Source organism: Nyctereutes procyonoides, unplaced genomic scaffold (assembly GCF_905146905.1).
Source record: "Nyctereutes procyonoides isolate TBG_1078 unplaced genomic scaffold, NYPRO_anot_genome, whole genome shotgun sequence".
Classification (NCBI taxonomy): Eukaryota; Metazoa; Chordata; class Mammalia; order Carnivora; family Canidae; genus Nyctereutes; species Nyctereutes procyonoides.
This window is the reverse complement of record NW_026575036.1, coordinates 24,091,345-24,163,433: the sequence shown is the minus strand read 5'-3', so window position 1 is coordinate 24,163,433 and position 72,089 is coordinate 24,091,345. Positions and strand designations below refer to the sequence as shown.

Sequence of the window (72,089 nt, the reverse complement as noted above, 5' to 3'; positions counted from 1 at the left end):
CTTAAACTTCTATGTAAAATGTCAGGACTCTACATTTTAAACCCTTTACTATAATAAGCATCATGGTTATTTTGTTATGACTATTTATTTTCAAACCCGTCTGCCTCACTAGAATGTATGCCATTCTAGGACATGTTCTTATCATGTTTTATCTTCTTCCTTCAATCCCTTTGTGTGTAGTGCTGCATTTAGTATGCATAAGGTACTAAAAAAGGTCAATGAACTGACTAGTACAATATTTAGGTATTAGGTTAATACAGCATTTCCAAATACTAGTCATTAGAGTAACACTCTCACAATTTTTGCCAGATCTGCTACAATTTGTCCTTTTGTTTACTTTAAGCTTACCACTTGTGGTAGGTTATTTGCAAAATTATTGCCAAAGATTCTTTCCACCTTGGAACATGTGTGCCACTAACCTCCCAAAAATATATAAAGTCTGTTTTTCTTCCCTTTGGTTCAAGATTTGTCCTGTGACTTGCTTTAACCAATGAAATGTAGCAGGAGTAATGCTTTTTGACTCCCAAGTCTAGGCCTTAAGAGACTTTGCAGCTTTCTTTTTTTAATGTCTGGAGATCCATCTATGATGTAAAAAAGCCCAGATTGGACTACTAAGTGATGAGAGGCCATGTGGAGAGAGAGAGGCTCAGCCAGCTTCAGCCATTCCAGGCACTCCAGCTGGGCTGGCAGACATGACGGAAGCTGTCTTGGACCTTCCAACTCTATCCAAGTTGTCAAGATGAAGGAATGACCCCAACAGCAGACATCACATGGAGGAGAAGAATTGCCCACGTGTGCCTAGCTAACCCATAGAATCCTAATAAACTGTTGTTTCTTAAGCCACTATGTGCAGGGTAGCTTGTTAAACATCAATAGATAACTGATTTACTACTCTTCCTTAAATAAATTTTTTTCAACTTAAGTACATGTTAAAAGAAAGTTTTTGTCTCTTACATAGATGGAAAATTAGTATCACTTTTTTCATAAAACTAAACACAATAAAAAAAAAGTAATATTATTCACTTCTAGCCAAATGCTGCTGCATACAGAAGTCTCTATATTAGTTCCAAAGGAAGATACCCAAATGTCAGACAGGTATTAAAGGTACACCAGAAGTAAACTGGAAGTCTCTCTTTGCTGTAAACTGAACTGAAAACAAACAGAATGAAAATAACATGCATACTTATCCTGAAATGTGCTATTATTTATCACCAGAATTCATCATTTTGCAGCTATAGGTACTAAATAATAACAAAGGTGGTAAACAGCCACGGCAAAAATTCAGAAAGTTACTCAAATGACTGACATTTGGAAGATGCTGTATTAACCTAGCACCTAAACATTGAGACAGGCAGGCAGTCAACACCTTTGGTACCTTCTACACAACAACACAATGCTAAACAGAGAGGTTTAATGAAGAGGCGTTAATGCTAAACAGAGGGGTTAAATGAAAGATAAAACATAATGCAATCCTGTCCAAGAAATACTTATATTCTACTGGAGGAGACAAGAATGTGAATAAATAGTGACAACTCATTAACCATGGTAAATGTAACAGATTGAAAATGTAAAGCCCATGGACTCAGACTCCAAATCTCTTAACATTTTGCATAAAAGTTTGAGGGTAGATGGCTATTTCTGGCCTCATGACTTTCATCAGATCCTCAAAGATGTCCACTGGAGTCCCACTCCATAATTTGGGAAATACTGAATTAGATAATGCATACTATTGTTCTTGGTTCAATTGCTTCTCCCTCAAGACTTTTCCAGATCACCTAGACATTCTTTTTTTAGTTTGTAATTCTGAAATCAAAACTCTTTCTCTTTTCCCTTTATGGTTTTATACTTGTCTCACATAATTATACAAAAGTTCTTAAATTCCCTGATGACCAAACTCCCCTAAATACCTCAACCATATTTTAAGCTCTTTGAAGCTAGACATGTCATATAACTTCCTGCCTTCTATTTTATCAATAAACATCTGTTGAATGAAGACTAAACCTCCTAGAACTCCTGCAGGAAGTTTTTCCTGCTGTCTAGGACTGATTAAAATGTGTTTTCTATTGCTCAGACTATGAACACTGAATGTGTATTAAATCTGAAATGTTTGTATAATAAAATAGTTGGGGGGGAAGAAAGCACCAAGTTCTTCCTGAAATGTTCTATGTGCACATTCATCCACATCTGCCTGGACTGGAATTCTGTGTCTATGTCTGTTTAGGTCAATGTTGAAAATTGTAAATGGTGTGGGGACTGTGCTTGTTTACATACTGTGTGACGCAGCTTTTGCCATGTTATTCACACACAGGGCCGTGGGACCTCTCCCAGGCATGAAAGTGCTGCTGTTGACATTTATGCTTTTCTCACTCTTTCTTCTTTTATTCTCTTGCTTCAACATAGCAATTTTGCTTCTCTCTGGAACTGAAATCAATGAAAAATATAGATCTCTAAAATTTTAGTACTCTCATCAGAATTTCTTTAAAAAGTTAGCCATGTTGAGGACTGAGTGAGCTGAAGTCCCCTCTGTTCAGAGTTCTTGAAGGTTTGACATTTAAATTTATTCTAAAATAGTTTTTGCATGAAAAACCAAGAAAGGGAGGATTGTGGTTTGTACCTTGGCATGGAATTTTATGTGAGTGGGACAGAAACAGAGTGGCGGTGTTGGAGCTGTCTGCAGGATTTACTGGCACTGATTAGGGCAGGACTGGTCCAGTGTCCAAACAAGCACATAATTCATATGACTAATTCTAGCTTTGCCTAATCCTCTACCTCCACACACCCCCACAACACACACGATCAACATATATGGAGATGTTAACAAAGCTATCATCTCATTCTCTTAGACTGTTTCTCCTCCATGATTCTCCAGGCCTGAACTTTCCCACAAAAGAAAGGGTCTTTAGGGCAAGAGATTGCAAAAGGCAGCAAATCAATGGGAGAATTCCTGCAAAACTTTCTGTGAGGGGACAGAATGAAACATCTTTTATTCCAAGATATTTTCAAGTGAGTAGACTTCTCAACCATAGGAGCATCTGAAAATATTACATATATATATAAGTAATTTATATTATGTTATTTATAATAATATATTTACATATATAAAAAAGTTTATATATATACATTCTATTATTTTTTTCTAAATACTTTTTAACCTTAACTTTCATTTTTTTTAAGATTTTATTTATGAGAGACACACAGAGAGAGAGAAAGAGAGAGGGGCAGAGACACAGGCAGAGGGAGAAGCAGGCTCCCTGCAGGGAGACTGACACGGAACTGGATCCCAGGTCTCCAAGATCACACCCTAGGCTGAAGGCGGCACTAAACCGCTGAGCCACCCAGGCTGCCCTTAACTTTCCTTTTTAAGGCATGTTTAAGTACCATGTAAATCTACTCCTTGGGACACCTGGGTGGCTCAGTGGTTGAGCGCCTGCCTTTGGCTCAGGGAGTAATCCCAAGGTCCTGGGATCGAGTCCCACATCGGGCTCCCTGCATGGAGCCTGCTTCTCCTTCTGCCTGTGTCTCTGCCTCTCTCTCTCTCTCTCTCTGTGTCTCCCATGAATAAATAAATAAAATCTTAAGATAAATAAATAAATAATAAACAAACTCCTTGGTTACATGTGTTAAATTTTAGTTCTTGAAACATCCTTTTCATTCATCTGTATCCCTGAACTTTTTAAATACCACTTCCTTACGAATTTGAACTGATTAGCCATGACATGACACAATAGTGTACAAAGACTTAATACACGTTATGCATGTGTAATAGAAAACACCTGCCACTTGGAACGTACAGCTCACCTAGCACAAAGTAGCAGATTTTGAGGAAAACACCTGGCACATGGGATAACTGCCAGATGCATGTTAAAGCCCTGCCTCCAGTGGCCTCACATAATGATTGCAGTGACAGCCCTTGAAATAGCAGGCATCAAGCTGAACTCTCACATCATTTTTCTCAGAGCTTCTTCCAAAAGAAAACAAAGCAGATGTGTGTGTGTGTGTGTGTGTGTGTGTTTTCCTGTGTTGAGGGTACAAAGTTCTAGAAGTAGATGTTCAACGGTGCCTGAGATATCAACATAGCAAATAAAGAAAATGGGGTGCATATGGAGAGGGTTAAACCAGAGATCCTGGAATGATTCCAAGTTCAAAAATCTATTGTGCTCTGGTTCATGGCAATTGAGTGAACACAAAACTCTGTTTCTCCCTAGACCTAACGAACAAAAAGAAACAGTAGAATGTCAACCAAAAGGTGGCTGGAGGATGAACAGGTGGGAAGGTGCAGTCCAAACGCAGCCCATCAAAGGCTGTGGGGAGTAGAGCAGGCTCTTGGGTGCTTTAAGCATCTGCTCTAGTGAATGGGATAAAAGGGCCATCTGTACGTTGCATGCATCTGGATATGTCCTCCACCTGGTGAAGACATCCCTGTGCACCTGAATGGATTGTGCATTCACACAATCATCCCTGTGGTGGGATCCTCTGTAGATACGAGCCAGAAAAAGACATGGAATCTTAATCTTGGGAAGTAAAACATCCCTTCCTGTTTCCACAGGTCCATCCCGATAGCAGTGTGGAACAACTCAGAAACAGTCAAAATGTCTGGATTCAATTCCTTGCTCTATTGTTTATCAATGTGCGGCCTTATGTTATTGGCCAAACTGATTCGAGCCCAAGTTTGTTTTGTTTTGTTTTGTGTTTTAGAGAGAGAGAGAGCGCGCGGACACAAACAAGTGGCAGGGGGTGGCAGAGGGACAGAGAGAATCTTTGGCAGGCTCCATACCCAGCATGGAGCCCCATGCAGGGCTCAATCTCATGACCCTCAGATCATGACCTGAGCAGAAATCAAGAGTTGGAGGCTGGGATCCCTGGGTGGCGCAGCGGTTTGGCGCCTGCCTTTGGCCCAGGGCGCGATCCTGGAGACCCGGGATCGAATCCCACGTCGGGCTCCCGGTGCATGGAGCCTGCTTCTCCCTCTGCCTGTGTCTCTGCCTCTCTCTCTTTCTCACTGTGTGCCTATCATAAATAAATAAAAATTAAAAAAAAAAAAAGAGTTGGAGGCTTAACCGGCTGAGCCACCCAGGCGCCCCCAAGCCCAAGTTTTTTTAAACTGCACAATGAACTTAAATGTAGTGCCTGCTTTACCAACATGAAGTGGTGAGGAGAAAGACAGCGTTGTGAACAACACCTGCGTGTGTGTGCCCACAAGGGGAGAGGAAGAGGTTAGTCTTCCATGGAGTGCCCTGGTGCACATGATACACCGATGTATGGCAGATGGCACCGTAGTCTAATATGCTAACTGCCAACGAAGTTCACCTGAGCCACACTGAGTGGATGTCTGTTCTCCCACCCATGTAGGTCCCTCTGTACTCACACCCCAGCCTCACTCCTGTAGCCATGTGCGAGTTCATGCTCCTGACACTTGTGCTCTGGAGCCCATCCCTTCTCACCCAACACATTCCTCTGGCAACTGTCCACCCATTCCTGCATCATTGAGTAGTTGTTCCCTAGTGGATCATGCCTAGCACACAAATGTGCTGTAATAACTTCTTCCATTATAAATTTTTTTTAAATTCTCCTGGTGCCACATCCTCCTCTAGCTACCATTCCATTTCTCTTCCTTTTAAGAGTAAAACTCCTCAGAGTAGTCTGCCTCCTGTCCAGCTTCTTCCACTCCCTCTGGAATCCATTTCAAATAGTTCTCACCCTCATTACTTTATTGGAATTGTTAGTGTGAAGTCACCAGTGATCCCCATGGTGCTACACACAAAGGTCAGTTCTCAGCCTCCCCTCACTCACCCTGTCCAACACTGGACACACTCGCTTATTCTCACTTCTTAAAACACTTGGTTCACTTGACTTATGGGACTTTGTTCTTCTCAGAATCCTAGAATGGGAATACCTCTCACATGGAATAAAAAACAAAGCTTTAGAACGGCTCAAAAGGCCCTCTTTGACTACTCTTCTGTGAAGGTTCTTCCAGATAACCAAATAATTCATTTCCTGAATTCCATCAGCTCAAATACCAGTTTCAGTCTGCAAGTCTTTCCCTGACCCCCTAGGTAAAATAACTGCCTCCCTAACTTATCTCCCTTATTTGAAGCTTAATATTACAATCTACATTACACAAGTATAGGTTTACTTATTTTATATAAGCTTGTTTTGTTCATGGCCCTATCCCCAGCACCTACAGCAGTGTCTGCACATAGTAGAAATTCAGATACTTAAGAAGTGCTCCAGTGAAGAAATCCTAAGCCCTGGAAACTGAGCAGAGGCTGTACACATAGCCAGCCTTCAATGTTTAGTTCAGAAAGGAGAAGTCAGAATAGAAGTGGACAGTGCTAGGGATGTTCTGTGCTCTCTGTTTACGTTGGATCAGGTAAATTTCTCCCTGTGAGAGTATGAAGTGGGATAAAAGCGACATGATGCCTTTGAAAAGATTCTACAGTACCAAAGAAAATGCTGATGTCCTGTTTGGTATCCTAAACAGAAGCGTATGAAGATATGATCTCTATAAAATAAGAGGAAGGAAATTCAAGAACGAATTGACAAAGATGAAAGGACAAGAGAGTATGAAGCCACTGGTATAAGAAAAAAAATGCAAGGAAACTCAAAATCAGAATTAAAATGTTCCTTTGACGCAGAATCATAATAAGTATTCAGAAAATTAATTGTTGCATCGATGGATCACTTGAGGTTCCCTTCCAAAATGCAGAACAAAAGTGGAAAAAATGCATTAAAAAGATAAAAATTAACAAGGTTATCTTCAGTGATTTTTGTTGTTGTTCCTATATACTTTTTTCCATTTCTAAATTTTTCACAATGTATGTGTAGAATCATAATAATCAGGAGGAAAGGAAAAGGAAAAAATTAAATATGTACCTTAACACTATTTGTTTATAGACTTTTTTTTTTTTTTGAAAGGACAGGAAAGGGGATCCCTGGGTGGCGCAGCGGTTTGGCGCCTGCCTTTGGCCCAGGGCGCGATCCTGGAGACCCGGGATTGAATCCCATGTCGGGCTCCCGGTGCATGGAGCCTGCTTCTCCCTCTGTCTGTGTCTCTGCCTCTCGCTCTCTCTCTGTGACTATCATAAATAAATAAATTAAAAAAAAAAAAAAAAAAGGACAGGAAATTCTTTTCTAGCTCACTGGGCCCCTGCAGCCTACTAATGCTATTCTTTCCATCTAGCATCCAATGACATAATCTAGAAATTCCCCTATCACTTATTTTGTTGGATATCACTGTAGGATTTGGCTTTTTAAATATGACTAGATCTCAGATGGATTCCGATACTTTGGATGAAATTGGGAGTATTGAGAAACAAATACGAAACAAAGGGTATTGTTTTCTTCATTTTCCTCAACTTTTTAAAAAAGATTTATTTAATTACTTTAGAGACAGAGAGAGATTGGGAGAGAACAAGAGAGAGACAGCATAAGTGGGAGTGGCAGGGAGAGGGAGAGAGAATCTCAAGTAGACTCCAGGCTGAGCAAGGAGTCTGAAGCAGGGCTGGATCCCACCACCCTAGGATTGGGACCTAAGCCAAAATCAGGAGTCCGATGCGCAACCAACTGTGCCACCCGGGCACCTCTATCTCTACTGTGCCCAATCATTTTGTTTAAATGCCTATTAGGGCAAAGAATGTCAATCCACTTAAAAGTATAGATTTTGGGGCTCTCTGGGTGGCACAGTTGGTCGAGCACCCACCTCTTATTTTAAGCTCAGGGTCTGATTTCAGGATCATGAGATTGAGCCCCAATCAGGTTCTGAGCTCAGCGAAGAGTCTGCTAGAATTTCTCTCCCACTCCCTCGGCCCCTCCCTGCACTCAAACACACACTCTCTCTCTCTCTTTAAAATAGGTGAATAAATCTTAAAAAAAAAAAAAAAAGTACATATTTTGGGCAAGGGATAAGAAAACGTGCTTGGGCTACTGGGCCTATGTGATTGTTAGTGTTCTGATGGAGAATCTGCCTCAGGATTCTACAGCCCTTATGTGGTGGCCTTGGCTGTTTTGGGTAAGCTTCCAATACTGCAGTCAGGGTTTTTAAACTGCAATTGGCCCTGCTAATATATAGTGTTATTTCTTTCCCTCCTTCCCCAAATTTGCAAGCTTGTTTCTTCTTAAATGCGCCATGAGATGATGCATGAATGCATTTTATTTCCTCAATGGAAATGTAGATGCTGCACAGCTGTTAGACTTGAAATCACCAGGTGGTACTTGGAAGCAGGAACTAAGATGCTGTTGCCAGGGTAACCACACATTCTTCCAGCTATGGGAAGAGCTGCCATGTTTTCTATGCTCTTAGGAATATAGTTATAAAAGGATTGGCTTAGTGCATATGAATATTTACTATTTAAAGAGAGCACTCATTTCTTCATAAACCAGTAGAATATTTTTTGATTATTCATATGCCTCAAAAAGACATTTTATCTTTTCAGGGCATCAGGTGTCATCTTTCTTTGCCATTATAATTGTAAGGATCCAGTACTAATATTTTATGGTACCAGTAACATACCGGTACACCTCGTTTTATACATTAGATTCATTTTAAGTAAGCAATTAGAGCTTAGTATTTATACCATTGTGAATTCTGTAAGAAGAATGTATTTAATTCATCAGTCATCTCCCTAGAATCTGGGAGATCTAGAGGCTAATCTGAGATTCTCAAAATTGCAGGCATTTGACAAACCTATTAGGTGGGTTGGGACCACTCTGGCAAGGAAGGAGCAGTTCCACACCACTCAGAACAAAGCAGAAATGAAGCCAATGACACAAATATTCTTCCTTCCTCCCACCCTCCCTTCTTTCCTTTTTTAAAGATTTGCTGAGCCCCTAATTTGCATTAGGGCTGTGGCCAGGGCTGTGAAAGTTTCTCTAGAGATTAAACCCAGCAGTGGAGGTGAAGGTAGTATGGCCAGCTTCATTCACAGTCCTAGGTTTTGTCAAATTGTTTTCCAAAGTGGTAGTGTCAGTGAAATCCTCCCATGAGCAATGCATAAGATTTCTGTTTCCTCACCAACACTTGATCTCTGGTGGATACAAAATCCTATCTTCTGACCTTTTAAACTTTGCATTGCCCTGATCACTGTGCTCTCATGACAACTCGATATTTGAGCTTTCTTTTCTGTATATTGCTTGTTCATATCCTTTACCCATTTTTCCATTGGGTTGCCTTTCTTTATTGATTTATAGGAATTCTTTATGTATTCTCTTCATGAATTTTTTTATTATATGTTTAAATCTCTTTCTTCCTTGCTCACTGGTCTTTCATTGCTTAAGCATCTTTTAATTTCTGAAGTTTCTCATTTTAACCTTATCAAGTTTATTTTTTGTCCATGTTCTTCTTTATGTTTTTTACACATTTAAGAAATCCTACCTATTCCAAGTTCACAAAAATGGTTTTTTAGATGTTTAAAAATTGTGCTTTTCACATTTATGCCTTTAAGCTATCTATAGTTAATTTTTGCTTATGGTGTGATATGGGAAGCTAATTTTTCTTTTTTTCCCCTACTGTACCAAAATCCATTACTGAAGCATCAAAATTTTCCCCAATCTTGCCTCTTACATATACCATGTTTTCAGATACATGTGGATCTGTTTCTAAACTTTATTACTATTCTGCCTTAATGACTATAGCTTCATAGTAAGTCTTGATATCTATTAAAGTAAAATTCTGCACCTTGTTCTTCTTCAAAATTATCTTAACTATTATGGGCTCTTTGCTCTTCCATGTAAAATTTAGAATATCTTGCCCAACTGCTATTGTCATCATAAATATTTTACGCTATGGATTATGTGACTGATTTTTACACACAAAGATTAATCAAGTGCTATACAATCTGATCAGCGGGAGCTTGGCTGCTAATTAAATTGCATATATGAATTCTAAAAATGCCATACCCCAAAATCATATCAAAAAATGATTGCTGAATGACTTTGGTTGATTATGGATATTGACAGACTTTGGATCTTTCCTCAGAAACAGACTCGGCCATCTCACTCTACTTTGTATGATGCTACCATCAGTAGCCAGTGGCTCACTGTCCCCTCTGGATCAGTGTTAGTAGGTAGGCAGGAGCTTCCATGATTCCTGAAGGAGAAGGAAACCCTAGCACCAGCATCAGTATGGGAGGTGAGACTGAAAAATGTCTCACTTAGGGATGCCTGGGTAGCTCAGCAGTTGAGTGTCTGCCTTCGGCTCAGGGCAAATCCTGGAGTCCCAGGACCAAGTCCCGCATCGGGCTCCCTGCATGGAGCCTGCTTCTCCCTCTGCCTATGTCTCTGCCTCTCGCTCTCTCTCATGAATAAATAAATAAAATCTTAAAAAAAAAAGAAAAAAAGAAAATGTCCCACTTCGTCTATACTACTCCCCTAGCACCTCCATGCTGCTTGCCCCTCAGAGTTCTCAACATTAATCACACCTCTAGGATAGGATTTAAATTAATCTTTGTACATTCAGAAACTTCAGGCTTGTCACTGCTTCAGCAGCAAATGTATCAATCTTGGGGAGCTAAGAAAATCTTACATGTATCTTTACATTCCTCTCATATATTTATTACATAACAGTACTCAAAAATACCTTATTAAAAATTATAATAATGTATAATAACTTGGAGCTACTATAGCTATCTCTGTCTTCATCAAATGCTGGGTATGAGTTTTGAGCACATTTTATGCACCAAGCATAATTCTCAATACTTTGCATATGACTTTCCATATCATCCTTACAACACTCTTGCAAGGTAGATAATATAATCCCAAATTTACAGGTGAGGAGATTGAAGACCAGAGAAGTTATTGCCTAAGGAAGGTACGTTATACTATAACGTATACGTAGTACATTACAGAGTGAAGATTCAAGCCCAGAAATGTTCAGACTTCAAAGTCTTTGATCCTCCCTAAAACACTTTAGACTATGTTAAAATCTTCTAGTTTAAAACAATAAACAGGGGCAGCCTGGTGGCTCAGCGGTTTAGCGCCGCCTTCAGTCCAGGGCCTGATCCTGGAGACCAGGGATCGAGTCCCACGTTAGCCTCCCTGCATGTCTGTGTCTCTGCCTCTGTGTGTGTGTGCGTGTGTGTGCGTGCGTGTGTGTGTGTGTGTGTGTGATAAATAAATAAATAAATAATTTTTAAAAATAAAACAATAAACATAGCATGGGGCACCTGGCTGTCTCAGTTGGAAGAGCATGTGACTCTTCATCTTGGGATTGTGAGTTTGAACCCCACATTGGGTGTAGAGATTACTAAAAAATAAATAAACTTCAAAAAAAATTAGAAACAGGATCCCTGGGTGACTCACTGGTTTAGCACCTACCTGCCTTTAGCCCAGGGCTTGATCCTGGATTCCAGGGATCGAGTCCCACATCGGGCTCCTTGCATGGAGCCTGCTTCTCCCTCTGTCTGTGTCTCTGCCTCTCTCTCTGTCTTTCATGAATAAATAAAATCTTTTTTAAAAATTAGAAACAATAAACATAATGTAACTATTTGCATTTTAGGGATACTAACTTTCAAATTGCCCTATGCTCATATGGTGAACAATTCATTTATGAAATGCAGTTAGTGCTACCTATTATATGCTAGGCTCTGGATAGTCTTTTTTTTTTTTTTTTTTTTTAAAGATTTTATTTATTTGGGCAGCCTGGGTAGCTCAGCAGTTTAGCGCCTGCCTTCAGCCCAGGGCATGATCCTGGAGACCCGGGATCGAGTCCCACATCAAGCTCCCTGCATGGAGCCTGCTTCTCCCTCTGCCTGTTTCTGCCTCTCTCTCTCTCTCTCTATGTGTGTCTCTCATCAATAAATAAAAATCTTTAAAAAAAATTTTTTTTAAAGATTTTTATTTATTTGAGAGAGAGAAAAAAACACAAGCAGAGGGAGGGGCAGGGGAAAAGGGAAAAGCAGATTTCCTTGCTAAGCAGTGAGCTGGGGCTTGATCTCAGGTCCCTGGGATCATGATCTGAGCCAAAGGTAGACACTTAACTGACAGAGCCACCTAGACACCCTGAGGCCCTGAATATTCTTAAAAGCAGCTCAAAATTAACCTGAGTGTCGACACACCCTGAGAAAAAGTTAGAAAAAGTGAAAATGTTGAATTAGCTGGAACACATGATAAGCACAACAAAAAAGAAAAAAGAAATTCAAGGTTCTCTCCAACTGATTACTTTGAAAAGCTGTAGATATGCTAACTACTGTAAATTTTGCTGAAGAATTGTGCATTACCCTTTTGTCTAGTTTTGAGTTGAAAACCCTACGAATTTTAAACCATTCCAAAAGATTCTATAAGTAAGTTGGAACAAAATCACAGGCTAGCTACCAATATAGATATTTCCCACTACATGAACTGTGCTACACATAATCAAATGAGCAAAATATGTCTTAAAATTTTACTGTTGGCTAATTCTATCTATGGAAACTATGGGGAGGGGGAATCTTTCACTTCAGTCAATAAAAAGTGAAAAGCCTAAATGTCTTCATAGCCTTTGGGTAGCACAGTATGTAGACCTCTGAGCTTTAGTTTTCCAGTTTGCAAAAAAGGAGAAAATCATAAAAGCAATTGCAAAATCTCAGGTCGATTACATGTGATAATGCATTTGAAGAGTACTTTAGGAAGTATGATGTGTTGCATGCATACAACTTATTAGATAGAAGTTTGATGATCAGGGATCCCTGGGTGGCGCAGCGGTTTGGCGCCTGCCTTTGGCCCAGGGCGCGATCCTGGAGACCCGGGATCGAATCCCACATTGGGCTCCCGGTGCATGGAGCCTGCTTCTCCCTCTGTCTGTGTCTCTGCCTCTCTCTCTCTCTCTCTCTGTGACTATCATAAATAAATTTAAAAAATTAAAAAAAAAAGAAGTTTGATGATCAAAACACCTGTTTCCAAAGCTATGCTTGGACCATGAGTGAACTAAAAAAGCAGAGTTCCTACTCATTTTAGAATGGAACAAATCCAGAGCAGGAGATGGGAATGAAAAATGAGGAGTTTCTAAATGAAAAGGGATAAGATTAGAACAATAGAATATACTCCAAGTTTCCTTAAGAATGTGAGTAAATACAATTGAAACAATAAAACTTTGTATAGGTGGCACTCTCTTTGTGAGGGGATAGTAAAGATCCTGATCCACACCTTCCAAATTTCAGGACCACTGAAACTGTAATAAAAGAATCTGGAGAGAGAACATTAAAGAATTAAGACTTTCTGCTATGTTTGGTTGAAGTCCAAACTTTAATGGGGATTTTAACCTATTGCGTATCCAATGAGGAATCTGACTGTAGATAATATTGAAGAGAAATATTTGATGAGAAACAGAAGAGGCCGAAACTCACAATCTTGTGAGGCCATTCCTGACGTGATTCTATGTCAACAGACTGACTGGTTTACCCACGGTCCTTCCCAAGCTTTCAATCTTTCAGTTACAGCTTGTAAACCATTGGAAATAAAAATAAATAAATAAAATAGTAATAAATAATAATAAATAAAATTAAAAATAATAAAATGCATCATCTTAAATCATAAATGGATGTAGGAAAAAAAGAACCAATAGCATTGCAGAAATATGATTGATGGCTAAAAGGGTCTAATACTCTGGTGTGTCTTTCTCTTTGTTGTCAGACTCCTAAAAGGTCCAGTGGTACCTTAACCCTAAATTAAGTGTCTTAATAAAACCTCTGATAGAAAACAGCCGTGGACTGTCAGCAAGATGCTTGTGGATTATCCTAAGTAGTGATTAGCAATTGTCCACTGGATTCAATGACAAAAACCACTAAACCATCTCTTCCCCAACCCCAGCTATTTAAGTAGACTAAGAACAGAATGAACAACACATACTCTGAGCAGAAGCATAGGAAGTGATATGCAAAAACCTGTCTCCGGAGCTATGGCATTCAATGTGTAGTTTGTGGATGGCACCAGATCCTGGATAGAGGGGAGGTGGGGGCTGCAAGCCAACCTGTACTCCACTTGTCAGGTTCTACGTTCTGGAACAAGCTCTGTCAGCCAGCCTGAAGGAGTTGTCTCCAAGCGAAAGGCCCCATGCCTCTGAAGGGCTGCAATAGCATAAAACTGTCACAAAACTGTCACATAGACTAGTGGGCCCTGCTGACTCAGCAGTGACTTCCTATATGACTTCGGGAAAACCACAACTTTTCCATTTCATCCAGAGTAAGCCCTTCACATTATTAAACTACAAATGCTTGACAATCCACACACTGACCATGTCCATCCATCACCCACTGATAGGTAACACCAAGGGTCTTTAGCTTTAATCGGAAATAACATAAATTATCTAGCAAGGTCTCACTCTGAGGCTTTAAGCAAGGGCATGACACTCTGGTATACTTTCCTCACCTTCTTGTCTTCCAGCTTTAGCCCATTGAATGGAAGCACCTAGAAGACAAGTCTTCACAACAATGGATTAATCCCAAGGATTGTTTTTCTTTTAACTACTGATATGTTGCTTCTGCTGGTACTCGATATTAGCATCTACGACTGGGCAAAGACAAAGTTTGAGATTTTTTTATTTGTTTAAATAAACACTTGCGTAAGTGTTTAATAAGTATTTGGCACAGTTCTAAGTGCTTTCTTTACGTGGACTCATTAAATCCTCACCAGTCATTATTCATTCTTTACATTTGTGAAAACGGAAGCACATAGCTAGCAAAAAGCAGAACCAGGAATCAAGCTAGGCAGTCTAGATCCAGAATCCATTCTCCAATCTAAATTGCCCACTGTGGTTGCCACTCTAGCTGCAACAAAACAGGTATGTCTGAAAAATATGTTTTCCAATATCTCCACCCAGTGAATAATGTCCTAGGTTAAAGTCTTTGACAAATAAATGTTGTCGTCCTGAAAGCCAGATACAATGCCTAAATTTTTAAAAATGTTTTTTAAAAGATTTTATTTATTTATTCCTAAGAGGCACGAATACAGGCAGAGAGAGAAGCAGGCTCCCCGGAGGGAGCCTGACGTGGGACTCGATCCCAGGACCCCAGGATCACAACCTGAGCCAAAGGCAAATGCTCAACCATGGAGCCACCCAGGTGTCCCTAAAAATATGTTTAGTATCACATCAAAGAGCCTATGAGAATGCAATGTTCTCAACTACAGTAAGTAAAGACCAGGTTTGCTTTGTATTCAAAAACAACAACAACAACAAAAAAACTCACTTTCTGCAGACAAATCTGAAACTTTTTTCAAAGACTTATTTATTTTAGAGAGAGTGGGGTTGGTAGGAGGGGGAGAGAGAGCTTCAAGCAGATTCCACACTGAGTGTGGAGCTGGGCGTGGGGCTTGATCTCACGACCCTGAGATCACAAAATGAGCTGAAACCAATAGTCAGCTGCTCAACCAACTATGCCACCTAGGTGCCCCAAATCTGAAATATTTTAAAGCAAAGTGAAATACTCGCCCTCAGCTCCTCACTTTCCAGAACCAAGTGACACAAAAATCCCATATTAACAATAATCTGACTTGTCAGAGAAGACCTTCGGCACTTTTTCTCTTTAATTCTTGTTTATAAGTTCAGGTTACAAAGTTTATGAAGTGAAAAATGTCAACTGTGTTTACAAAGGCAAAGAAGAGTGGAGATCCCTGGGTGGCTCAGCAGTTTGGTACCTGCCTTTGTCCTGGAGTCCCGGGATCAAGTCCCACATAGGGCTCCCTGCATGGAGCCTGCTCCTCCCTCTACCTGTGTCTCTGCCTCTCTTTCTTTCTGTGTCTCTCATGAATAAATAAAATCTAAAAAAAAAAAAAAACAAAAAAGGCAAAGGAGAGGGGGAGTCTTTAACCAGGACTTCCCATGAAGTTGGTCTTCAGAATGACAAGCAGTTTCATTAGTCAGAAGAAGGAAACTAAATTACTACTCCTTAGACGGACAGAGGAACTTCATGTTCATCAAACTGGTACTCAAAATGAACTTCTAATCCTAATCAGATACATATGTGTGTGAATACACGTATGTATGTGTAAATATCTATGTTTTATAAGGTTGGAATCAGCTAGCTTAAAGTATCCTGCAAATTATGGCCAATTTATAATCAACTTTATAAAGTAACTAGGAATTACTAGTTAATTAACTAACTTCAGGTTCCTCCCATATTCAGAAAGGTGGATTTTAGCCTAATGGATTAAAAACATAAGTACTAGGTACTTGCTGAGAGCACATCTGGAATCACTTTATTCTGAAACTGTTGTATAATGAGGTGCTAACATAGCCAACTACGGCTCACCCCCCACTGAAATGAGTGTGTGTGTCCTGGACTTAACCCCTTTTCAGTAGCAAGTTCAAATTCCAGAACAGCTTGTCCAGGGATCATGTTGGCAGGAATGTGCTTTTCTTGGAAACCTATGGACCAAAATATGCTCATCCTTAAGAAAAGTAGATCCTGCAGATAACGGACTGGCCAATCAGTGGTTCTCAGATGTCTCAGAACCGTTGGGTCTCCTATCCTTACTCTCTTTCCAAAGTCAAGCCCATATTCTCTTCAGCACAACCTGTGAAACAAAAGACAATAAGCAAGAAGTTGTAACTAGTCCTAACAAAACATCAGACCAAGACATTTTGGGAGAGGCAATTTTCAGAGATGAGCAATTTTTCACGATGTCATTGATAAAGCATATGAATGGACTATAGATTGTGCGGTTGTCAACTCACAAGTTTTCTGGTGGAAACAGATTTATCTAATGGCTGAATAAGATTTATTAATTCCCTAGAAGGGAAGGGAGAAGAAATGGGTAGGAAATATCAGAAAGGGAGACAGAACATAAAGACTCCTAACTCTGGGAAACGAACTAGGGGTGGTGGAAGGGGAGGAGGGCGGGGGGTGGGGGTGAATGGGTGATGGGCACTGAGGGGGGCACTTGATGGGATGAGCACTGGGTGTTATTCTGTATGTTGGCAAATTGAACACCAATAAAAATAAATTTATTATTAAAAAAAAGATTTATTAATTCCCGTGACATGACATTCTGAAGTGGAATGAGAAGACAGGAGACCTGGGTTCTAGCCCCCGTTTTCCCATTAACCAGTAAGTAGCTCAGCCAGTGATGTTGATTTTGTGCCCAGCCTCAACTGCTTCCCTTCATAAAATTAGTCAGATAAATCTTGAAAATATCTTCCAATTCAGAATCTTAGACTCAAAGTTTTTTACTGAACCTCAGACATGCAAATATAGATATATGTGTATGTAGATGGGAGGAGGGATTCCAAACAACCTGTTGAAGAGTAAAACAGGCATGAAAATCCAGATGCTGCTCTATCCTATTCAGACAAGTCTTTAGTTATCATTTCTTCCTCATACAGGTCACATGGGGTGCTCACTGAAATAGGCTTTGAGTTCCCATGGTTTATACCTTTCAGTCTCTCTCATTTCCTTCCCACTTCTTACCCACCATCACACCAAAAGGGATATGGTATGGTGCAGAAGTTTTCAAAACTGTACAATGCCATCCTTCTCCCTAAATGTTTTTATTTTGAAAAATAGAGCTATTTTCACTTTAGAATATTATTTATGTTAGCACATTATTGGTTTGTTATTTTTCAATGACTTAAGTATGTTTAAGATTCTAATATGGCAAATATCAACAGATAAAACCCACCTGAACAAACCCTTTGCAGTCCTCAATAGTTTTAAAAGTACAGGGTTTGGGGGGGAGAGTCCTAAGTCCAGAAAGTTTGAGAACTACAAGTACAGCAGAGCCAGCCTGGCTGACTTCAAATCCCACTTGTACCACTTACGAGCTGTGTGACATTGCGGACAGTTGCTCAACATTTCTGGGCCTCAATTTCTTCATCTATCAAATGGGCATAATAATAATCCAGCTCAAAAAAAAAAATAATCCAGCTCGCCTCACAGTATTGTCATGTGGCTTATGAATCGGTACATGAACTGTACTTAGAACCATTGATGTTGGGATCCCTGGGTGGCGCAGCGGTTTGGCGCCTGCCTTTGGCCCAGGGCGCGATCCTGGAGACCCAGGATCGAATCCCACGTCGGGCTCCAGGATCGAATCCCACGTCGGGCTCCCGGTGCATGGAGCCTGCTTCTCCCTCTGCCTGTGTCTCTGCCTCTCTCTCTCTCTCTCTCTTTCTCTCTCTCTGAATATCATAAATAAATAAAAATTAAAAAAAAAAAAAAAAAAAGAACCATTGATGTTATCCATTCCTGTCTTTGGTAGCCTTCCCTTCCTCTTCACCACTTCCATTCCCCTGTTCTCTTTCTTTCTCTCTCTCTCTCTCTCTCTCTCTCTCTCTCTCTCTCTCTCTCTCCCTTTTGTTTGTTGTTTGTTTTTGCTTGGTTGGGTCTGGTCTGGTCTAACTACTGCTGCCTCTGCCTTAGCCCAGCAAGTAGCTGTGACCCACATTGCTTCTCGGGCTAAAGGTGTAGCTGCCCAGGTCCCCCCCATCGCAAGCACCACTTTCCTCCCCCTGTGCTGTGCAGCCGGCTGTATTTTGAGTTTGCCCTTCACAGAAGCTCCATCAGCAAAAGACAGCTGGAAAACCAAAGCAAGCAACGCTAAATTTTTAAAAACATGCTATGTCAGATGAATTAAAACGTAAAGGAGAAACTTAAGCCTTAGGAATGATCAATGAAACAGAAGAAGGAAGTAGAGGGAAAATGCAAGCAATTATATTCATTCTTTAAAAGAAAACTTGGGGGATCCCTGGGTGGCGCAGCGGTTTGGCGCCTGCCTTTGGCCCAGGGCGCGATCCTGGAGACCCGGGATCGAATCCCACGTCGGGCTCCCGGTGCATGGAGCCTGCTTCTCCCTCTGCCTATGTCTCTGCCTCTCTCTCTTTCTGTGTGTGACTATCATAAATAAAAATTTAAAAAACAAAAAACAAAAAAAAAAAAAAAAGAAAACTTGGTTGGGGGGGGCATCTGGGTGGCTTAGTTGGTTAAGTACCCGCATTTGGCTCAGTTCATGATCTCGGGGTCCTGGGATCGAGCCCCACTATCAGGCTCCCTGCTCAGGGGGCAGTCTGCTTCTCCCTCTACCTCTTCTTGTGCTCTCTTCCTAAAGTAAATAAATAAAATCTTCAAAAATATATGGTATTTTTCTGCGTGAGTCTGGCGGGGGGGGGGTTAGTTGGACAGACACTAGTGCCTACAGGCCTCCTTCCAAATTTTGTAAGTTTTCACTGCCTTCCAGCTCCTTTTTTAAATATTTCACCTCCCAGAATACCCTTCCCTCCCAAGAAACTTCAAGGCATCAACTGGTGTAAATATTCTGATGAACCAAATTCCCATCATATGCAGTGACTGATAACTATTTAACCTTCAGGGGAGGGATGGCTTTGACCTTTATTAATATATGTAATCATAATGCCTTCTTTTTATATATTTTCTAATCTCTAAAGTATTTTCACTGGCAGCCTGGGTGGCTCAGCGGTTTAGCGCCGCCTTCAGCGTGATCCCAAAGACCCAAGATCAAGTCCCACGTCAGGCTCCCCGCATGGGGCCTGCTTCTCCCTCTGCCTGTGTCTCTGCCTCTCTGCATTTCTCATGAATAAATTAATAAAATCTTTAAAAATATATATTATCACATGAATTTTCCTTTAGTTCTTAACAATCAACATGTTATTATTCATATCTTAGAGTTTAGGAAACTGAGGCTCACAGAAGCTGGCAAACTTGCCCTGAACCACAAAACTTTGGACAGAAATTAAACTGGAGTACAAATCAAAGTGGAGGATTTTTTAAACCCCGGAAGGGAGTGGGATTGGCTGGGCAAGGAGGGGCGGGGCCTAGTGGGGAAAGGTGGAACTGGACTATTTTTGTCAGGGGGTTACCACTTAAGCAAATCTGCTCCACTGTGGAAATTACCTGTACTAATTCCCCAGGGTTTTTCATAGCTTTTGCATTACCTACACAACTCAAGCTATAAATTTTCTCAGAATTTCAAGATTTATCTTTATTTTTTTAATTTACTAATTTGTTTGCGCAATAGCTACTTTGGCTACCTGTTCTAAGAAAGTTTTAAAAAGGTATGCCAGGATGGTTTCATATTGGGGCTGCTTCCGAATAGTGTCTGTAAACTGACAACTGTCTGTATTGCATGTGTGACATCATTAAATATATATTTGGTCATTCCAAAACTATCTGGCATTTGTCCTTTACCAACATTACTATTTTAGTTTCTCAATCATGTGAGCTTAGAATGTACAGCTGAATCTAATGAATGTCAAACTTGTGCTCAAGTTTGATCAGAGTGCTTTTACACAGAAAAACATTTAAGATTCACAAAGGATCCGTTGGGGGTGAATATTTACTTTTTTTTTTTAAGATTTATTTATTTGGGATCCCTGGGTGGCTCAGCAGTTTAGTGCCTGCCTTTGGCGCAGGGCGCGATCCTGGAGTCCCAGGATCGAGTCCTATGTCAGGCTCCCGGCATGGAGCCTGCTTCTCCTTCTGCCTGTGTCTCTGCCTATCTCTTTCTCTCTAGGTCTATCATGAATAAGTAAATAAAATCGTTTAAAAAAAATTTATTTATTTGAAAGAGCGTGCAAATGAGCGGGGGGGGGGGTGGGGGGTAGGGGCTCAGAGAGAGGGAGAATGCCACGCAGACTCCCTACTGAGTGTGGTGCCCCATGGGGAGCTCAATTCCAGTACCCTGAGATCACGACCTTAGTCGAAATCAAGAGCTGGCCACTTAATTGACTGAGCAACCTTGCCCGTCCCCTCCATTTTTAAAGATTTATTTATTTCAGAGAAAGAGAACACACAAAGGGTGAATAGTCACTTTACGGAAAACAAAGACAAATCGTTTTGAACCATCACTCCTTCTGAATAGGTTTAAATTTGCATTAATTTAAACACAACTGTTAAAGAAGAAAGCCTTACCTACAAGGAGTAAGACATCTGAAATAAGTGATGTTCTTTGCATGTAAAAGAACTAAGCAATCTGAAATATTTTTAGCAATAGTGGTATGTTTAAGCCAATGAACTCTTCTTTCACCTATTTTTTGTAATTTATCAGTTCTGTCTAGCAGAACTTACTGCAATAATGAAAATGTCTATTTCAGTGCTTGCAATAGGGTAACCACCAGTCACATGTAGCTATTGAGTACTTGAAATTTAGCTAATGCTAGGAAGAACTTGGTTTATTATATTTAATTTTAATTAAACAACTTTGTGTGGCTAGTAGATATGCATCAGAGCACTAATAAGGTCCCCCTACAGCAATAAAAAATCCTATGATTCTATTATTCTAAGGATCCCAAATTGTGAGGCCAGGATTAAACCTGTGGTTAATAAACTGAACATTAATTAGGTACTGAAGTAAAATTGGCTAACCATACAGAATTTTTCAGTTGTTTTTGTTCTTATTTAGTACACTCCAAGAAAACTATTAGGTGCAAAATAACAAGTGGGGCAGTAGTATATATACATAGTGAAACAAAATATATATCCCTGGCATTGGGCAGTTAGTATCTAATGAAAAGATGATGGAGGGACCCTGGGCAGCTCAGTGGTTGAACAGCAGCCTTTGGCTCAGGTTGTGATCCCAGGGTCCTGGGATCAAGTCCTGCATCAGGCTCTCTGCTAGGAGCTTGCTTCTCCCTCTGCCTATGTCTCTGCCTCTGTATCTCTCATGAGTAAATAAATAAAATCTTTAAAAAATCAATTTTTTTTAAATGATAGGGAATACAAGGAAATATAAGAAAGAAGGGAGGTTGAGGAGTTCAGTATGGACCAAGAATGGACAATGTTCCCAAGGGCACATTGGTCTCCTGGTTTCTTAAATCTCAATTCAGTACATCTTTACAAGATAAGACTGATGCAAACTCACCCTCTTAACCAGTGCTACTGAGTTCCTATTTTAGGACACAACTGTGCTGAGCTCTGGGGACACACTGCTGAGCAGCACAGAATGTCTGCCGTTCAGGAAACTTACGCATCTCCTAGGAGGCAAAGCCACGTGAACAAGCAATGAGAATACAGTGTGGTTATAGGTGCCACCACAGTAGCCTCTGGGTGGCAAGTGAGCACACACAGGAGGCTTCTAAGCCAATCCTGAAGGGGTCAAGGGAGGTTTTGCGGGCAGAAGTTTCCAGAAAAAAAATGAAAGAAGGGAGGGACGGAGGGAGGAAGGAACCCATAGTTACCTTCTTAGTGAATATACCCAATATTACTGTTTCTTTTGGAAATTTCCTTTTCACTTTACGTTATGTCATTGACCATTTCAAGGGTGTTCACTTCTTGAGTATGTTTCCATCAATATATACTCATCCAAAACTGACAATTGAGAAGCCTCATCCTCACTTTCCTGGAGGTCTCACACCACTTCCTAGAGGCTAAAGGTCTTTGAAGACAAACACTACTCCAGAGAAAAAGAAGTTCCCAGGTCAAACATGTCAATATTCTTCCATGTATAAAACATGTAATACTGCCTTGGAATGCAGGAGTTCTTCCTAAGTTTCTTTTTTTAAGTTGTGTGTGGTTTTTCCACTCAAACTAAATTTAGACAGTTCTTCGAACTAAACTTCAGGAAGGTTAAATGAATAAGAGGGGGAGGGGGGGAGGAAGGAATCCTGCCAAAATGTAAATTTAATATTTCAACACAATTATGTTTGTTGGTAGGAAATTTCCATAGCAAGTGACCACAGCGTGGGATTTATCTCCAACAGCCTGGCTTCAAATTCCAGTTGCTCCACTTAACAAGCTGGATGGCCTTTGCCAAGTTATCTGATTTATGTATGCCTCAACCTCCCTAGCTGTAAGGGATGAGGTAAGGCGTGTAAGGAGACAGAAGCAACCCCCACCTCACAGAGTTGACGAATTTAAATATATTGACATATATAAATACGTGAATCGTCACATTTTTATAAAGAACTTAAAACAGGGCAGCCCGGGTGGCTCAGTGGTTGAGCCTCTGCCTGCAGCCCAGGGCCTGATCCTGGGGTCCTGGAATCGAGTCCTGCATCCGGCTCCCTTGCAGGGTCCTGGGATCGAGTCCTGCTTCTCCCTCTGCCTGTGTCTCTGTCTCTCATGAATAAATAAATAAATAAAATTTTTTTTTGGGGGGGGGGGGAGCACCTATCTCAAGCAGTACACAAATATTAACTATTCTTTTTAGTTACAATAATTCTAACGGCAGAAACAATATACACCGTTCTGGTGCAAAAGTCAAACAAAGAAAAAAAAAAAAAAGCGTAGAAAAGGCAATCGGGCAGGTCCAGCAGCTTTTTCCAGCCCGTGCTTTCGCGAGGGGGAAAAGAGAGGAAAAGGCCCCAGAACAGGCTGCCGGGGGACCCGAACAGGGCAAACCCCCGATGCCTCCGCAGCCAGCGCAGCTGGTAAACAAAGGTCTCAACTTTCTAATTCAGGCAGGTAATTTCTTTCCTTTTAATTTGCTTCCAACTCTTTGATGGGACGACTCGAGGAAAAGGAAGAAAAAAAAAAAAAAAAGGCCACAATTACTAGAAAGAACGTAAACCGGGGCGCGCTCCTGGGGAGCAGCGCCGGGGCGGGGTGTCCGCGCCGCGGCTACTCAACACAGCAGGCGGACACAGGAAACCTCCGGGGCGCCGCCTCCCGAGTGTCCACGGGGGACTCATGTGGATCCGGCTGCAAGGCCGGGCCCGCGCCCCGAGGGCGGCCTCGCGCGCACACACCAGCGCCCGCGGGCCTCCCGGGGCACGCGGGTCGGGCCGGGGCCGCACCCTCGCTTCCGGCGTGCGTGCGTGCGTGCGTGCGTGGGGCGCCCGCGCCCCGCCGCCGGGGCTCTCCACGTCAGGAGCCACGCACACACGCGCGGACGCGTGCCACGGGGGCGCCGCCGTGCCCCGCACTGCGACGTCCGCGGCGGGGCTCCCTCCGCGGGAACCCGCAGGCCCGCCCGCCCCTTTCCTCCACGCCGTCCGCGTCCGAGCGCCGTCTAGGTTCCCCGTCGCAGGCGGAGGCCAGCGTGGCCCGCCCGGCCCCGCCCCGCCCCCCCTCGTCGCGCCGCGCCGCGGGGCCTCCGCACCTCCAGGGCCCGCCCCTCCTCCTCCTTCTCCTCCTCCTCCTCCTCCTCTTCTCCTCACTCGCTCCTCTCCCCGTCGCTTCCCCGCCTCGGGCTCGGGAGGCGGCGCCTGGTGAACCACCGTCACGTGGGCCCCCGGTGCGCAGAGGCGGGCGGCGTCTCGGCGGCGTCTCGGCGGCTCCGGCGCTCGAGTGGAAAATTCCCGGAGACCTACTGAGGCTGCGCGCCGGAGGCCCCGCCCCCTCGCCGCGCCGCGCGCCGCCCGCCCGCCCGCCTGCCCCCGTCTTCCGGCCGCGGCCCGGCCCCGCCCCTGCGGAGGTGCCTCGGTCCCCCGGGGGCTGCGCTGCGCACGCCCCGCCCGCTGCGGCCCCCGGGCTGGCGCCGCCCGCGCCGCTCGCCCTCGGGTTGGCCGCGCTCGCTTCCTTCGCGCCCCTCCTTGGGGCTCCGGGCCGCCGCGCGGCCTTGCCCCCGACCTTGTGCGTAGCCCGCTGGCATCCTGGCGCCTCCGCCTTCGCCTCTGGGGCGCCGCCACCCCAGATCCGCAGGACACGCCCCCCCCCCCCCCAGCTCGGGTGGCGCGGAAGACAAAGGCGGAGGGTCGCTCCGACCCGCGTCCCGCCTGCCGCGCCGCTTGACGCGCTGCGTCGTCGCTCCAGCAAAGCGCACGCTCGGCCCAATTTTCTTGCAGCTTCCCCCTGCCGAACCCCCTGCCGAACCCCCCCCCCCCCCCCGCTTATTTGCTTGGCAAACAGACAAGTTGTTTTCTCCATCCCGTTGCGTTCCTTGCTTCGCTTTCCCAACCGCGAACGACGTTCCTTCCCGAGACGGCGACTTTGGGGAGTCGGTTGACCTCATCCCGCCCAGGGCTGACACGTGGCTACACGATGACATTATCCCCCCACCCCCCCCGGGGTGTGCTATGCGCGCGGTTCACCTCCAGAAAGCAAATGCATTTCACAGTCTGAGCGGCCGGTGGGCTGTGCACGACCCCCCTGCGTGGACGGATGTCCCTGGACGGGGTGGGGATGAGAAGCGGCATTAGCGCCAGGTGTCCCCAACGTGAGGGTTACTTGGAGCTGGAGGGAGGCGCCGTAGCCAGACACGGGGTGCCAGAGATTTCTGCTAAAACCGGGAGTTTTACCGGAGTCAGGATTCCAGAACCAAGCTCAGATATTAAAATGCTTTCCATCTCAGAACCAGAATTTCGGGTATGTTAATTTTAATAGACCCCTGATTGAGTATCTTGGCCCTGGGCGAAGAAAGATGCAGAAACTGACCCAAGTCTACTGTGGCCCAAGAGCGGTGTGAGCAGAGCACATCATGCAGTTGGCTGTCATTTATTTCTCTTTGGGCGAGAAAACAGACCACTAACAAGCCTAGAAATAAAGGCATTTTTAAACCACCTTATTTTGGAGAGTTTTAAGAGAGTGAAAATTCTGGTTTTCTAAGGAATGGAGCGTACGTACTACTCTATTCCATAAAACATAAATCTTCTCTTTACTAAGTATATACACATCTTGTCTTCTTAGCTTAATTTGTGATTCTTAGAACTTGGCACGTTCTGAATAACCTGGAAGCGGGCACGCGAGAATTCTCGTCTGTGATTTTGCTTTCACATTTCACTTCCCAGGCCACTTATTGCTGATTAGCAGGTGTCAGTTTATCCAGTGAAAGAACTATGGTCAATACATCCTTCATCTTTCTGACACTGTTTCTTTTTCACTTTCATTATTCTATATCACACCTAGCAAAATAGACTATCCCAGGGTCACGTGAAAAGGCCAGTGGATAAATACCACAAAAAGGTCATTATTCAAGCCATTCCTTCCCCCTTTCCTTGGGGAGGAGACAAGAAAAACAGAGTACTGACACTCTGGAACGTTCTATAGTCCTGACAGAACTGAATATATTGATACTAAAATATCTGTAAAATTACCTAAATCCTTTTATTTCTTTCTTTTTCTTTTTCTTTTCTTTTTTTTTTTTTTTTTAATTTGAGCTTCCGGGGACACCATGATTTTCTTTTTCTGACTGCAAAGCGAGGTGTCTACCTGCAGAACAGTAATGCTTCCCAACATATGGCTTCACAATATGCGTCTTGTATTTTTTGTGCAGGACTATGTTACCTGATTCTGGCCAGTAGGACCTAAGATGTCTACAATAGTACTTCCAGGAAATGTTATCTCTCATAATAAAATTGATTCACAGAATTGACATTCCTTTCTTTGTGGATGTGGCCAAGTCTGCATATGACCCCTGAAACCACTGCAGCCAACATGTGACCATGACAGGAGACATCTCCAGCATGCCAAAGATGTCAGAGTAAAGAGATGGTGAGCTCTTAATCTTTGAGGAGATTATCAAGCCCAAGAATTAACCCTATGACTGCCCTATCGGCTTCCTATTATATGGGACAGTATGTGAGTCCTTATTACTTAAGCCACTTTTCATTGCATATTGGGTTTTTTGCAATGAAATGTTTTCACTGCTGACAGCCCCTCTGTAGAGGCCAGCCTCCAGGATAGACCCCAATGACCCTCACCTCCTGGCATTCCCATCTTTGTGTAGTCCCCTCCTACACCGAATCAGGGCTTGCCAGTCAGGCCATCAGATAACTTCAGAGCTAACTGTCAGCTGACTCCAGCCTCATAGGAGACTCGAAGCCAAAATGCACAACTGACCTGCTCTTAAGTGTCCGCTTCACAGACTGAAACTTTGAAATTTCAGCCACTAACTTGTGGAATCATTTATTACACAGCAACTGCTACCTAATGGAGTATCCTTCAGCACCAGAAAAACATGCTCAAGTCACCAGAGGGCTCTGGCAGTTAATATTATTGCTTTGGGCTTGAGAGCTGTCTTATAAAGATAAAATACAACACTGCATTTGTTGAGCACCTACTAAACATAATGCCAAGAATAAAATACATAAAATGGGCAGCCTGGGTGGCTCAGCGGTTTAGTGCCACCTTTGACCCAGGGCATGATCCTGGAGACCTGGGATCGAGTCCCACATCGGGCTCCCTGCATGGAGCCTGCTTCTCCCTCTGCCTGTGTCTCTACCTCTCTGTCTCTCTGTTTCTCATGAATAAATAAATAAAAGCTTTTTTTAAAAAATACATAAAATGATAAGAAATGTGTTGAGGAAACTGGGAGAGACGACTGCTAAGAAATATGTAAGTCATTGGAATAAAGGGACAGCTGTGGTTGGGGAAGGGCAAGATTTCACTATTTCTTCATAATGCCAGCATCCATACTTGAATTTTGAATAACACTGTCTGGACAAGGATGTCAGGCTGTGTACATTGCAAAAGGTCATATTAATTAGGTGAAATGGAGCCGTTAGAGAGCAAGTTCTTGGGATCAGTTCTCACACTGTGGCTTACAGAAGACTGGGTGGAAGAAAAATCTGCCCTTTTCCAACATCGACTCAGTTTATTATTTGCAAGGCACTGTGTTAAACATACTAATTCTCTAAAAGAGAACTCTATGTACCTGGTGCTGTTTAGGCACTGAAGATTGAGTGATTTGGCAAAACAAAGGACTTTTCCTCTTGGAGTTATTTCACTAAGACGTCCGGGAGAGAGACAGGTAGGGGGAGGTCACAAGCAAATAAACAAAGGATTAAATGATGTATTTTCAAATCATGAAATAAATGCTATAAAAAAAAATCACATAGGACAGTGGTAAAAAGGAAATTGCATGCAAGGGGCAACTTTTGCCAGAATGGTCAAGGAAGTTTTTTGTTTTGGTTTGATTTTTTTTTTTTTTTTTTTTTTTTTTTTTTAGGAAGCAACACTTAAACTGAGGCCTAAGTGATAAAAAACCATCATATAAAGATTGAGGCAAGGAGATTTCTTGGCGGAAGAAAGAGCAAGTGCAGAAAGTTATTCCCTGAAAGGGAATAACTTGGAGTGCTTTAGGGAGAGAAATAAAAATCAATGTGGCTAGAATGTGCAGAGAAGAAAAAAGAGATGAGGCTGAGGAGGTAGGCAAGGGCACAACCTGGTAATGCCATGGAGTGAGGAATATGGATTTTATTCTGTTTGCCATGAGGAGTCACTGGAGGGCTTAAAGGAAGAGAAATAATTCATCCCCTTAAGCAAGGGATTTTTATTTTTGTTCTGAGATCTTTCTGACTGCTGGGTGGAGAATGGAAAGTGAGCACTAAGTGCAGAAACCCAGAGATGAGTTAGACGGTGGCTTTGGCAGTGATCTAGGAGAGGAGTGACAGTCACTTGGACCAGAGCAGTGCAGAGGGTAAGAAGTGGCAGGATTCTGAATTTGTTTGGAGGCAGAGCCCTCAATATTTGCTGATGGATTGGATATTTGAGGATAAGAGGGCTCAAGATGACTCCGTGGTTTGGGGCCTAAGCTATCTCATGAATGGCAGTGCTGTTTCTCCAAATTCTAAGAATTAAGAGAGGAACAGTTTTGCTAGAAATCAAGAGTTCTGCTTTGGCTAGTAAGGGATGAGATAGATACCCTCTAGACATACCAGATAGCATGTTTCCTCCTGGTCCAAGAGAAGCTCAAAACTCTTTACTCCTGCATGTATTCATTCAACAAAAATGTGTTGTCAGGCATGTAATAGGTGCTGGAGCTAACAGTGATCAAAGCAGATTGTTAACCTTAAAAATAAAACTGCCAGTTATTTTACCAGCAAAAAATGGGTTTATTTGGAAAGGGCAGAGAATTACAATCCGGGACAGGCAAGCCAAGGCAAAACCATAGGCAAGTCCAAAAAACAAAAGAGAGGAACCTTATTTTATGGAGAAGAAGGAGGAAGTTGGGAGGGGTTGTTTTGAACAAAAGTCCATTGGAGAGAAGCAAGAGTTCTAGTGATGACAGTTTCTCATGTACTGAGTTACAGGGGTAATTTCTTATAAGATGCAAGGTACATCTTCTCATGTTGGAGCCTGTAATTCCTGATTCTTTCCTGTTGAGGATTCTTCTGTTGGGTCTATAATTGACAATTCTTTCCATAATTGATGTTGAGTGGTACCAGAACCCTTACCAGCCTCCCGTTCTAGCATCCCAAATCCACTTTAGTGAGGGTTCCCTTTATTAATTTTCACGGGATTAAATTCCAGTTTTCACGGAGCTTATAGTGAGGGAGATAAACAATAAATAAGCAAATAAGTAAATATAATTCAGGTAGGGATAGATATTACAGAGGAAAAAAGCGTATTTAATTGATCCATCTACTCGGTAAGTACCTTCTTTTTTTACAGGTGACTAGGCTGGGTATGGGTTAGCCAGACTCTATCCTGAAAAGACACGAACGTAAAATCTGTTACATAGACAACACAAAAAGGGCCACAAAGAGATAAGCATTTATAAAGCACGTAAAATCTGTTACATAGACAACACAAAAAGGGCCACAAAGAGATAAGCATTTATAAAGCACTAAGTTCAAGTAGAATGAGCACGGTCTCAAATGGAAGCATCTAATAAAAAAAGACTAATGAAAGGTGTGATATTTAAGCTGAGTTTCAAAGGAAAGATAAAGTTTAGATATACAGTAATGGCAGGGAGCTGCCTACCACAGGAACTAAAGGATAGAGGTAGAAATATAGGCTAGGGCCAAATCAAAGAAAGTCACAAAAGCCAAACTGAAAAAGAAACCATTTAGGGGTGCCTCGATCGGTCAAGTGTTTGACTCTTGATTTCTGCCCAGGTCATGATTTCAAAATTATGAGATGGAGCATCAAGGTGCTTGCTTAGCAGGCAGTCTGCTTGAGATTCTCTCTCTCTGCCTCTGCTCCTCCTCCCAGGCTCCCTCTCTCTCTCAAATAAAAACAAGGAAAGAGGAAAACAAATCTATTTGGTTGGAAATGGAGACTAGAGAGAAGCAAATTTATTTATTTTTAACGATTTTATTTATTTATTCACGGAGACACACAGAGAGAGGCAGAGACATAGGCAGAGGGAGAAGCAGGCTCCCTGCGGGGAACCTGATACAGGAGTTGATCCCAGGACCCCGGGGGGGGGGGGGGGGGGGGGGTCACGACCTGAGCCAAAGGCTCAGACCCTCAACCACTGAGCCATCCAGTCGCCCGAAAGAAGCAAATTTATTTAAGCTCATTTCAGGCAAAGTGAAATGCTGGATAAATAGGATTTTGAAAAAAGAAAAAAAAATTTTATAGAATTTTGAAGAACATCCTAAAGACCAATTGTTTAGCAACCATTTGGGAAAGTCAACTCTTTATGCCCCCAGGAAACAAAACTCTTGTACTTTATTAAGTGATAATGGTCAAATAATTCTACAGAAGAAAACTACTCCCCCCAAACTTCTTTTTTTTTTTTTTAATTTATTTATTCATGAGAGACAGAAAGAGAGAGAGAAAGGCAGAGACACAGGCAGAGGGAGAAGCAGGCTCCATGCAGGGAGCCTGATGTGGGACTCCATCCCGGGACTCCAAGATCACACTCTGGGCCGAAGGCAGGCAGCAAACCGCTGAACCACCCAGGGATCCTCCACCCCACTCCGAAACTTCTAACAATCTACCTTGACTGCATTTCTGAAAATTCGAAGCTGACAACTGATATTTGTGGTTATTCTTCTGTCTTCGGATAGGTTTGCTTTCAGTAGCTTTCAATATTCTTTGATCCCAACCCACAGTAAGAAATACATTTTACATCATAACTCAGAATATATGCATATGTATAAATCAAAATTAAAGTTTTATAGAATAGTACTTAGCATTACTATATATAGCATAGTGGCATCTCTTATTCTAGTTTGTTCTTCCGCACTAAAGAAAAAAAAGCTCATAGTAATCCTCTGAATTCATCTCTGTCCACCACTGGGCTCCATTCTGCAATTTGAAAAACATTCTTTTAAAACATTGGCTTGGAAACGAAGCAAAATTGTAGCGCTTCTGACCAGCAAGCATGAGGCAGCACAGGCACTCAGGAACTGGGTTAGGGCACCACGTCCCATGCATTTCAGCCCAAAGCGTAACCGTACCCGCAAAACCCCAAGCACCTAGGGCCTGCATTGGAAGTCACTTCAGTTAGTAGATATACTCCAGATTGGAATTAGAAATCAGATGCTTCGAGGTCTCCCCCTTTTTCTCTTTTTCCTCATTTAGTGTTCAAGATCTTATACAGAGATCAGAACAAGATTACAGCCCTCCCCTCAACACACACACAGACACCCTGAATTTTACAGGTTCTCTTAAGTATGTGTTGCAGTACAAACCACTAAAAAGTCCAAAGGGAAAAAAAAAAAAAGTCCAAAGGACAGGCGATCCAGCTGTGAACGGTGCAACTTGCCAGCCAAAACCACCAATCCTGAGGGCTTCCGTAGCACATCGGACTGGGCAGGGGGACTCACCTGGACGAAAAAGTGGTTTAAGACCTTTTGATTTTTATCGGTGGAAACCTGATATAAAGAAACTTGCAGGGAGTCCCCTCCAACCCACCACTAAGAGTGCTCGCCCGACAAGCGTTGATGGGTGTTATTAGGGAATGAATGTGGAAGAAAGGTAAGTCCTTTCAGCTCCGAGTGCATGTCAAATGCCAAACCTGCCTTGGGGAAGTGCACAGTCTCCCTGGGGAGACCAGACTACAAACAAACTGGAACAATTTTGAGTACAAGACAGCACAGGTTTTGAGAAGTCCAGCACCACACGGTCTAGAAAACAATTCCTGCAAAAAAGACAGGGGGCCAGCCTGAGAGGCTCAGTGAATGAGCCTTGAGTGGTGGTGAGGGGAAGTTGGGCTGTAAGGCAAGGAAGAGTATTGTTAGGGCTGCCCAGCAGGAGGGGTGGGGAACAGTGGAGTGCAGAGGGGAAATCGGGTCCTCCCTTGTCACTCCCGAACGCCTGTGCGGGCCCAGGGCACCCGTAGCCTCACGTGCCACGGAAATAGACAGCTGTACAGATTTCCTCAGGAAAACATTGAAAGCAAAAATTGTGATCACACCCAACCCTTTCCTCTACGCCCTGCCCAGTCTCTCCCACGTCCCCAAAAGGAAGAGAGCAGTAGGTCAAACTCGTTTGTTTATTCATTCATTCAACAAGCATTTCTCCTGAGGGGCCTTTGTTTCCAGCAAGGGACGGACTCGTGCCTTTCCCGCAGCACAAAGTATTCCGCAGCGAAGGGGCCCCCTAGTTGCCCGGCTCAGCAAGACCACATCACCACTGGGAGGGAGAAAGTCTCCCAGGCCAGCATTCCCGGGGGGCCAGCGCCTTTGTGAATACAGGGGAAGAGAGGCGAGGAGGGCGAGAGGAGCTCTCCGACCGGGTCCGGGGTGCTGGGATGAGTGAAGTGGGTCCGCAAAAGGAAACCTGGGGACCCCGTCCCCCTCCCCGAAGGAACCGGCTTCCCCACCCACCCCCACCCCCACCCCCAGCCCCAGCCCCAGCCCCAGCCCCAGCCCAGGCCCCATCGGGATCCCCTTCCAAGAGGTCTGGCTGGCAGGTCAGGATGTAGCATTTCGCCCCTGCTAGGGTGTTCCACGTTCATACAAAAAAGGGTGGACGGAAACGGAGCTGCCAACGGACCCACTCAGGCCAGTCCTGAAGAGTGAAAGCGGGGCTGCATGGAGAAGAAAGAACGAGAACAGAAACCGGCCATGGAGACGACGCTGTTGCGTCGGTCCAAGTTTGAGAGAGAAAAACCCCAAGCAAACCACAAAAATAACAGGCAGGGAAGGGTTGGGTGGGCGGGATGTGTCCCCAAAACGCCTTGGGGAGAAGGCAAAGACTGTGCTGGTAACTCGGGAGGAAGGAGAAGCCTCCTTAAAGACAGCCGCCTGCGCGGGGCACCCATCGGGGCCGAAAGGAGCGGGCCAGGGGGCGAGCGGGGCGGGGGGGGGTCTCGGGGCCGACCCCGAGGCCCGGGAGAAAGGGGTTAGGCTTGGCGCGAGGGCGGGGGGGCGCCGGCGGGCGGGGGGAGCGGGGGCCGGGGCGGGGCCTGCAGCCCGGGCGGGCCGGGGGCGGAGCCCAGGTGGTGTTGATACACAAAGACGAGGCACCCGGGCGGCCGCGGCCCCGCCCCCTGACGCGTCCTCCGGGGCCGCCGCTATAACCCGCGGGCTCGCGGGCAGCGGCAGAGCCGCGCGTCGCCGCCGTCCCGGAGCGCTCGGCCCGCAGCAGCGCCCGCAGCCCGGCCACGCGTCCCGCACACTCACGCCTTTCTTTCCCTCGAGACGCCGGACGGTTGGGGCGGCAACTTGCCATCTCCCTTTTTTTTATTAAAAAAAGAAATTTTTTTTTTTTTAATTTTCCTGCCCATTGTTGGTTTGGGTTTTTTTTTTTTTTGTTAAACGATTTCTGTTCGGCGGAGGAGAAGCCGCTGAAGGCGTTTGCGTGACGTTTCCGGGATCGCAGGCGCGGGGACCACCGAGGTAACGTGCGCGGGGGCGTCGGTGCCCGGGGCGCGGGGCGCGGGGCGCGGGCGGGAGTGGGGGAGGGGCGTCCGGGAGGGGCCGCGGCGGGAAGGCAGCTGCGGGGGTCACCTGCTCCCGGGACTGGCGGCTGACACGGGCCGGTGGGACCCGCCTCCGCCTCCGGCCCCGGCCCGTGCGGGGGTCGCCGCCCTCCTCGGAGCGGGGGAGGGGCGCGGCGCGGGGGCCTCGTGCCCGCCGAGCGCGGAGCCGCATCCTCCCGTGGGGGGGGGGAGGAGGGGAGGGGAGGGGAACCAGCCCGGCCCCGCGGCTCCGCTGCGGCAAGTCTTGTGACTGATTTGCATTAATAATAAAAAAAAAAATGAGCTCGGAGGGGGCCTGGGATATGGGGGCAGCCGAGGAGGGGGGTTGGGGCTTCTGGAATACGGAGGCCGCGGTGGGGAAAGCCGGGCCAGGAACATTTGATAATCGGCGATCGATATTGCATCAGTTTCTTTTCCGGGCGTAGGAGGGGCCGGCCGGGCGAAGCGCTCGCGAGCCGAATGCCTGTAGACGGGCGTGCTCGAGGGCACGGGCGTGCGCGTGTAAACAAACCCTGGGCGCCGGGGGACGGTGCTCTCAGTCCCCGTGTCCGCCCTCGCCGCCCCTTGTGAGTCCGCTGCCCGCCGCAGAGGCATTTCCCCGTCTGGGGACTCCGGGCACGAAAAGGACGGGTGAGCGCATCGCCCGCTGCGGAAGAAACGAGGAGCTTCAGCGCCCGGGCTGCGCGCACGGCCAGGCAGCCGGCGCCCGTGCGCGACCCGAGAGGCTGGAGGGGAAGGCTCCCGGGGCCCCGCGTGCGCCCCTCCCCGCGGACTGGGGGTGGCGGGGAGGGGCCCCGGGGCCTGGAGGGCGCGGGCCTCTGCGGGCGCAGCGCAGCGCCGCGGCGGGACCATCTTTGTTCTCCGCGGCTCCGCTGTCTGTACTTTTCCGCCCCTCGGCGCGCCCCCGCCCCTCGCGCTCGGCTGGTACTTTTCCACTCGCCTGGCCGGGGATGAATCAGCCGCGCTGCGCCTCCCGGCGGCGTCACGTGACCGCGGCGGGCGGGCGGGCGGCGGGCGGCGGGCGGGCGGGCGCGCGCTGCAGCCCTGACGCGCCGCCTCTACCTCCTGCCTCGCAGGCAGCCGCGCGGGCCGGTGCACCGCCAAGGACAAAAGCCGCCCGGTGTCCAGCGCCGCGCCCTGCGCCTCCCGGGAGCAGCATGAAGAAGGCCGAAATGGGAAGGTTCAACATTTCCCCCGACGAGGACAGCAGCAGCTACAGTTCCAACAGCGACTTCAACTACTCCTACCCCACCAAGCAAGCCGCTCTGAAAAGGTGGGAGAAGTGGTGTGCTCTCTCCTTTTCTTTCCCTTTTTTTTTTTTTTTTTTTTAGTTTTTTTATTTTTGACTTTTTTTTTTTTTTTGAATTTTATTTTATTTTATTTTTTTTAACGGCTTGCGATCAGGGGCTCTTTACCCAGGACTCTGCTTCTGCTGTTGCAATGCACAGCTCCCTCCCCAGCATCTGGAGGGAGTGTGCAATCTCTGAAAAAAAAAAAAAAAGAAAAAAAAAAGTATCCGATTGTTGCAGTGACAGTGTCTGGGGTGAAAGGCGACTCCTGCTTGACACTTGGGCATTTCGGGGCAGGTGTGTGACAGCTAGCTCTTTGTGTTCCCGCGATCCGTGGTATATTGCAAAACGACTGAGAATTGCTTTTTTTTTTCTTCTTCTTCTTCTTCTTCCTCCCCCTCACCCCCCTCTTCACAGCCATTATGCAGACGTAGATCCCGAAAACCAGAACTTTTTACTTGAATCCAACGTGGGGAAGAAGAAGTATGAAACAGACTTTGTAAGTTGGAAATAATCATTTTGTGTGTCCTGTGGCTTTATGGAGTAAAAAAAAAAAAAAAAAAGAATAGTTTGACTTTTAGATTACAATCTAACTTGCCCAAAGCTGGTTTTCTCCATTTAATTATTGTTATATGTTTGGTTATCGTTTTCCCTCTATGTAGCATCCAGGTACTACTTCCTTTGGAATGTCAGTATTTAATCTGAGCAATGCGATTGTGGGCAGTGGAATCCTTGGGCTTTCTTATGCCATGGCTAATACTGGAATTGCTCTTTTTATGTAAGTATGTGTAAGTAGTGAGTCTGCCATGCAGGGCAGTTGATCTGATGATAAAACGTGAAACTTTTGGCTCCAGAGACAGAATTTACAGTTGAAATAGTTGACTTTAAAAAAAGATCCTTGGTGTGAAATTTGCAATGAGAAACCCGGAAACCTTAACCTCTGATAATGTAAACTGCATGATAACCAAGAAAGCCAATTAAGAAGAGGTGTAGGACCACGGTGAAAACTGATCATTAAACCAAAATCAGTGGGAATAGTTAAAAGTTGTAACGGGTTGGATATTTGACAAAATTAATTAGGATGGTACCTCCAAGTCCATTTATAAATTGGCATAGTCTTCCCCCAAAAACCTTTGCATAAGGCGAAAAGACTTTTTAGAATATATGGGGTGTGGTGGTATTTGCTTAACCTGGAACGTGTTTGTTTTAAGAAAAGTGAGTCATGATTTTCTGGACACTGAAAAGAAACCCATATGTTGGGGTTGGTTTTTTTCTTATTTGTTTATTTATTTCGCTTTTTGTTTTTTAATATTTATTTCTTCCAGGTCTGTGTGATTGCCACATGCCATAGCAATAAAATAACTATTTTAATAGTACCTGTTTTTAAATGTTCTTTCTCTGGTTACCCAGTTAAAATGATTTATTCCTGTGCTTCCTAGCATAAATGCCTAGGACTTGAGAGCAGTGCTGCTTAACTGTTGTGGGGTTACTGATTCTCAGATAATGTAATCAGAAAAATTGGACCCTATTTCCAGAGGAGGGAATAGTACAAAAGTACGTGTAAACTTGAACGTACATTTTCAATGAAGTTTGTATTGTAGCTGTTGAGTTTAGGTACCTCTGGGCTCCTGGTAAGGCAATTTCTGTGGAGAATAGTATGATTTGTTGCACAAATGAAGAAACCATGCCTTACAGGGAGCAGGGACTTGTCCCATTGTGACAGATGTGTTTTTAGTTAGCTGACTGGTGCCATCTACTCAAGTTATTTTCTCCAGCAGAATAGAATGTTCATGAAAAGAAAAGCGGACCTTTGCAGCAAAGTTGTGCTTTGTGGTGAATATCTGTACTGAAGTTGAGCCTGGCTTTGAGCATGGGAAGCTAGGATCCTGGCAACTTGCTTCATTAGCATGAGGCTCCCTGAGATCTCTTACTGAGGTGAAGGACCAGGAATTTACATGGAAGGGACCCTAGAGTTTTTTAAAGTTTTTACTGGAGATCTCGAAATGACCTTATTGTTAAAATATTCGAAATCCTTCCTGACTCTTACTATGGAAACTGGAGACCAACTTTAAATGCCGCCAGCGTGGTTCTATTTAACATGAGATAAGATGGCACCTGTTTCATAAGTAAAAACAAAATTCCGATGTTACCCTTGCATTTCTGAAATTACACTGTAATAGGGTCTATGTGCTTGAGCAACTCTTTTAATAAATGGTTAAATAACAGTGAGAGTGTGAAAGTGAGTTTTTAATCTCAGTATTTTACAAGGTACATTTAGAGGATGTAGAGGTGTAAGGTAAATGGGCCAAAACCCATGTGGCTGCCACGGCATGGTTAAACAACTCTAGCAAACCTTATTAGGCAGACTCAGACCTGAGGTTGAAAGCGACCTCAAAGGTTATAAAGTCCATTGATCCCTCGTTGTAGTTAGGACTGAGTTTGTCAGCATACTTTGAACATTGTTTTTGATTAGACTAACAACTTTGTTGAGTGAGAGGTGAGGCCGGAGGTGTCATTTTTCCACCTCAGACTAGGCCCCAGAAAGCTTTTGGCATTAGACTGGCAATTCAGTGCCTCTACCTAGGTTTTAACTGACAGACATCAGTTTCTTTACTAGACCTTAATATGGTACCGGATTCAGTATTCCTGTACAGAATCAAAGTAACCATCTTGTTTACAGAGTTTTCTACGTGTTTCCCTGATTTGGGGGAGAGGGGGGTTGTTTTATTTTTAATAGAAAGAAATTTATATTTTCCTTGGCTTGCCCAGGAGGGGAGGAAAGTGAATCTGGAGTGAGGGAGAACTTGTATCCTTAAAGGAAAACTAAGTGACATTAGGGAACCTCTAGGTCCTCCCTTTTTTTTTTTTTTTCTTTAGATTTTATTTTTATTTTTTATTTTCCCTGATCCACCCGATTGAGCAAAGAGCTAGCTAGCCCGTCACACTGATGGGCTGGGCTCCTTGTTCTAGCACAGGCATTGTTTAATGTTGTCATAATACCAGGCCTGTATTCCACGCCATGGCACGCAATACAGCATATCTTCACAGCGGTTACTTCTGACTTGTGCCCAGTAATTTGTAAAGCTGTGCCTGACACTTGAAATGTTAGTATCGATGTCCCTTTCTAGTCCCATTCCTCTTATGTAGTCCAGGTGGTCTCAAGGTTTTTCCTGAATCTGTCTCACTTTGGGTTTCACAAGTGCCTTGTGGGTTGGATTTACTGGCAGACCTACCCATCATTTAAAAAACAAAAAACAAAAAACGCAGAGAAGTGGCAAGAGTACAGTTAAATATTATGGTGCCAGAACCAAATTATAAGTCTTATAACTCCACCACCTTAAACTTAAGCTTTCCTGGGTCTCCCGACACCTTTGGTGCAGTTGATAAAGCCCTGCTCTCCACCAATACTGTAGAACACCTGAGAAGCGATGCGAGTTTTTAGTACCAGATTCAGAGATGTTGACACTCTAGCCAGGATTGTAAACACCAGGTCTTAGGGGCTTCCTATCTAGCACGGAAATATTAGGACACGTTCCATATTCAGTGTTTCAGTAACAAGCAAAAGATTGTCTTTAAATATAGCTGTGCTTATTTATAACCCTGTGCCTTTTCCTTCTCTCCCCAGAATTCTCTTAACGTTTGTGTCAATATTTTCCCTGTATTCTGTTCATCTCCTTTTGAAAACTGCCAACGAAGGAGGTATGGTAGCGTTCTTGCTATTTCTAAAGCAATTAACGCCTGTCAGGATTTTCCTCCTTTTGCTTCATGCTTCTGTGTTCTTCATATTTTAGGGTCTTTATTATATGAACAGTTGGGGCATAAAGCATTTGGATTAGTTGGAAAGCTTGCAGCCTCTGGATCAATTACCATGCAGAACATTGGAGGTAAGAATTTTTTAAAAGGTGATTTGGGTAGACTTTTTGCTCTTTGTGTAGCACAGAGTGGTGACACATTAACTTTTGGTGTCACATGCCACATTTTGCACTTGTAATGGTATAATTTTGTTTTCCTCCAGCTATGTCAAGCTACCTCTTCATAGTGAAATATGAGTTACCTTTGGTGATCCAGGCATTAATGAACATTGAAGATACAACTGGGTAGGTGCTAAGTAAGGTTACTCATAAGAAAAATTACAGTCTAAAATGGTTAGATACATTTTCTCAAAGGTGGATACAAAATAATTACTAATGAGTTATTTTTCCTAATGTTCCTGTTGAAATTGACCAAAAAGTCCCTCATGGACTGATTTGAACTCTTAAGAATGAAAGCCCAAAGATTGAAGCTCACGCTCTAATTTTGGATATCTTTAACCTGTGTGTGAAAGCAGGTTTTTCTAGAACTGAACTTTATATTTATTCCCTGAGAAATTGTAGCTGAATAACTCACAAAGTCCAACCTAAGTCAGGTTGAAGCTTTGAATTACATTACAAATCAGTCCTATCTGATTTTTTTTTTTTTTATAAATTTGAGTTCTTAAAACTTAATCTGTTCAAATGCATAAGACCAGAAAACGTATGGCGGTGCTGTAGAAACCTTATCCTTGTAACACAGCTATTCCTCCCAGCCGACTAACAGGTTTTTATCTAAAGTAAACATGGGGAAGAATAATTTACTTCCCCACCTACTTGAAGCTCATTATCTCAAAATAGAGAAGTGTGGTTATCTCTTTGGCTTAGAAATTGAATAAGCTGTTCTTTAAACGTGAGTTTTCTCTGGGGTCTTTGTTGCTGAAGTAAGTAAGTGGAGTGGAATTCACAGGGCATTAGAATTTGAAAATAGTGACTTAAGAGAGGGTATGGTTGATTACCTGGAAAGGAAAAGATATTGCTAGAACTCCTAAAGGAGACCTGGGTAATATTTTCTCTAAGTTTGGGAAGGGACCTTTTGACTGTTTTTGGAGACAAGGTGGGTCAAGGTGTCACAACATACTCCTCCTGACAGTCTGGAATAAATCCTGGTTGGGGGCGGGGGTTGAGTTTTGTTATGTGTCTTTGCCTATGTATTTTACCTAAGTATAAAAAAATTTTCTTGCTGTGGAGTTGAATAATTACATTTGCTAATAGATGTCTAAAAGGAACTTGCTTTGAATTTCCTTGTTTCTAGCATTAAAAATTGCAAGCTAAAGCTATGACCGAGTTGGTGTACAATTTTTCTAAAAATGCTTAAAGATAAGATTACTGCCTTAACAATGCTGCTTTGTACACTACATTAGTATCAAGCCTTTAAGAAGCATTTTATGTTATGAATCAGCTGGGCAGCCTTCCCAGGGCAAACAGTGAGACAAAAGTTATACTGTTCATACCCCATTTCTAACCTGAGTAAATATTCAGCTAGCACACACAGTTAGAAATTTATTCCTATGTATAGGTTTTTTGTGAATAAGCAGTACTTTTTTCCAAACCTGCCTTAATTTTTGTGTTTATTTTTATAGTATATCTATGAAATGAGTCCAGTAAGAAGTGTATAGTATTCTGGGGGTTCTCATGATTGGTTTTGACCTTGTTTCTTTCTTTCTTTCTTTCTTTCTTTCTTTCTTTCTTTCTTTCTTTCTTTCTTTTTTTTTTTTTAAATTCAGATTGTGGTATCTGAATGGTGATTATTTGGTTTTGCTGGTGTCACTGGTGCTCATTCTTCCTTTGTCACTGCTGAGAAATTTAGGTGAGTAAACCCATCTCTAAAGGGAATTCTCACTAGCTATATGTCCTCTTAATAGAAATTGAAAGCTAAAAAGCCCCAAGAGTGTAACTTTGAGAGCTGCTGCATTACACGCCTAGGCCTTTCAAAATCCCAGCATGATGGCTTCCAGGCGGGGCCGGGATACTTTGTTGATATTGGAGGATATCTTTGCTTTTAAATGATGATATGAAATTAAAGTCCCTTTTATTTTATTTTATTAGCAAGTGTTTTTAAGTAATTCTATACGTTAGTGTGTAAGAATTAGAAATTTGGTGTTGGGTTCATACTAAAGTCTTCCAAGCAGACTTAGGTTGCTTGGTTGAGAAGATATATTTGCCTGAAGTCTCTTGTATTGAAGTAATAATTTCTGCCACCCCTTACAGGATATTTGGGATATACCAGTGGCCTTTCCTTACTGTGTATGATGTTCTTCCTAATTGTGGTAGGTGTAACTTTTCTTTAAAGCTAGAGATTTGTTTATAAGCCCAGTCACGTTACCCAGTTTAACAAACGCAAAATAATATGTTGGCAGGTGATTTGCAAGAAATTCCAGATTCCTTGTCCTGTGGAAGTTGGTTTGATAATTAATGAAACAATAAACAGTACCTTAACACATCCAACACCTTTGGCATCTGACATGGTGTTTAATGTGACTGATGATGATTCTTGCAGACCACGTTATTTTATCTTCAACTCACAGGTAACTAAATATAATTTTTTTCTTTAGTTTTTGCTTTTAAGATTTTATTTATTCTACAAAGTGCAAGCACAAGTGGGGCAGGGGGGAGCAGCTCAGCTCCCCACTGAGCAGGGACCCCTGATGCAGGACTTGATCCCAGAACCCTGGGAGCATAACTCAAGCCAAAGGCAGAAGCTTGCCTGACCCCTAATTTTTATCTTCTTAAGAGAATATTTTAGGGAAAAACAGAAGGGAAACTATCCACTGGAAATTCGAAAATAACTTCCATGGTAAGGGGAGGAGGGGTAAAAGCTACTCTTCAGAAAACATGAGTAGTTAATTATTGAGTTCTTGAAGACTGAGGAGAAAGCATTAGTTTGTATCTTAAAATGGATGGAGAAATGAAGTAATCCTGTGATGTTAGTAATTGACACTTTCTGAAGTTAGGATGTTGATCACAGTGAACAGATTGGAAGAAAGGAATCTAATTATGCAAGGGAAAGTTGTAGTTTTGATTCTAAAATTGGTTACTATAAAATACAAACTATAGAACTGGGATGACCCAAGTGTGTGACTTGAGGATTTTAAGTAAATGTTTTCATTTTTTGCAGACTGTCTATGCCGTGCCAATTTTGACCTTTTCATTTGTCTGTCATCCTGCTATCCTTCCCATTTACGAAGAACTCAAAGGGTGAGTGCCTTACATGTTTTTTATAAAAATTTATTGGGAAAGTTAGACAAATACCAGGTTACTGCTGTAACTACTGCTCAAATACATACTCGTATTTTTCTTTGAATTTATATAGCCGCAGCCGTAGAAGAATGATGAATGTGTCCAAGATTTCATTTTTCGCTATGTTTCTCATGTACCTGCTTGCTGCCCTCTTTGGATACCTGACGTTTTATGGTAAATAATGTCTAGCTTTCAGAGAACACTTGGTGAAATGAAATTGATTTTTTTTTTTAATGTGTATAATTTACCACTTAAAAATTCTATTTCGGTGTATTTCCTGTTTGGGATCAGAAACTGATTTTTTAGAGCTTAGAATTTCCTATAATCTCTTTAATGAGTAATTTCTTGAACTCCGGTTCATATCATTAGTCATTTGATGGCTTTTTACATGATGTATTTGCATCTGAGTTCATGCTGCCTACCACCTTCAAACTCTACAACACAAACTGTAAGCCAGACCGTGGGATTTAGCTATTTAGCTCCTGTTGGTTTTGATGGGGGTCATGTGGCTAAATCTCTACTTGGTATTTAGAAAAATTTTCCTTCAATGTTATTTTAATTGCATTAACCCTAATTCCAAATTAATCTTATTAGCCTCTTAGTTTATAGCCGTTCTGTGAGTAGTTCATAACTTTGGTGCACATTTGCTCTAAGTTAGATTTCCCACCTAATGTCTAGAGGAAACCACTCACTTTGAAGTTTTTTCTTTTTTTGTCTTTCCCCATAGAACACGTTGAGTCCGAATTGCTTCATACCTACTCTACTATCATGGGAACTGATATTCTTCTTCTCATTGTTCGTTTGGCTGTCCTGATGGCTGTGACTCTGACCGTACCAGTAGTCATTTTCCCAGTAAGTAATCACTAGTTCTTCTCACTGGGAACGAGTTTTTAAACAGGTGAAGACTTGTGAGATTTTCCTCTTCTGTGAGAAGGGAAACACTGCTAGAGCAATACCAAGTTGGTGGTTTTGAAGGGATTTTTTTAAATACTTGGTAGATTTTCAAAACCTCCTGGGTAATTTTTTCCATAATTGTGGAGATCTAAAATGATCTTCCAATGTTAAGGAAACAGTAGTAGAGGAAGGGGCACAATCTTAAGCATTGAGAAAGCTGCTTTGCTTTCCTCTGTTTTTTTTTTTTTTTTTTTCTTAAGATATTGCCCTTTATTTGGGATTTTTTCCCCCCCCACTAATGTAAAGCTGGAATTTCAATTTCTCTATTCGTTTGTTTTTGCAGATCCGGAGTTCCATTACTCACCTGTTGTGTGCAACAAAAGATTTCAGTTGGTGGCGTCATAGTCTAATTACCGTGTCTATCTTGGCATTTACCAATTTGCTGGTCATCTTTGTCCCCACAATTAGAGATATCTTTGGTTTCATCGGTAAGTTTTAGAAGGTGTCTAAAGTTCTTTCACATACCAGGGATTTTAAAGTTTTAAAAGGAATGACCAGTGATTTCTCAAACGGCCTGTGTTCTTTTCCAGGGGCGTCTGCAGCTGCTATGTTGATTTTTATTCTGCCTTCGGCCTTCTATATCAAGTTAGTGAAGAAAGAGCCTATGAAATCTGTCCAGAAGATTGGGGTGAGTGGGATATTCTGCTCTACAGGCACAGTAGCAATCTTCCAAATTAGAATTTCCTCTCCTGATTTTAATTTTAGTTCCTTAGCTGCCTTTTGTTAAGAGTTCTGCTTCTCCTTAGCGTCTAGTGAATATTTCTAGAATAGAGTGCTTCTCAGGTAGAAGGTTGGGGCAGGGGAGGTGAGAGGGAGTTGGCCTTTGAATACAGGCCTAAGTTAATCGCAGGAAAGCTGTTGAGATTTTTTTAGCGATAGGAACAGAGATAAAGAGCACATGGAAGGTGTGGAGATACTGACTCCACTTTCCACATTAGTTTAACCCGTGTATGTGGGGCTGTCTGTCCGCTGCAACAGACGCTTAAATGGGCCTCAGTGTATAAAGGAAGGAACTGAACTGTCTTCAGAGCAAAGCTCTGGGGGGCCGTTGCTATAAAGTCATAAAATGTTGCTTTAAAGCCTAATAACTGACTTTACAGAGAATATGTACATTAAGTACAGAAGATCGGGGTGGTGAGGTTATTTAGGAAAAAGACTGACTTTTAGTCCTTAGCCTGCTCCATACATAGATTTGAGTACTGCTCCATATATCTGATTAGAGTACTAGAATTGTTTATAAACAACCATCATCCGTTTTCATTTATTCAGCAAAGAGAATTATTTATCCTTCTTAAGTTTAAATATCTTTAGCAAGAGAAAACCTTTAGTAAGACACTCGACATAATTTCAGTGATTACAAGCCCATTTTTAAAAGTAGAAAGGAATGTTTGGCAGTTATATTGTCTTGTTTGCTGATCAATTTCTCTTTGTGCTCACCACAGGCTATGCTCTTCCTGTTAAGCGGCATAGTGGTGATGACCGGCAGCATGGCCTTGATTGTTCTGGATTGGGTACACAATGCCCATGGAGGTGGCCACTAACTGGCACCACGAAAACTCCAATAGCCCACTTGATGCCAGTGTTGAGTCAACTCTCAACTTACTATGAAATTTCACCTAATGTTTTCAGTTTCACTTCCTTTTGAAGTGCAGATTCCTCGCTGGTTCTTCTGAGTGCAGAATAAGTGAACTTTTTTTTTTCTTTCTAAAGAAACTATTCTGTATGATAGAAATGGATATTAACAACAAAACCACGAGTCTCGGGTTAATGGAAGTGACAATTTTATTCCATTCCAGAGAATGGACGAACTCTTAACTTTTATCAAGCCACATGTTTGGCTATGTCATTGTTTAACTTGGATATTTTATGATTTTACTTGAATGTGCCTAATGGAACCATTCGATGTGAGAAACAATTCTTATTAATTTACAGCAAAGTATTGAAATAACCATTGAGAAAAACACTATTATTTTTTTGTACCAAAAATATTTTAAGACCTCAGAAGCACTATTTTACTTTTAGAAAAATTGCTTTTTTTTTCCTGAACTTTATCCAAAAATGATTGTCCACAAATTCCATAAAAGAAATTCATTGGTATTTAAAAGTAAATATTACTATTGTGACATGATTTGCCTTTTTGTAGGCATGATAAGCCAAATACGTTTTTTAAACCCAAAAAAATTTTTAGAGAAAATGATGTAATGAAAAATAGTACCATGAATAGGAACGTAGTTTTTTCCATTCAGACTTCACCATTAAAGACTAATTGATTGATGAATGCTATACCAAATCAGATGAACTCGTTCATCACTTTACTTCTTTGGCCCCAAATAATTTGCTTCATTCAGACTGAAATATTTATGGCTTCAATCTATTAGAATGAAAGATACATAATGCAGATATTTCTATGGAGAGTAAAATAACTAATTTTGAGGTACCAAATAGTGCAATTGGGTAAAACAGGGTTTATTCAGTTGCATCTGTCTCCAGAGTTGAGTTGACAGCTCTGGGTGTTTTGGGCCAGCCCTTTTTTTTGACATTGCTTCCAGCAGTGGAAAATGGGCATTTGATGGCTATAGGCCAAAACTGTTCTATCCAGAGAGTACAACTTTTTGAAATGCTCATCTGCTACTGGAAGTGTGAATTACTTGATAATGTATGGCTTAGTCGTGTTCATGTTTTGTCTACAGTAGAGGTCTAATTCACAGGTTACACCGATATTTGGTATAAGTTCTCTATATAGGCCACTGGGTTTCTCATGCAGTAAGTTTCAAAAACTCATTTGCACTGGATCGTCATCTCATTCTTGTACAACACAGAATTCTTTGTTTACATCCAACAAGTGGTTAGCTAGGGAAAACAGTGCAACCTGAGTGTAAGTAGTTGGTCCAACTGCATGATCACCCTTCCATTTCATTGCCAGTTAGAAGTGAAAAAATTACTTGGCTTTAAGAGCACATTTATTATACGTTACGGTGTATGGTGAATATATTAAATAATGTGGTACTTTGCTCATCAGGCATAATGTCTAAAATCTAATATACATAATTCCATTAGTGGTTGAGGGAAGCAAATAATGGAATCATCAATTGGTCCTCTGGCTCTAAGTTTTTCTCTTAAAACTAAGCATTTTTAGTTTTAGGCAAGGGCCAGAAATGTGGCAGACATGGTTTTTGTTACACATTCTTGTATTATATGTGACTAAATTACAGACAAGATAATGTCTGTGAAGACCCTTGTGGAACTGGAAGACGTCTTGTAGTGCTACATTGGGTGAAACCAATGGTCCGTTTGTGTTTCTGCAAAAATAAAAAGTAATTGGGGACCATCGAGAAAGGGCAGTGAGAAGATGGATTCTATGGCACTGCTTTCATTTAATTGGGCTTCAGCACTCCCTTCAAATCCAGAACCTCACCTCTAGTTCAGACCAAGAATTGGCACTTCCGCTTGAGTTCCCAGAAGAATTCCTGATTGCACATCTGAGACCTGCCAGAGAATACCAAGGAGAGTGGTTTTCTACAGTTTACATCCTTTTGTGTGGGAGAAACTACCGTGGCAACCAGGAAGGAATGGAAAAAAAAGCATTTTCTTCTCACAGCAAATTGATTTGGGAAGACTCCTTCAATCCTCTTTTGGCTGTTTGAGGTTCAAAATGAACTGCCTAGGGTAAATTCCATTGCATGATTTTCTTGGAGCTATCTTGTCTGCCTTGAGGTTTCTAAAACAGTGAATTCCCATTAATGAGCAGTCTTCAGTATTAAAACCACTGTCTCGTCACCTCATTTTGCATTACTGTCTTCCGTGGATGTTTCAGTTATAACTGTAATGTTATTTATAGAACAGCATTAATCCATTAAAGCTAACCTATTTTTCAATATTTATGATAATCTGTACATACATTGTCTGTCCATATGTATTTGTAATATATGATGTATATAATGTCAGGTTTGGGTCTTGGGTTCAAGTGTATATATTCCTGTAAGTTTCTTAACTGCATTTTGATGAATTCACATGTATCTATAAGAATTGTCCCCAAAGTACCTGTACAGAGATTTCAATATAAACAAATTGACTAATTATGTAAACACTAAAAATTTAAAATATTGCCTAAATTGCATTTGCAATAAACAGACTGAATGAACATCACTTTTTTTCATGAAAACTTGGTGTAAATTCAGATCTCTTATTTAAATTTTAAATAAGGTCTAATTTTCAAAATGCAGTAGTTTCAAAATGTGATCTAAGGTAATGGAATCAAATGTGATCTAGTGTAATGAAAGATCTTTGAGAACCTGGGTGTGTTAGCTTTCTGTATATAGTGTAAATACCCCCACTCTGCTGTTGGAGGCCAACAGTTCCACTAGGACTTGTTGGCAAAGAGTGCTACACCGTTTCAATGAAACAATGTATGTTTGTTTTAACTGAACTAAAATAAATACATGCTTAATCCTGAGTAGCAGTGTTTTCTTTGAGGTTATGGGATAAGCAGTGTCTGATGGGTTTTACATCGGTGCTGAGTAGGTCCCATATAATAATGAGGTGCTAAGTAGGTCCCATATAATGATAAGGATTCTAAGCAAGAGGAGGATGGTCAGGGAAAGTTTGTTTTTTGGTTTCTAAGGTTTACAAGTGAGGCACCTCAAGGACCCAGGGTTGGGCCTGCTATAGGTAGGCCACTAGTGCATCAGCATCATCTGAGAGCTTTCTGGAGCATGTGCCTACCCAGGTACTGCTGAGGGGCATGTGAAAGTAAAGGGTGGTGAAAAAAACCAGGAAGAGGTCAAGAAATCCGCTTCTGTGCACCAATCCAGGAAGGGAGAGGAAGCGCGTTGGCTGCAGAGGAATGTGCAGACAAGCTGAGACTAGATGTGAGGGGAGTTGCTAAAATACACCAGGTAGTTCAGGTATGGCCTGCTGGGAGCCTGGAAAACCTAGGGCGTGTACAGTGAAATACCCACGACAAAAAGCAAGATGCCTCAGAGCAGCAGGCGTGCTTGGGAGTGGTTGCAAAGGCAGGGGAAATTTTCGGCAAGAAAATAATCCCGTCGTGATAGTCAAGTGGGAAGGGGTTATGTGTGGTGAGAAAGTACAGCAGAATTTGCAACACGCCTGAATTGGACAAAAAGCCTGGAGGAGTTAGCAGTTACTTGTCTGAGAAGTTTTAATTGAATGCTTGCTGCATACAATTAACATGCCCATGGGAAAGAGGGTGGGGTTATGTGTCAGACTCCACAGTTTTAACAGAATTCATACACTGGCAATGAGCCATTCTAGAAAAAATGATACCGAAATGAAGCACAATGCCAATTTATTAATCCCAAATAAATATATTTGGTGGGTAGGTCTACTCAAGGGACGAAAATACAGCTCTGCAACCAGGGAGTCAGCTATTCCCAAAAGACATTTCCAGTAAACCTGAGGAATATTCTAGGAATGTTTCTAACTAGAGAACCAGAGTAGACCTGACTTGGAAATACTCTTTCTTGGACAACTGGCTTAGTTAAGTTTCTGGTAAAGTAAGAAATCATTTAAATTAGCGTAAGCAAAAATGGTGGCAGAGGAAAAGAACTTAGAGGACCAGGTACCCCAGAGAATTAAAAGATAGGCTTCCCAAAGGGTCAAATGCTAGATTTGTTCGAGAGACCTTAATGACACACACCTTCGAGAGCTCACTGTAGAGCTCTGCAGTTAGATTCTGAGCAATTTCTTCAGCCAACTTCTCAAGATAAGCATTGGCCAATAATGAGTCCTGGTCTCTAATACAGGCAGGTGGGCAGGGTGACACAGCCCTGGTGGGGGGAATAGTTCTCAGAGGGGGAGTGACAGGATCATGGGCTGGAAATAGGGTCACCAACTGTTGCAACTTTGGCACTGGAAGTATTGCATCCTGGGGGACCCCTCAGTCCATGCAAACTGGGATGGTTGGTCACTCTTGTTAGGAAGGCACGCACGCAGCAAAGTGATCAAACAACCCATGATACCGATCAACTCATTCTCCCTGGATTTCCTTTTTCTAGACTTCTAGGTAGAACCACTGTCTTTTATGACTTTGCCCCAAGTCCATGGATTATATCTTCCTTAAATCACATTTTTTTCCTGATTTCTCCCACACGAATAGTAAGCTTTATAAGAGCAGACATCTTTTTATTAATTTACCCCCAACATTCACAACAGTCCAGCAAATACCACATTAAGTCCTCAAAAAAACTGTTGAATGAATAGACATGGCCTGTATTTCTTATAGCATAGTTGAGAGGGGAGGCTCAAACTTTTAAGAAAAAAAAAAAAACCTTACTAGATGCTTGTAACATAAATGCAGTGAGTACTATGAAATTTAACACTCTGACTCAAACAAGATCGTTTATTCATCTCCAACCAGAAGCCTCCGACAGGAAGGCTTTCTTGCCTAGGCTGTGATCTGCCTCCAGGTGGCAGACGCCATCTTTAACCTCTACTCCATAGAAGTGATTTTGTGGCGGTGAAATCCATTTCAAATGCTAGCCAGACTTGGTGGTACTCCAGGTGTTGTGAGGGGAAAATTCACAGAGCCAGTCTAGTTCTTCTGGTGGCTTGAAGAGAACTTATGTCTTCAAGGGAACCATGAATATTCCTTGGGCAACTTCTGGGAAAGTGGGCCTCAGAATGTTTCTTCTGTTAGTGATTGATGATTCTGTTACATGTACCTGAAACAACAGACCAGGCTATACTGGCTTTTCCGGTTACTCTACACAGACACCAAGATTAATGATGTGCACCTGGTTTCATTGTTGGGGTCCTGAGTTTTGGTTGCCAAGACCGGTTGCCAAGCAGAATATGCCTACATAACCGGTCCCCCATAAAAGCCTTGGACCTTGAGAAGCGTTTTGGCTTCCCTGAGGAGAGACATTCCACACACATCCCTGTAGTTCACTGCTGGAAAAACAGCACTCATTCCTGTGTGGCCTCGGCCGAGGAAGCTCTTGGAACCCTGTGCCAGACCCCTTGGATTCCACTGTTGCATATCTTTTCCCTCTTCCTTTTGCTCTGTATCCCTTGCTGTGATAAATCTTAGCAGTTAGTATTATCTGATTTTGAGTCTTGGGAGTCCTTCTGGTGAATCACCAAATGAAATATGTGTATGGTATCTGTTTTTTTTTCTATACTATCAGTTTGCAAACCTCAATACATCTTGCCTTCTCCAGGAAGAATCTATTCACAATGAAACCTCAAAGCATTACTGAGCACGTTTCACTAAATACTATTTGGGGTGTGGGGTATCAAGAGGGTTAGATAGCAAAGAAAATTTCTTACATTGCACGTCCTACTGTGTGCCACTTTGTAAAATCCCACTTGACGTATTTCTCCTCCCAAGTCCCTTTGGCTGCGCTGTAACCTGGAGATTCTCTGTCTGCCCTTCATCCCACAACATAACACAGCCTGTCTTTGATTCCCGTGAGTAGTTCAACTCTGTCTTCAAACCTGTCTATCCTTCTCAGATAAAGAAAAGTTTTTAAGTCATCAGGACTCACTTTCCTGAGATGGTTTTTTACTGGACATAAATTTACTTACTAGACTCATCTTAGTATGCTTCTTAACTACTTACTTTCCCTACAAGGAGTTCTGACAAGTTCAACTTTCTCATCTGATTATCTGAAAAATATTTGATGTAGAGTCCAATCTATAAAGGAGATAAAAGCAGAGCTGTGCTGGCTAAAATGGTGAGGGGTGAGGTCTACAGCCTAAGAGCTGTGGCTTCCAATCTCTCTCCATCTGATTAATCTCTCCCCAATGGTCTATGAGGGAGCCCTGGAGCCCTATGGAACATGGTTTGAAAACATGGCTCTAAATTCTTTCAGGAGAACAACACCCCAAGATACTAAGAATCCTGTCAGTCTGAAGCTCACCTACTAAGTCACCATTTTCAAACAGTCTCTTCTCCTCATTGACAAGGTGGGGGGGGGGCGGTAGCATCCTCTCCGTAACCCTATGATCTTGACCTCTGTACCACCCAACAACCTCAGATTGACACTAAGGTCACATAGAGGTCAAGTCTCCTTGACTATGATCATGTGGCTGAGGAAGGACTCAGGTCCTTCCAGGTATCTACCTCTAAGGTGGAGTAAGTAAAGAAATCAAAGTAAGGAATCGATACAGATATTGAATAATCTATTTCCTGCCTCCTAATCAATGATGATGCCATTGCCAAGAAGTGCCTTCCATTTGCTGAAAAAAAGCCGTAGTCTTTTCAGATAGGTAGGGGAAGAAATCTTTAAAAACATTGAATTCCTGTTAGATCTAGTTCTGGAGGTCTTTAGTTTTAAAAGGGCAAATGATCACAAACGAATCCCGGGAATCCTCTGCTTCTCAGAGGTTTCTGGAATTATTTTCAGGTCCTCAGTGTATAACTTTAAACTTCCAAAGTTATACACTGTTTTTACTGGAAATGTGGCAAAATCATACATTGATATAATTTTTTAAAGTGAGGCATCTGGTCAACAGACAGTAAAAGAAAGCAATTATATTGAAGATGCCTATTTTGAGGCTGTAATTCCAGTAAGCAACTGTTTATTTTTCTTGAGGGGAAAAAAGTACCCCTTAAGTTTTGGTAAATGATGAATTTTCTTCCAGTGTCTTCAATCTCCTGCAGCCTATCACAGAATTGCCCTGTTTTCCAAGCCAAGAACAAGCTATATTTGTTTTTTTATTTCCTTTCATTTTCTTTGTATTTCTCCTCTAAAGTGACTGAAAGTCTCAAGAGATGTGGAACTCAGAGTTCACAACCCTTTTGCTCCAGATAGGGGGATTGTATTTTTAAACCAATCCCTAAATAGAAAGATCCAAAGAAGGAAATATGTGGAATATGAAAATCTCTTCTCAAAATGCATGAGAGCCTCATAAATTTGAAAACATTCTTCTCTCATAAACTGTTCCAAAAAGAAATGTTTAGTCCTTACTGCCTGTATTAAAGGCAATGAGGCAGGAAGAGAAATTCCTTCTTGCTTGTGAGAGAAAGAAAGTCTAGTGAATTACATTTTAAACAAGCACCCTTTCTTCTTACACACACACACACACACACACACACACACACGCACACACACACCATAATACACTGAAAAGGTCTTGGGGAAAAGCATGACCTGGTAATTGTATTGCGTAAAGACAGGTCCAAGCTCTGGTCTGCCATTACCAGCTCTCTGATCTCCAGCAAGTTCCTTACCTTGCCTTTGGCCCACTTGGCTCACTTTGTAATAAAATCTAACATAAGTCACATCATTTAGTGCTTACCACCTGCCAGGTAGCACTGAGGGTAATCACTACCATCCCCTGAGGCAGGAGCTTTTTTTTTAATCCAAATTTTGCTGAAGAAGAAATTGAGGCTTGTAGGTCAAGCCTCCCCCTTACAAGGTTAAGTCATTTGCTCAGAAAGTGATGAAGTTGAGATTCAAGCCTCAGTCCTGATGTCTTGCCGTTAATTAACTTGCTATCAGAGTAAGGATGAAACTGCCCATTTGGAAGATTGTTTTGGAGATGGAGTAAAGTAACCCAGAAAGTGCCTTTTGCTGTGTATATCACACAATGGAATACTGTAAGTGCTGAAAATGAATGAGCTACAGTTCATTTTAATAAGACTTTTGAGAGGGATGCCTGGGTGGCTCAGTGGTTGAGCATCTGCCTTCAGCTCAGGGCGTGATCCTGGAGTCCCGGGATTGAGTCCCACATCAGGCTCCCTGCATGGAGTCTGCTTGTCTCTCTGCCTATATCTCTGCCTCTCTCTGTGTCTCTCATGAATAAATAAATAAAATCATTAAAAAAAAAAGCATTCAAAGATGGAGGAATTTTTCCTTTCTTTTAAGAAGTTCACGATCAAGTGATCAAGCGAGGGGAACAGATGAATTGCAATTTAATATTAGAAGTGCTATCATAAAGTGGTACAGTAAATAAGAGAATGATTTATGTAGTATATGAGCAAGAGAAGGCTTGAATGCACACTTGGAATTTGAATCCCAATCCTGCACTTCCCAGATGTGTGACCTGGAGAATGTTATTTTCCTAAGCCTGAGTCTGCATCTCCGTAATGGAGAAGATAGTACATAGCAGGTAGACAAGCATAGGATTCAGGGGGAGGGTTATTACAGTAAAGCTTACATAAGCTAATATATATCATTTTAACTGTTCATTCAGTGGCGCTAAATATATGTGCAATGTGTGACCATCACCATTCTCCGTGCCCAAAACTTTTTCATTATCCCCAAGGAAAAAAAATCTGTACTCATTAAACAACAACTCTCCTTATCCCCTCCCTTCTGTTCCTAGTAATTTGTTTCCTGCTTTCTGTTTCTGTAAGTTCATGAATTCTAGGTACAACGTGTAAACAGAACCATATAATATTTGTCTTTCTGTGTCTGGCTCATTTTTTATGTTTCTGGGTCCATCTATGTTGTTGCATAGAACAGAATTTTATTCCTTTTTATGGTTAAATAATATTCTATTGTAAGTAGATGCCACATTGTGTTTATCCTTTCATCTGCTGATGGGCACTGGTCGCTTCCATCTTTTTGGCTATTGGGCTATGAACATGGGCATACAAATATCTGTTCAAGTCCCTGACTTCAGTTCTTTTGCATACATACCTAGGAGTGGAGTTGCTGGATTATAGGATAATTCTATGTTTAACCTTGTGAGAAACTGCCAAAATGTTTTCCATAGTGGCTGCACCATTTTACATTCTGATAAGCAAAGCCCAAGAGTTCCCATCTCTCTAACCTTCACCAATACTTGATCTTTTCATGTTTAAAAAAATCAGAGCCATCTTAGTAGGTGTAACTTAAAATAAGAACAGACTGCAGCTTCCTATCCTTGACGCATGATTCACAGAAAAGACAGATGGCCTCTTCGGACATGAAAGGTAAAACTCCCCCCTCCTTTCTCCTTCTGGGTCTAGTCTGGAAAAGTGGGAAAAGAGTGCAATTAATGGAGAACCCCAAAAGAGGTGGGAAAATGGAAAACAAGGGTTAAGAGTAAAAAGAGTGAGGAGGAAGGAGAAGGTACATTTACAAGGCAGAAGGCTGAGGTACTCCAAGAGGCAACCAGAGGACATGCTTTGAGGATAAGAATGGGCAAGGGGGGCCCTGGATGGCTCAGTGGTTGAGCATCTATCTTCAGCTCAGGTCATGATCCCGGGGTTCTGGGATCAAGTCCCATGTCGGGCTTCCCATGAGGAGCCTGCTTCTCTGCCTATGTCTCTGCCTCTCTCTTAAAAAAAAAAAAAAAAAAAAAGAATGGCCACGGGACTTTTAAGAGCGATGTAATAACTTAAAAAACAATTGTATAAATTGCATTTTTTTGGTTTTCTTGAAAAAACGACATAAGCCCATGGTATAAATGAAAAGCCTGTCTTTCACTCCTGAGCCCTCCATCCTCCAGGTCCCTCCCCCTTAGGCATCTACAATTAGCAGCTTCTTGTGTATTCTTTCAGAGATATTTGGCGTAATGTTCAATTTTATAGTGTATGCTGTGCTGCAAGCAACATGCGACTCTGTTTTTCTCAAGACTTTGGTAACGACCTGCTACCCCCAACTACCTCATGCTAATGAGTGTGGTGAAGATAAAGAAAAGGTCCAGGTTCCGTGTTTGATATAAAGCTGAGCGATGACACAGGCAGGAGAAAAGATCCAAGTGAGGTCAGGGATTCAGGAGGAACGGAAATAGAAAAACAAGAAGACACAAGAAACAACCAAGCTCTCAGACATGGGCAAAAATCTTGGGGAAGACAGTGTTAAGGGCTCACACAACATTGACTCACATGCTAAAGACACAAAGATCCCAGACGCCTGGAAGACTCATTCAACCAATATTTGTGTTAAACAGAGCTACACATGACTTATCAGGATTCAGTGAAATATTGTGGGTAACGCCTTTACCCTGGCACCGAGGTATGGTAAGCATCCAATAAGTGATAGTTGCTGTCATCATCACTTATTGGTTACTTACTGTTTGCACGAGCTGGGAATACACAGATACACAGTGTCCTTAAAGAACTCACACTGATGAGGATAACAGAGAAGGGGGCCATCGATTACTGTGACTGACTTCTTTCCCTTAGCGTAACGTTTTCAAGGTTCACCCATGTTGTAACATATATCTGTGCTCGATTTCTTTTTATTGATGAATAATATTCCATTGTATGAATATTTTTGTTGTGAATATACCGTATTTGATTTATCCATTAAATGATAGAGTTTGGAATTGTTTCTACATTTTGGAGATTATGAATAATACTGCTATAAACCCTTGCGTACAAGTTTTTGAACAGACGTATGTTTTCATTTCTCTTTAGTCATACTTCTTGAATTTTCTACATTTCTTTGTCTTTTTTTTAAATTTTTATTTATTTATGATAGTCACACAGAGACAGAGAGAGAGAGAGAGAGAGAGGCAGAGACATAGGCAGAGGGAGAAGCAGGCTCCATGCACCAGGAGCCCGATGTGGGATTCGATTCCGGGTCTCCAGGATCGCGCCCTGGGCCAAAGGCAGGCCCTAAACCACTGTGCCACCCAGGGGTCTCTACATTTCTTTGTCTTATTGCACCCCCCTCCCTTCTCTTTCTCTCTCTCTTTCTCTCAATTGAAATTACTTTGGGCCTGTCTTTGGTGGGACAGTCACATTTACCCTGAGCTAGTCTGTCCAACTGAAAAGATACAGCAAGTGCCACCCTAACCAATACAGAGATTTTTAACAATATGTCCTATGGCTGTACCTTGATTTGATCCTCGCTATGGGTTTGAGTTTTTTTTTTAATTTTTTAAATTTTTAAAAGATTTTATTTATTTATTCATGAGAGACACACACACACACAGAGAGAGAGAGAGAGAGAGAGAGAGAGAGAGAGAGATAGGCAGAGGGAGAAGCAGGTTCCCCTCGGAGCCCAATGTGGGACTCGATCCCTGAACTTTAGGATCATGCCCTGAGCCGAAAGCAGAGCTTAACTGCTGAGCCATCCAGGCAGGTTTGAGTTTTAATCAGACTTTGTCATCAGAGCATTTCTTTTTTTTTTTTTAATTTTCTTTTTTTTTTAATTTTTATTTATTTATGATAGTCACACACAGAGAGAGAGAGAGGCAGAGACACAGGCAGAGGGAGAAGCAGGCTCCAGGCACCGGGAGCCCGATGTGGGATTCAATCCTGGGTCTCCAGGATCGCGCCCTGGGCCAAAGGCAGGCGCCAAACCGCTGCGCCACCCAGGGATCCCTTCAGAGCATTTCTTAATGCTACTTTTTAGGTTCGAGCTTCAGCAATGGTTGCCTTTTACAACCTTATAAAATTCCCAAATTTGTGGACACTCTATTCCCTTCCCTGCATGCAAACTGGCCAATTCTTTCCTAAGCTTATCTATTTCTTCTAATACCTTGCCAAAAGTCATCATCAGCAAGCAACATAGGCTATCAACATTCTATTTTCCAACCTCTTTTTCTTAAGCCATAAATTATTAGAAATTTGATGTGCCACACAAATTACTTAGGATGACAACTGTACCAAATGTTTTGCTCCTGCAGAGTACGGATATACATCCTTTCATCTTCCAGTAATAGTTTTCTACCACCTGCTACCGGCCCCTAAGCCAATACTTCATTTTACAGGAATGTAATTAAAATAGAAATTTCTATGACATCCCAAATCGGCTAAGTTATGCTCTGGTAAAACAAAACTCAACGAAACTAAACAAAAACCTCAGAATGTCAGCAGCTTAATCTTACAAAAGTTTCTTGCTTATGCTACATGTCCAATGCAGTTCATCGAGGCAACGAGAAAGTAAAAATAGCTCGGACTGTAAAAATCTGTCCTGCCATTCATCAGATTGGAATAAAAGACACAGATAAAGCCAGCTGCAGAGTTAACGGAAACAATATTTTCCCCAAGGACACACTGCAGCTGTAAACTGTCATCACACCCCTCCTCCTTTAAGTGACTACTGCTTTCTCACTCACTGAGAAAGTATTGTCTAAAATCAGAGACGATCAAAATTTGAAATACTTTGATTTAAATTGTTTGAGATGATGTCAGTAAGAATGAAACAACCCACTTGCCTGGGGGGTAAGTTACTTGGACACAGAGAAGCAATCTGGATTTACAGCCCAGGTGCAAAGCTTCAGATAAGGGGTTTGAGTACATAACATTCCACATCTATCTTAACTTTTGTTTCCCCCAAGGAAACAAGGCCTTTGGTCTCTTGCAGTCCAGACGTGATGTTAAACACTTTACCCAGCCTTGCTTTGCTTGGAACCTATCAAAAGGCTGATTTATTTAAATTTTACCTAAACTCTACTCTCCTGGAATCCTATCAATCCTAACTCTATCTTTCCCTTTGTTTGGTGAGATGCCCTGCAGTTTCTCTAGTGTGTGGTCCCTCCCCTAGCAATGGGTCAATAAATCTGATTTTGCCTAATAAAGGGGTTTGTTTTTTAGTGGTTTGGAGCTGATTGGGCTAAGAGAAGACATTCAACTCATTATAAACTTCTGGCATTGGAAGATCTGTATTTTATATAATGAAATAATTGGAGGTTCTTGTCAGACCCTGCCTTGACTCTAGAAACTATCTTTGCTTTCTGAAGATTGCTCCTTTCCTAGAAAAACAAAGCCAGCTGGTCCCTATAATATAAACCCTCACTCAAGAGCTATGAGGTTTAGAAATAACAGTAGCTGAAGTCCTAAATGGTTCATGGTGACTTGGGTCCCAGGTTGTCTCTAAAAATGCCATGGGTGCACAGCCAGACTGCCCACTGAGCCCCTTTCTGTCTCTGTCCCTCTAAGACCAATGATCCGGACAGATGGAAAGCCCTGCACTGTGTCACCAGTAGCTGCCATCTCCCAATAATATCTGGAGAATGAAACAGAAGGAAAGGAACTGGAAATATGCAATCCTTTTTCCACTCCCCATCATCAATGTGGTCATTCCTAGAGAATAAGCAAGGTGTTCAGAAGTGGTTAGTAGGAATCACACTAAGAAGCCTCAGAGTTAGGTATCAGGGAGATGCTCAGGGAAAGAAATAGGATGTCAGTCACTGTCCCCACAAGAAACAGGGGGGCAGGATTAAAGAGGTCAACAAGGAAAAATGAGGCATCTGAGACAAGTACTAGCAGGAAGCCATTATCACCACTTGTTCTGAAAAGGCAGAGACAGAAAGGTAGAGTCTACTGGGAGCTGGAGGTATAGAAGAGGGGTCTTTGGCTGTAGAGGGATGAAGCTATGGCCAGGATCACAAGGAAGCAAGGGATGGGAGTTGGTTAGAAAGACCATAAGGATAAATATCCCAGGGGACACCCCCCCCAACCCCCCGATGGCTCAATGGTTGAGTGCCTGCCTTTGGCTCATGGTGTGATCCCAGGGTCCCGGAATCGAGTCCTGCACCTGGCTCCCTGCAGAAAGCCTGCATCTTCCTCTGCCTATGTCTCTGCCTCCCTCTCTGTGTCTCTCATGAAGTAAAAAAAAAAAAAAAAAAAAAAAAAAGAATAAATATCCTAACCTCTCTACCTTCACCCTCCAATCTGACTTCTGGTGCCTGCCATTGGCCAAACCCAACTGGACTCCAAAAAGCCAAAAACTCAGGAGCTGTTTTAGTGAAGCTCAACCTCTAGAAAAGCACAGTTCAGGGTGGAAAAGAATAAATAATCAGGTAAGGTTGAGGGTAAGGTAAATGGAGACTGAGAAGCATATGTGGGTTGAGGAAACAAAATAGAAGATAAACTTGAACAAATACATGAGTTAGGAGAGGCACTGGTGAAAAATTAAGTCTAATGTAGTGAGTCCCAAGGTATTAGAAGCGAATAAGGGTCCCTAGTTCATGACCAGATATGGCTGCCTAGTCATTGGGTGGGTCATATCAAAAGTAGGGCCACCAGAAGTGACTTCAGAAGTTTAAAAATGTATCATAAAGACTGGCTGGGGGGGTGGGGAGGGCAGTCCTGGGTTCAGATGTCTCTAGTCCAGGAAGCTGTCCCTGGAAACTGGGGTATCTTTGCACTTCCACCATAGTCCTCAGGTATTGCTATATATGGAACTCAAGTGACATCAGCTGAAAAGAAAGCTGTTTGGGCTCAGAGAAGGATCATCTCATTTGACTTTAAGGAGGTTGTAAATGATTGATTCTGTCTCTCTATTTCTCATTTAATTTATTTTTGCTTTATTTTGGAGACTGTTCTTAGAGGACCTAGCAGTGGATAGGCTCATTGACTATTATAGATAATTTCTGATAATAACTGACAATAAAACTAGCTGGCAGGCTAAGAGGATTGGTGCTGTTATTTCTAATCTGTTTTATAGATCAGAAGTTATTTTTTTTCAAAAAGCATAATTAAATGTATGATTCAAATAAGCTCTGAATCTAATCACATGATGTGCTTTTTTTTTTTTTTTCCTGTGAGGGAATTTTTCTATTGGTAATTAAGAAATGATCCCTAGTCCCAAAATATCAGTTGTCATACCTACAAGATTAAAGACATAGCATAATTTAAAGCCTGTAATATTATTTCAATGTAATTCCTTACTTTAACATATTGATGACATTGTTCATTTTAATCCTTAAAGAAGAGCAAATGGAAAAGCAATCAAATACTCAAATTTGTTTTTAGAGGAGACTTTATCATTACTTAATGGGTTTTCTGTTTCTGGAAGAAATTCATTGCTTAAATAAACAGGGCATAGGAAAACAAGCCTCACACTTACTAGTAGAGAACAGAGGTAGAATGCAAAAGCTTAGCCTCGAACTTCATTAGTCATTCTCTTTAATTCTTCATGTCAAATGCGTAATGCTGTTTTGGCATTACTCTTAATAAGAAGAATTCTCCTACCTCTCCAGGAAGCGGGAAACATTCAGAAAACAAACATTGCCTCAGAAGCTTCAAATGATGATTGTGAATAGAGAGTACGAATATTTCCATAATCCTCCAAGTGAGCTGGAGCAAATTTACCATTAATGTTGCCTGCTTTTCCTGGAAAATTCTGAATTTTATTTTTCAGAATAAATTGGCTTTATGTAAATAACCTTCAGGTTATTTATGAAAATGCTCTAACTCTGCTATGGTGAAGTTATATATAGATGTGATAAAAAAAAAAAAACAGGTCTGTGAGAACCTAGTCATGCCTTTCTTTTCCTTTTTCTGAAAGCAGCTTTAAAAAGGGGGTTCCTGGGTGGCTCAGTTGGTTAAGCATCCAACTCTTGATCTTAGCTCAGGTCTTGATCTCAGAGTTGTTAAGTTCAAGCCCCAGTTGGGTGTGGGGCCTACTTAAAACAATAAATAAGTAAAATAAGATAAAAAATGTCTAGCATTAAAAAAATAAAATAAAAAAATAAGGCGCTCTATTTTGATATAATCCACATACTATAAAAATTACCCTTTTAAAGTATACAACTCAGTGACTACAACAGAGTTGAATAAACTAAATACAAATATGTATATATTTATATACATATAGACATATTCCATTGTATGAACATACCATATTTTGTCTATTCATCAAGGGATTGACATTTGGGTTGTATCAACTTTTTGGCTATTATGAATAATGCTGCAATGAACATTCATGTACAAGTCTTTAGACGTATGTTTTCAATCCCAGTATACATTTACATAGCTTATTGACATATGCTTTTTTTCTTCTGCATGCCTTCTAAGAGAAAGACACTTTATCATCAATTATTCCTTCACATTCTCTTTAAGTCTGAGGAAAGAAGAAAGTAGGGGCAGCCTGGGTGGCTCAGCAGTTTAGCACTTGCCTTCAGCCCAGGGCGTGATCCTGGAGATCTGAGATCAAGTCCCACATCAGGCTCCCTGCATGGAGCCTGCTTCTCCCTCTGCCTGTGTCTCTGCCTCTTTCTCTCTGTGTGTCTCTCATGAATAAATAAATAGATCTTTAAAAAGAAAGAGAAGAGAGTAGCTAAGGAAGGTAGAAGAGAAGGTGACCTGGAGCCCCAAACACCCCTTTCCTGATTCAAAATAAAGGGGTACATTCACCAAGGTCATCTGGCAACTGTACATTTCTTTTTTTTTCCATAGGAAAAAAAAATGTAAGTAGGCAAACTAAGAACACACACACACACACACACACACACACACACACACACACCTATGAGTAAAGACTTCATCCAAAAGGCAAATAAAAAGTGAGAAAAAAGACTTTCAAATTTAAATACTAATATTATTTAAATTGTATTTCTTTTGAATTTCTGACCTCTAGATCTTGTGGGGGAAAACTAAGGCATACAGCTAGGTCTTGAAATACTTTATTTTACCCTTGTTCTCAGAGGCCAAATGCTCACTCAGGCCCAGTTTGTGATTTTAGGGTAAACTCATGTGAAGTAAGTTGTTTTCTGTTTGCTTATTTTCTAAATTTAATTGAAAACCTCATTCTCGGGATCCCTGGGTGGTACAGCGGTTTAGTTCCTGCCTTTGGCCCAGGGCGCGATCCTGGAGACCCGGGATCGAATCCCACGTCGGGCTCCCGGTGCATGGAGCCTGCTTCTCCCTCTGCCTATGTCTCTGCCTCTCTCTCTCTCTCTCTGTGTGACTATCATAAATTAAAAAAAAAAAATTAAAAAAAAAAAGAAAAGCTCATTCTCTCTTTTAGGAAATCCACTACAAATCTGCATGCTGTTGATATCATCTAATCATAAAGCAATGCTCTGGGTGTAATTCCCCTCTACACTGTAAAGTGGCTCTATTATGCTGAATAGTGACTCATCACTAAGCAGAATGAGCAGGAGAGAATTCTGGAGCTTCTCAGTATAGTGGTAACACACCTTGGCTCTCACTGGTGTCAGGCTCCGTGTATTGTATCATTACCCATGCATTTTCTCCTTAATCCTCACAAAGGACCCCACAGGTAACTTATTATCTCCATTTCATGAATAAATAAACTTAAACTTGGAGAGGTTGCATAACTTCCCAAGATCACATAGGTAGTTCCTTGTGGAACTCAAATTCAAACCCAGATCTTCCTGACTTTTCTGACTCCAGAGCCTAAATTTTTATCCACTTCATTACAGTGCCTTTATATATTATGAACCTGGAAGAGGGCAAAGAAACCTATATAAAATTTGCCAAAGGATTTCACCCATTTAGAACTTTAGCTCTTAGACAAACTCCTTTGCGTAAAACAGAGCACAGAATCAGGAAAGAAACAAAAAAATAAGTTAAAACGGAGTTTATGAATCTCGTATACTAAAGCACACACACACTGCTTGTAAGGATAATTCCTCAGGTTCTGTCTCAGAGATTTTTACTGTGCTAAAACATACATAATGTAAAATTTACCATCTTAGCCATTTTTAAGTGTACAGCTTAGTGGCATTAAGTATGTTCTTATTGTGCTATCATTGCCACCATCCATTTCCAGAAATCTTTTCATCTTGCAAAACTGATACTCTGTACTCATTAAACAATAATTCCCCATTCCCTCCTCCCCTCACCCCCTGGGAATCACCATTTTACTTTCTGTTTCTATGATTTGACTAAGTGTCTTTCTTTGGCTTATTTCACTTAGCTTAAGAGTCCTCAAGGTTCATCCATGTCGTAGCATATGTCAGAATTTCCTTCCTACTTAAGGCTAAATAATATTCCATTGTATGTATATACCACATTCTGCTTATCCATTTATCCGTCAAAGGCCACTCAGTTTGCTTCCACGCTTTAATGTTGCTATTGTGAATAATGCTGCTATGAATACGGGTGAAAAAATTTCTCCCCAAGACCCTGCCTTTAAATTTTGGGGTATTTACCCAAGAAATGGGGTTTAATGAATTAAACTGAAATTCCATTTTTAAGTTTTTGAAGAATTGCCATATGGTTTTTCACAGCAGCAGTTCCATTTTATATATGCATCAACAGTGCAGTGCACAAGGGTTCTAATTTTTCCAGACCCTAGCTAACAGTTGCTAAATTTCTGCGTTTTTTTTTTTTTTTAATAGTAGCCATCTTGGTGGTTTGAGGTAGTATCTCATTGTGGTTTTGATTTGCATTTCCCTAATGATTAGTGATGCTGAACATCTTTTCAAGTGCTTGTTGGCCATGTGCATATCTTCTTTGGAGAAATATTTATTCAGGTTCTTTGCCCATTTTTGATTTGGGTTTTATTTTATTTGTGGTTACCATGGGGATTACATTTAACATCCTAAAGTTATAACATGCTAATTTGGATTTATAACAGCTTAATGTCAATAACATACAAAAACTGCTCCTGTACATTTCTGCCCCTACCCCTTTCAGTTATTGAGGTCATAAAATGACATCTTTATATACTGCATGTCCAAAAACATAAACTGATAATTTTTAAAAATGTGTTTGTCTTTTAAATTATGTAAAAAACATAACGTGAAGTTATAAACCAAAGTTGCAATAATAATACTAGCATTTAGACAAATAATTCTTTTTTTAAATGGATCAGTCTCTTAAATTATGCAGAAAATAAAAGATGAAGACACAAACCATTTTACAAAGATACTAGATTTTATAATTGTCCTTGTATTTATCTTTATTGGGCTTTTTATTTCTTCACATAGTTTTGAGTTACTGTCCATTATCCTTTCATTTCAACCTGCAGGACTCACTTTACCATTTCTAGTAAGACAGTTCTTTTTTCTTTTTTTTAAGATTTTAATTTATTTATTCATGAGAGATACAGAGAGAGAGATATGCAGAAACACAGGCAGAGGGAGAAGCAGGCTCCACGTAGAGAGCTCGATGTGGGACTCGATCCCGGATCTCCAGGATCATTCCCTAGGCGGAAGGCAGGCACTAAACCGCTGAGCCACCCAGGGATCCCAAGGCAGTTCTTTTTTAAAAATATTTTATTTATTTATTCATGAAAGACACACAGAGAGAGGCAGAGAGAGAAGCAGACTCCTTGCAGGGAGCCCAATGCTGTACTCGATCCCAGGACCCCAGGATCACACCCTGAGCCAAAAGCAGATGCTCAAATGCTGAGCCACCCAGGCGTCCCTCTAGTAAGGCAGGTTTTTTTAAGATTTTATTTATTTATTCATAGAGACAGAGAGAGAGGCAGAGACACAGGCAGAGGGAGAAGCAGGCATCATACAGAGAGCCTGACATGGGACTCGATCCAGGGTCTCCAGGATCACACCCTGGGCTGCAGGTGGTGCTAAACTGCTGCGCCACAGGGGCTGCCCTAGTAAGGCAGATTTATTTATTTATTTATTTATTTATTTATTTATTTATTTATTTGTTTGTTTGTTTGTTTGTTTATTTATTTATTTTTTTATTTTTTTTTATTTTTAGTAAGGCAGTTTTAATGGTAACAAACTCCCTCAGATTCTGTTATCTGGCAATGACTTAATTTCTCCCCTTAATTTTGACAAATAGTTTTGCTGGATATAGACAGGATTCTTGGTTACTAGTTTTGTTCTCTTAGCACTTTGGATTCACCATCCTACTGTCTTCTGGCCTCCAAAGTTTTGAGAAATCTGCTTATAATCTTCTGGAGGATCCCTTGTATGTGATGAGTCACTTCTCTCTTGCTGCTTTCAGGATTCTCACTGTGTGTTGATAGTTTGATTATAATGTGTCTCAGTGTGAGTCTCTTTAGGTTCATCCTACTTGGAGTCATCAAGCTTTTTGGATGGTGATACTCATGTCTTCATAAAATTTGGAGAGTTTAAGCTATTATTTCTTCAAATATTCTCTCTGCCTCTTTCTCTCCTCTCCTTCTGACTCCCACAATATGTGTGTTGATCTGTTTGATGGTGTCCCACAGGTCCCTTCTACTCTCTGTGTTCACTTGATGGTGTCCCACAGGTCCCTTAGACTCTCTATGTTCACTTTTCTTCAATCTTTTTTCTTTCTGTTCCTCAGACTTGATAATTTTCATTGAGCCATCTTCAAGTTTAATGATTCTTTTTTTATTTGCCTACTCAAATTTGCCTTTGAATCCCTCTAGTGATTTTTTTCATTTCTGTTATTGCAATTTTCAGCTTCAGAATTTCTTTGTGGTTTTTCGTTTTTTTTTCTCTCTCTATTGATATTTTCATTTTATTCATACATTGTTTTCATGATTTTCTCCACATCTTCTTTTAGTTCTTTCAGCATCTTTAAGACAGTTGCTTTAAAGACTTTTTCTGGAAGATCTGCCATCTGGTCTTTTTCAAGGACAATTTTTCCTTTGACTAACTGTTTTTCCCTTGAATGGGCCTTACTCTCTTGTTTCTTTGTGGCCTTATGATATTTTTGTTGTTGTTATTAAAAACTTAACAGTTGAATCTAATAATGTAGTAACTCTGAAAATCGGATTCTACTCTTTGCCCAGGGTTGTCTGGGTTTTGTTTTGATTTTATTTGTTGCTTTTATTTCTGTTTTGATTGTTGTGAGCTATCTCTTTGTCAGGGATCAACCTGCAAAGTAAAATTAAGGTGTTCTTAGGTCTTTTCTATGCATATACTCTTCTCTGGGCATGTGCAGTGACTTTCTAATGTCCCCATATACGGACTTACTTTTTTTTCTTTTCTTTTTTTAAGTAAGTCTACGCCCAACATGGGGTTTGAACTCACAACCCTGAGACCAAGAGTCAGATGCTGTACCAGCTGAGTCAGCCAGGCACTCCTGCAGTTGCTTTTGAAAGTCTTGAGACCTTTCTTGTTTTTCCAAAAACAAATTTTTGGCTTTTAATGTCTGACTCCCAGAAGGGAAAAAAGAAAAATGAAGGGGAAAAAAGGCCATTGGCCCTTCAAGTTCTCTGGAAGTCATGTCAGCCAGAGCAGGAGGGACTTGCAAAAATGGGGAGAAGCACAACAACAAGGGCCACTCCCTTCTTTGTCTGCATCTCTGTGATCAGAGCAATAATCAGTGATTGGAGTGTAGATCCTCAATGTTTGGAGGACACGATTCTTACTGCCCACCCCTACAAGCTGCATATAGGCTTCTTCTGGAATGCATTCATGGCTGCCTGTGGGGGATCTAGAGGGTGAGGGCTGGGTAGCTGAGACTGTGCTAAGAGCTGAAATTGACCAAAATTAACTACAATTTACTGCAATTTATCATCCAAACCTTCCTCTGGAAGTTGCAAGCCTTCAACAGATTCCACAGTTCCAAAATAGTTACATCAGACAGAGTCTGCCAGTATAATTTTTGTCTAGGTAGGGAAACAGATTTCTGGCACTTCCTATTCCACTATCATCCCAGAAACTTTTTATTGTTATTTTACCCAAAATTCTTTTTTTTTTTTTAATTTTTTTATTTATTTATGATAGTCACACAGTAAGAGAGAGAGAGGCAGAGACATAGGCAGAGGGAGAAGCAGGCTCCATGCACCGGGAGCCCGACGTGGGATTCGATCCCGGGTCTCCAGGATCGTGCCCTGGGCCAAAGGCAAGCGCCAAACCGCTGCGCCACCCAGGGATCCCTATTTTACCCAAAATTGTAATGAGATTGGGTATCTGGTTTCCAAGCCCAAAGTAGATCAGGAGCAGTAATTCAGAAAGAGGGCAGCAAGCAGCTACAGGGAGGCCCATGGCCTCATACATCATCCATGGTGCCAAAGCACTGCTGTCCCTACCTCAGTGCCTGGTTTTCAGCCATCCCTGCTCCACTGATGGTTATTGCCCTGCTGCCACCACCTCCCATCCCACCTCTCCCACCCACTCAAGGGCTTTTCTCACTCTCCAGCTAGTTGGAGATGCCTGCTTTTCCTGACCAGCTGTTTCAGAGAAAGTTGCCACAGCAAAGATGCTGTATCCTAGGTGATATTTTTTTTCTTTTCCTTTATTACTATCTTCTTTTAAGAGCTCAGAAGCATGCCAGCTGCTTTTAGCAGTCAGATCCTGCTGTTGAACCTGAGCCACTCTGTCAGAATAAATCTTTACTCAAAAGAGACTTTTTCCTCAAAGTCTCAACTGCATTTTCCTAAAGTTTAATACATCTTTCTTTCTTTTGGGGGGATTCTCTCTTTTACCATTAAAACCTTCTACATCTGAGGCCCATTTGTTGTAAGTTGAATTCTGATTCACTCCCACTGAGCTCCTGAACCAACGCAAATCGGGAGATACAGTTAGGCATCTGTCTGCACATCCTGTGGGAGTCAAATTTCTGGAACTTTCCAATTCAGTTAGGAAGTTAGTTCACCCAGATCCTGCAGACTAGGATCCTCTAGGGAGTGTGCTTCCTTGTTCCACATGCCAGCCTATCAGAGGCTTGCTCTGGCTTAGCAAAAATGCTGTTACATCATCATTTGCTTTTCACCACGTTAGTAAGCATACACAAACACACAATGTGTGACATGCATGCAAGCATGTGCGTGGCGCACACATGCACACACACACACACACACAAATTAACTTTAATATTCAATCCTGGCAACAATACAGTAAAACTATTGTTTTCAAATATTGATGATGGCATTATAAATTGGAACATATTTGAAAATCAATATCGCAAAATGTATCAAGAACCATAAAAATGTTCATTGACACAGTAATTCTTTTAAATTATATACATAGTCTCAGAAGATAATCTAAAATGTGAGAAAAGCCATGTCCTGCATTATTTATTATGCTGAAAAATTATAAGAGAATTAGTGGTCACCAATAAATATATTAGAGTAAATGTATCTGCTGACATTCTATATTGAAATTAAAATATTGATATTGGTATTAAAAGAATTATAAAGTCTATAGAACACTATATGTATGGTACAATAGCTACCATTCACGGAATGCTTATTGTGTCCCAGGCTATGTAGTAGCTATGTGGTGGATATTACTTCATTTCTGTCTCATAATAATTCTGTGAAGTAGGTATTACTCCCCTTTAAGGTTCTTTTCAAGGTTCTTCTTTTATCCCCCCTGCTTCCTTTCAATTATCTCTCCACACTGACTTCCCTTTCTACTTAACAGAAAGAAAATTCCTTAAAGAAGCTCCTACCTGACTTTGGAGCATGGGTTTTTAAGCATTACCCTAAACTGTCTCCTATTCAATATAATGTTAAACAGAGATCAAAAAGAAATCAGATACAAAAGTATTATATCCCACACAATTTAAAGTTTAAAGATGTTGCCTTTAGAAAAAAAAACTTGGAAGAGAACATACAGAATTGATGACGGTTGTCTTAGGGTAGTATACTATCCCTAGACAACTGTCTACCCAGTAGACAACTGTTTGCCCAGTTGTCTTAGGGTAGTATAATCTGAGGGGGATGATATTTTACCCCAAATTTCTGTAACATAGTTTCATTATTCTTTTAAGCATAAGCACTTTAGGGACGACTGGGTGGCTCAGGGTTTGAGCATCTGCTTTTGGCTCAGGGCATGGTCCTGGGATCTAGGATCGAGTTCCGCAACAGGCTCTTTGCAGGGAGCCTACTTCTCCCTCTGCCTGTGTCTCTGCCTCTCTCTCTGTGTCTCTCATGAATAAATAAATAGAATCTTTAAAAACAAACAAACAAAAAAACACTTTAAGGCCCCCCAAATGAAAATAATAGGATTCTTTTTTTTTCTTTGAAATAATTGGAGTCTTACATGATCGATCCTTTCCATGTTCTAAAGCATTCTTTATGGTCATTGTAATACTGTTTTCAGAATTTTAAAATATGCCAAGTAATAAAAAAAATGTGGTCTATTCCATTTACAAAAGTAACAGTGGTTAAGCTTTAAAGTCTCAGAGCTTAAGGAGAGAAGTAAGTGTACTCTCATACAAACACGTCAAGATAGTGTTTTTATGTTTCAATTTTATGTATATTGGCTCACTTGATCTTTCTGACACCTAAAAGGTACAACTTCAACTTTCTGAAAGTTGTCCGGAAAGCCCACTCCCTAGGGTTTCAGGGTAGCCCCAGCTCTACCCTTTCTCCCGGCTGCTCTACGTGCCCCCAGAAAAGGGCCACTGGGGCACCTGCCAAACACAGCATCCTGCCCCACTCAGCACAGCTGGAAACACAGCTGCAAGCTGCAGCTGGCTGAGTCCCTGGAGTAATCATCACTGAAAAATGCTGAAGAGGAAGCTCTCCTGAAGGTTCTTCCCTCACCACCACTCCCTCTTTCTGTTCCTTTAGGCTGACTCTTCCACATAATAGGAAGAACAGCTCTACTTCGTGTTGCTAATCAGTTAACAGCGGGTGAGAGAGGAGGAGCCTCATCCCTTCCCTGCACTTCGCCCAGGGACCAATAACGTGACAACGACAGAAATCCTGGGGACTCATACTGCCCCCGCCAGGCAAAAAACTCAGCCGAAACTGCAGCTTTCGTTCAGAGTTAAACACGGAATGGGGGAACACAGAGGTTCTAAATGTCACTCTTCTTTTTCAAAAGAATGGGATTCTTGTGATTATACAAGAAGCACATGCTCAGCGTGGAGAAATGAAAATGAATTTAAAGAAGAAAATAAAATCCCCCTAAGTCTGTTCCACCAAAATGACCACTAACAGTTTTTGAAAATAAAGTCCTGCCTTTAAAAAAATAAAAACGATGTGACAGGGACATTTATCAACACTTTTTTTTTTTTTTTTACTTTCACCATTTAAGACTCCTACAGCATCTAGTATTTAGTTTTTTATTTAACATTCCTTGTAATGTCCCATTTTCCTAGCCATGCTGCGCAAATGGTTTTAGTGCCTTATGCATAAAATCATAACTTTAGGAACCATTCCCTGCAGTTGGGTTGTAATATTAGCACCATCTGACTCCTCTTCCTGTATTCCTTAACTCTGCTGAATCCTCATGGGCATTTAGCATTCTCTGGCTTCAGTGAGAATTGAGCACAGGAAGAGGAAAAGCAGGCCATCTGTGCAGGAAGGTAAAACCAGTGTAAATTAAATGGGGTGTGAAAAAAAGCCACTTATGCTCTTTAAATATGTGCTACTTGAGAGGAATTCTCACCTGTGTACAGAACTAATCACTGAACACACAGGCTTCAGGTGAATGACCAGTTCTGAGTGCTCTTTGTTCAAAAAGCAAAAGCAAAAGCAATGCTCTCTCTCTCTTTCTCTTTTTAAATAGTGTCTTATAGCTCCAAAATGATCCAAGAGATTTTAATCAAACCTTAAACATTCCAAGGACAGTAAGCCGAAATCAAAACAAGCCTCTGTCTCTGGCACCTGTGCCGATTTCCTCCCAGCTCTGCTTACCGGCTCAGAGTTATTTTGGACTTTGTATGCTCATCCTGTTTGCTCACACACTGCCATCTCTCCTCATTGATGGGTGTTTGTTGGCTCCTCTCTTTCTTTTCTATTTCTCCCATCACACTCCTGCTCCTTGTCTTCAAGGAGACACCAGTAATGGAATAGCATGGTGTTCAAGAGTGTCAGATTTTTTTAAAGGTTTTATTTATTTATTTGATAGAGAGTGAGCACGAGCTAGGGGAAAGGCAGAGGGAGAGGGAGAAGCAAGCAGACTCCCCACTGAGCAGGGAGCCGGACGTGGGGCTCAATCCCAGGACCCCGGGATCACAACCTGAGCCAAAGGCAGAGGTTTAACTAACTGAGCCACTCAGGCGTCCCAAGAGTGTCAGGTTTGAAGTCACATTGTGCATTTGAATTCTGTCTGTGGCAACTTGAGCAAGTCACTATCCTCTCTGTCCCTCAGTTTCCAATCTGGAAAATGGGAATAACAGCATCCACCTCATAGGACAATGGTGAGAAGTGCATGTGTCACTTTCTGTAAAGCACTTTTTTTAAAAAAAGATTTTATTTATTTATTCATGAGAGACACAAAGAGAAAGAAAGAGGCAGAGGCAGAGGGAGAAGCAGGCTTCATGCAGGGAGCCTGATGTGGGACTCAATTCCGGGTCTCCGGGATCACCACCTGGACTGAAGGTGATGCTAAACTGCTGAGCCACCCAGGCTGCCCTGTAAAGCACTTTCAGAAGAGTGCCCCACGCTTACGGGCTCTCATCCTCCCCCTATGCCCCACCTGCATAATTACAACTACCTCTGTGCCAGTTGGGTGCTTCCCATCCATGTGCCAACCCTGTCTAAGCTCTTTATATAGTTTATTTTTATTCCTTACAACAATCCGTACACTAAAAATTACATTCCATTTCACAGATGGGAAAACTTACACTTATAAAAGTTAGAGTCCATCCTTTACAGCCTCTTAAAAATTGCAAAATCCTTTTTAGTTATATCATTTCTTTGCTCAACTGTCCACAAGACAGTCTACTAACTGCCTCCACATTGCTTCAGCTTTCCAATCATGGGACTTGGGTAGCGCCTGTTAATTCATTCTCACTACAAGCAAATATGGCCATCCCATGTTTATTCCTGAAAACAGCTCCAGTCCTGAGGTTGCTTTTGGTTCTACTCATGCCCCTCTCTTTCCTCATCACCATTTTTACCCAAAGATTTAAATCTCCATCTTTTCCTAGAATTACAGTGAAGTGCTCTACCCCTATACTTCTTGGAGTACATACCTCATAGTTTGAACACATCCAGTCAGTCTCTAATTTTTCTTTCACAAGAAACGTTCACACTTTCAGCTAGAAAGCAGAAAGGAGCCATTAAAAAAGAGGAAGGAGAAAGAAGTTTAAGTGTCAGGAGTTTAAAAAATCAACACATGTGGTCAAGGATAAAAATGATTGGTGTATGTTGGTGGAATTTTGGGACAAAGCATCATTAAGATTTTCCAGCCACTGATAAAGAAGCATAGTGTATTTGCAGGTGGCTATGATGGCTTCAGTATGCGAGGTAATCACTTTGGGGTCTGGTTAAAATGCAGACTCTGATTCTGTAGGTCTAAGGTGCAACCTGATGTCCTGCACTTCTAACAAACTCCTGCGTGATGCCAACACTGTTGATTCTTGTGTAGCAAGAATTAACTGAAGGACTAATAAGGAGATAAAGAAACAAAAATAATGTATAGAAGACAAATACTCATGAAGGAACAGAAAGACGCAAAGTTTAAAAGGATTTCAAGTACACATTTGACTGGATGTATATTTTCTTCTTTTATATGAACTTAGACCCTAACTCTGTGCTCCCCTCCACCATTTCCGATTTGTTACTTGTGCTCCTCCTAATACATTCTGGTCACTCCTGAATTCCGCATCCACTAGCATTTAGGGTTCTTTAGGGATCGGGAGCTTTCACATGTACCTATGCAAAGTATTTAGGAAGTTGTAATGGATTGAAAGGAAAGGGAGAGAGCCAGATCAGGAGTCAGAATTAGAGAACTTGGAGGAATAGCCTCGTGGTTCAAAGCAACATCTTCTCCAAACAATATTTAGAACACATGATCTGACACTGGAATAGCCAAAGTGAGCACAGATCATATATTTGAAAATTTGAAAGTGCAGAACATATTGTCAACACACATATAGGGAATGATCAAGGGAACTAGAAATACTCATGCTGAGGCAGAGAAGACAAGCAGGTTAGGGTGGGGTTGGCCTGGG

At 41.9% G+C, this 72,089-nt stretch overlaps 1 protein-coding gene across 2 annotated transcripts; it reads left to right on the top strand.

The window, feature by feature from the left end:
- The first annotated feature begins 33,004 nt into the window (after positions 1-33,004).
- On the top strand, positions 33,005-47,180 carry SLC38A2 (solute carrier family 38 member 2). Of its 2 annotated transcripts, XM_055318668.1 has the most exons (16): positions 33,005-33,313; positions 34,473-34,669; positions 35,103-35,184; positions 35,348-35,463; positions 38,311-38,384; positions 38,477-38,569; positions 38,701-38,782; positions 40,261-40,343; positions 40,745-40,803; positions 40,894-41,061; positions 41,652-41,731; positions 41,847-41,947; positions 42,501-42,625; positions 43,011-43,155; positions 43,258-43,355; positions 44,170-47,180. In XM_055318668.1, exons 2-16 carry the CDS (start codon positions 34,554-34,556, stop codon positions 44,266-44,268), a joined length of 1,521 nt encoding a protein of 506 aa, XP_055174643.1. In that variant the 5' UTR covers positions 33,005-33,313; positions 34,473-34,553; the 3' UTR covers positions 44,269-47,180. The 2 variants fall into 2 exon arrangements, with proteins under 2 accessions (XP_055174643.1, XP_055174645.1); XM_055318670.1 differs by lacking the exons at positions 33,005-33,313; positions 35,348-35,463 and having other exon boundaries at positions 34,474-34,669.
- Positions 47,181-72,089: the final 24,909 nt, after the last annotated feature.

Coding starts and splice junctions, on each gene's coding strand:
- SLC38A2 (XM_055318668.1), top strand. CDS start 34,554: ATGAAGAAGGCCGAAATGGGAAGGTTCAACATTTCCCCCGACGAGGAC. Junction 35,185..35,347: donor AGAAGTATGAAACAGACTTT/GTAAGTTGGAAA, acceptor CCCTCTATGTAG/CATCCAGGTACTACTTCCTT. Junction 38,385..38,476: donor GAAAACTGCCAACGAAGGAG/GTATGGTAGCGT, acceptor TTCATATTTTAG/GGTCTTTATTATATGAACAG.